The sequence below is a fragment of the Thalia democratica genome, chromosome 8 (genome assembly GCF_965202585.1).
Source record: "Thalia democratica chromosome 8, ktThaDemo2.hap1.1, whole genome shotgun sequence".
NCBI lineage: Eukaryota > Metazoa > Chordata > Thaliacea > Salpida > Salpidae > Thalia > Thalia democratica.
The window spans coordinates 30,388,588-30,460,676 of NC_139172.1; the positions used below are offsets into that span (position 1 = coordinate 30,388,588).

A 72,089-nucleotide genomic window follows, 5' to 3' on the forward strand; every position below is an offset into this window, starting at 1 on the left:
TTGTATAACCTCTCTAAAATGTTTGAATTTATAATTTCTATAACGAAATTTCAATTTTTTTTACAGATTAGCAAAATTTTTGTTATATGCCTTTACAGTTAATGCAAATTATGCTTAAGAAATAATTTAATTAAAGTATTGGGGTATCTACTGTAGGTTACAAGCTGTTCTTAAAAAGATTATTTATTAGCTGTAATCAAAGTAATATAATAAACAGATACCATAACCATTCAAAAAGCTAAAAATTCACAGGTTGTGATCCAATTCAAACGCATACTGGTTTAAAAGCTTTTTGGTCTAAAAATTCATCGTTGGCATATTTTATTCAATAAAACTCAATAACATTATCTGTCAGCTTTAAAAAAAGACTAATTTGTGAAAAAAGCAAATTTGCTTATTAATAAAAAGCTTATGAGGTGTGTTTAAAACTTTTAACAGCATAGATATTTTCCAAACTAGATATTTAATACCACTTTTTTATCTAATATCTAAAAATTTGGTTTGTTTATCTTAAATGGTAGATGAAATACCAATTGCTCCTCAACCACTTAGATCGCTTGTAGTATAAATTAATGACACTCGCGACTACATATAAGTATCTATTTTACTTTTAATAAATTAAAGTTTGAAAACATTTTAAGAATTACTGTAGGTTGTTTAGATGTTTCTACAGTTTACAACTGTTTGCCTCCAGACTGTATCAAGTATTTTTTTTGACATGTAAGAAACTTATGCTGAATAAAAAGTTATGAAGTTTAGTTTTTACGTATCAGATACAAATTTACCGTTTTTGATAGTTAAAATTTTAACTGAACCTTTTTAAAGTTTGTCTTAATTTAACAAAACACATATTATTAAATAGTTTAAAAATAAGCCCCTTTAAAAAATATTTCATTTAAATCTAAGACAGATTTAATAATTATGACTTTAATGTGTTCTTTTGGAAGTTTGAAATAAAAACTTTGTGTTAATATTAAAAATAATAGTTTAGTAAAAATTGTTATGAAAAATTTTATAGGCTCAAGATGAAATATAACCAATTTGAGCTAAATAAAAAAAAGACTAAGAAAGATAATTAATTGTTGATCGTAACTTTAAAAATAAAAACAAAGTAATTAATCGTAACTATCCTTAGTTTTTCGTAAAATAGGTTAAAAAACTTAGCACTAGTACTTTAAATCTTTATAAATGCTGACCAATTTCCTGTCAAAAACTTTACACAAAGTTAATACAGCACGTATATTTTTAGATAAGCTTTTATTTATTTGACCTAGCTTACTCTGAGGTAGTTTTGTTAGGGTTAAAGACCTTTAAAAATAGTATAGATAAACTGAAAAATAAACCATGCAAGTACAAGTATTTTGTTGATTTTTGAAAGGAATTGGAGTTTTTCAAAAAGCATATTCTATCAGCTATAATGAAAGCTAAAAGAACAATAGCAGATTGTTTTATGTGGAATATACTTGAATATAACCCAAGTTTATAGCTCAGGAGTGCAGTTTCTAGATTACATATTTATGTAAATTATCATATATAACAAAACCTTACTTTACGAAACACTTTTGTTTATTATGAATATACAATGGTTTCAAATGAGCATATTTTTTTATTTCAATTATCTTGTAGAACAACTCTTTTTTTTTTTTAATTTTTTAGTAAAGTTAAAATATTGCTACAACCCGCGAAAGATGTCGTAAATTTAATCTGGCAGGGACACGTTCAAAATCCACCCGCGATCAAAATCCACCCAGTCAAATTCGAGAACCACTTACCGATCGAGGCTTAGGGGTAACAGTCATAATGAAAAATAAATACTAAAAATATATAAGATAAACTAATAAATAAAGAAAACATAAAAAAATCGGGTGAGTTTTGATAGTATAACAATCTGGCCCACTACTTATACAATTTTGCCTAGCCCTGGACTAGCTAATTATTTTATTATAAGCCATAAAACATTCAGTCGTTGAAAGAAGTCGTTTCGATCAAGAGCGAGCTGTTGGTGCTTCTCAACGAGTGCGATGTTCTGGTCTACGACGTCGTCAACTCCAGTTGGTCGGCAAAGTCTTGGCGCGGTTGCGCGGGAAAGAAAATGAGTTGGTGCACTTGCGCCAAGCTGATGGAGCATTAGCAGAAGCAGAAAAAAAAAAGTTGAAACGTTTTGTAATTGTTGAATATGCGTTTTTGAGTTTTTAACTTGTTATGACTTTTGTGAAAAGTTAAAACTTTTGTTTAAACAACTTTTTCTGTTAACACTAAAAGCGTTTTTTCTTTCTTAATTTAAAAATAAGCTGATTTGGATTACGCATAATACTAATGGTTGTCGTTAATTATTCTTTCTAAACAAATAGAAGTATTTATTTTGAGTATATTCCTTGATATTTTTTAAGTTATTAAAGTTATTAGAGAAAATAACATATTTTTTTAGGAGAAAACTGTAGTAAATTTAAGTGTGTACTTACAATTGATCGTAAACAGTAGTAAATAGTTTTTGATGACATTCAATTACTTAATAACTGAATAAATAATTCTTCTATTGCTGTTTTGAAAAGTCACAACATATCTTAAGTTGATTTTGTTTTAATTAACTACAATTTAATATTTCGATCGTATAAATTTAAATAAAACATTAAGGTGTTTACAGCTGTACTTAAACATCAATTTCAGAACTTTTAATCGAAATAAATACAGTAAGTTGCAAGTCCTTTTCACAAAAATCTTTAGTCTTTTAGCTAAATATATTTACAAATATATTTCGAGAAACACAAAAGTTGTTTCTAATCATCAAGTTGCTTCTGATCTGTATTCTTAAGTTTTTAAAAAAGGATATTGTTTTTATACACGTTGTTGGTAAGACTGTTTGATTTTTTTATAAGCTAGTTGTTAAAATGTACGCAGTAATTTGTTCACAGAGTGTTTTTGAGACTTTTTTTTTCTGGACATTAGGCTTTATAGTTAAAATTAATACGAAAAAAATTAATACATAAGACTATTATGTATTTTTTTGATTTAAACAGGAAACAAATGTTGTATTTGGAAGTTTTCATTTTATTTAATACAGCTGTTAAAGTAAATATAAAGAATCGTAAATGCAAAAGCACTCATTGGAGCAACTTATAAACTGTAAAAACAAATTAAATGCATCAATAAACAAGAACACAAATCAAAGTAAACGCAGAAGTCACTCTGCGGTGCTTTCATTCACCCACTATGGAGAGCTCACAGTCCACCGTTCTGTTTCGCTTGTTTCAGTCAGCCACGAGTGTTCGAGAATTTCTTCCGAAGACAACCTGTCCGCGACCTCCTTTGACGTCATCCTACCTACCAAGTTTCTCACCTCCTCGACGATATGCTCGGCCTCTTCTTGCGGGGTTCGGTTGGGGAGACGTTTGCGAGGCACGGGTGTCCGGGGAAGCACCGTCGAGAAGTTTTTTTCGATACCGCCCTCCGCTGCAGAGTCGCCCGGCAACTTGTCATCGCTTGACATGTTCCGAGCCTCCTTCTCCGTTTTGTTCAAATTTTGCGACAAATAAAGTGGACTGTCAGAATACTTACTTGAGCCAATCGACTATTTTATAGTTATTAGATGTTAAAAATACCGTAAGTAGAAAAAAAAGAAATAAGATAATTGTAAGAGGTGATGCTAAGTCGAGTATTAGCAAATAGCCAATAAAATTTTTCAAAAAAGTACAAAATGCGTTTCTTTAGTGCACAGTTTAAACTACAATAGTTATTTTTCTATCAATAATTTTCAGTATAAAACATAACAGTGTTTAATTTTGTGCTTATGAATTTAGTTGGGAATATAATATAGTAATTTGTAAATTAACTTGTTGATGTTTTTTTTTTGTTAAAAATATCAAAAAATAAATGTTCAGATATGTTTTAAATTCCTTTAATACAGTTCAAACGCTTGTTAAGTTAAGCCTACAAAAATTGAAGTAACAAATTAAAATTTAAACAAGTTTTTAAGACTTAAACATTATATTTTAGTTTTGCCAGTTTCAACTGGAAACAAGTAAGTACTATTTATACTGACAATAAATCAAGTTTTACTACTAGAACTTAGTATATAATTGTCTTGTTATTATTATTACTTTTTTACTTAAAATTATCACTAGTTATTTTTTCATCATTCACAAAAATAGTCAGAACTGTTGATTTAAAGGCATAGTATTTTATAAATAGTTATTTTCTATACTTTTGCAGGTTTTATAATTAAAAGAATTTTTTGCACATAAAAGCTGTGATCCTTTTTTAAACGACAACATGAAAATTTATAAATAGTAACTTATTATTTTAAACTTAACTGCTCATGACAGTAACACTGTTCACCTAAACACTATTTTGTTTACGTTAGATAAAGTTGAACATTAGTTATTTCTAATTAATTTATTCACAGGATTAAATATTTTTGAGTAGTTTTTTAACTGTAAATAGCAAAAACTAGTTGGATTTAAACTTGCAAAGCTTCTTAAATACTTGAAGCAGAAAAGTAACAAAACCAATTTTGAAAAGAAAAAAAGAAATCAAGTTCTATCTAACTTTGTTTTTCACTTAGTTTTATTTACTATTCAGCAAAACTTTTAATATTTTATTCAATGGCCGCTTGAATCCTGTTTTCAGCCCATTGTGCTTAAGTGGTTTTTGACATGTCTGCATTATGCTTAACATAGCTATTTTAAGACCAAAATTTCCTAGCTACACACTGCCGGTTGGGTACGCACTTTTGCGCTGTGTTCAAAGTGCGTACCTAAGTAGCAGGTTACTGTTCTAGCTAAACTTCAAAACAGCTTTCATATAAATTTACTTTTTTGCTTTAAGAAGATTGGAATTTCTAAAGAACTGTTAGTTTTTTTGGCATTTGTAGTATAAAAATTAAGTTTTACTTTTTAGTAACTACATAGTTTTTATTTTAGTTATTACTTTATACTACACTAACAAATATGAAGTTTCCTACTATCCAGTATCACAACTGACTTCTTAGAAAACCCATGAAATGGTTTCGGTATTTCGTAATGTACCTTGCAGCTTTGAATTAAAACTGATACTGACTAGATGTTGGTAAAATTCTAATAATAAAACTTTTAAAGAAACAGAAAAGTTTAAACACTAAGTAGTGATATAAGCGTAACTGAAGTAATATCAAATAATTTTAAAACGTTTAGCTATTAAGTGTTTGAAGCCGACTAACAAAAGATTTTTTTTAAACTAAAAATCTAGAAAAAAACTATATAAAAAATATTTTTAAAAGTACAATAATTCCACCGCTAGAATATACAATAATCGAATGAGTAGTGTTATTAAGAACTGGTATTGTATGAAAAAATCAATCGTTTTGAATTTTTTGAGTTAAGACACTTAGATATACATAAATGTTATTTATTCCAAAGCATTCTATGTGTACAAAAATTTAAGATTGTTATAATAAGCGCGAAACCTAACGGTTTGAAAAATTATTTTAACAGTCCTAAAATCTGAAAAATAAAAAATACTCTTAAATATTTAAACAGATTAGTTTAGCTGTGTGTAAGTTGTGGAGGTTTTAGATTATCAGTTAATTCTTTAAACTAATCCAAACATGAAACTTATTTTCAGATATTTAATAAACACTTATTAGTAAACATAGAATATTCAAAATTTAAAAATAAAGTTTAAAAAACGCTCTGTTTAACACAGTAAAAAGTAACAGTTAAGAGAAAGAAAAAGCTAGAATAGTACGTTACAAACAAAACTTGTTACTAAATTGAACTTTAAAATCGATAGAACCAAAAAGCTTGTACTCGAAAAAAAGCTAGTGTTATAAATTTTATCATTTTTCAATTAAGATCTAGGAGCGTTTCCGATACCCAGGTAAGTCTTGTATCCTCCCAAACCGTATCTTCCAACTGTTGAACAAACAGTTGTTTTAAAACTTTATGTTTGAAATATTATTTAAAATTTTTTATTTGCAAATATCCTACTAATTACGACATATGCATGTTCACTACAAAATAGACAAAAATATTAATCAGTTGAATTTTATTTATCTAAACTTATATTAGTAAAATACATACGCAAAACAAAATGGTAAAAGTTCTTAAAGACCAAAAAAAATAAAATTTAAAGTCGTATTTACATATACAACAGTTTCATATTGTCGTTTTAATCATGATTGTAAAACTTATTTTGAAATAATAAACAACACATGTAAAAATTATGAATAAAAACTGAGAACAGTTTAATAATAACTAACATTTAGTTGGTAAGGGTTTCGGCTGATACCAAAATTTGAACCCGTTTTTAGCTCGATGGTTGAAATCATTTCTGTACTTTTTCATGTTTTGTATTGATCTTTTACTTGTTTCTGAGTATCTATATATATATCTATATATATATATATATATATAAACACTTAATAAGTTTGGCAATCATCATTTTATACAAAACAAAACAAACTAGGAAAAATTGATTTGTAATGCTTAACACGACTAAAAAGCAAAACTCGCAAAGTTTCGGCAGTTTTAACAAAATTTTGACTGTACAAAAAATAATGTTTACTCAAATTTTTATGTTTAATTTGGTACCAAGTTAGTTAATAAAGGACAAGACATTAAACTGTATCGATGGTGTGTGACTCGATAACCGAAAGGATTTTTCACATCTTTTTTAAGAACTTTTTTTTTTTTTTTAACCAACTGTAAATTGAGAGCTAAATTTTTGTTTACGGAACCACTTATAAAAACCAGTTATTAAAAAAACTTTTGTTTTTATTCTAGGGAGATTAAGTTTTCTATCTAGAGATAAATTTAAAATTTAAATATCTTTTTACTTTTCAGATGAATTCAGAAAAATTTCCCTTTTCAGTTTGGCATCCAGAGGTTCTCCTGAAACGGGAACCACCGAACCATCCTTCATTATTTGGTATCTGTCAACTCCTGAACTTTGATCTGAAAACAACAGCTTATTCAATATTAGTTATTTTTGTTTGTATTTATACGTAAAAAGTATTTTCTTCAATAAAAATTTAATAAGATAAACTTGGTTAAGTAAAACTTTATCTCTTTTTTAGTGTTTTAGTAAATAAAATAAAGCAAACTTTTAAATAAGATTGTAAAATAAAGATTTGTGTCATAAATATCTATATCTTGCTTAATAAAATCGTGGGTTAGTCGAAAGCCTTTTTCATTAGTTTGCTTAAAAAAAGCTTTTCGTAGCTTGTGCAAATGTAAAGTTGTTACCATAATAAAATTTTATATATGGAAATTTGAAAGACTACTGAAATATGTTAAATAAAGTACATTATTGTCGTGTTTAAAACACAGCTATCGTTTTATTAACAACAAGTTTTTTAAATAATGTATTTTGTACGAAGGTTAACAGCACATTACAACAATTCTGCATATAAAAGACTAACACAAAAGTATACGTAAATCTTTTTTAAAGTGATCAATTGAGATTAATTAAAGGTATATAATTATTTCTGTGAAGCATTTAACAGTATAAGCATTTTTTTTCAGTCGTTGTATTTTAGTACCTTGCGGTATTTTAGTAGTTCAAGTAGCAATATTTCATCAAAAATGTTTTTTAAATTTTATCAAAAGCAATAAAAGTTGGTTATTTCAAAACTAGATTGAAAATTATTAGTTTATTAAGTTAAACGTTTTGCTTAAGTATTTTGTAAATAAGAGTAAACGGAACTAAAAAACTTAGAAATTTTTATAATAAACAATTAAACAAACGTTTCACTAATCATAACTACTAACTTACAACACATTATTTAATAAGAAATAATAAGAATACTAATAAATGAAATAACAACTAAGTTATACAAAACAAAAAAAAAAATCAAACAATGAAAGACAAGTAAATAAAACTATTAACCAACCATGGGATTGTATGGATCAAATGTTAAGTAACAAAAAACAAATAAAAAAAATTATTAACCAATCAAAGGAGTGTATGCGCTGAAAGTGGTGCAGTTTTCCTTCATAATGGACCAATGATTGGTTGATGATTGTTTCCTGGCTGCAGGCTCGTAACTGTACCATCTTGTAGAACTATTTTTATATGCAAGTATTACTCAGAATGAACAAACAAAAACTAAAGACTAATAATCCTTTATATGTTGGCACACAACTTTAAAGAAGTAAAAACAATAATAAACATGGTGTTTTTTTAAGTTCGTTTTAAGTAAAATTTGTACTGAATTTCTGACGTTTTAACTTTTTGATCATATGTATAAATATATAAATTTTAAAACTTAAAATAAAAAATTAAGTTTAAGCTTTATAAAAATCTATATTAGCTTTTTTATATAAGTTTTACCAAAGAAAATACCTAACACTTTGATTTTAAGATTTTGAGCTTAAAATTTACCTTAAAGAAAAAAACAGGTGCAATAAAAATGCGTAGTTTTTTGTTTAAAATTTATAAATGACAATTGGTTTTCAACAAACAGCTTGCCTATAAGTTAAAAGAAAATAAAACTAGAACTGTTGGAGGTAAATTACTTCTAATACTTTGTTTTGGATGTATAAATATATTGAGAATTATATTTTCAAAAATATTTTAATAACAAGATTTTGCTTTCGACACAACGGATTTTTAACTTTTGAAAACAAATTAAAACTTTTTAAGTAAAGGCAATTTTTAGCTATAAGATAAAAGTGACTAAGTTTGCAATGTAAGTAATTATAAAATAAATAAATAATAAACAAACAATTCTATAATATTTTACTAAACAACACTTTTTACTGTCATTTTATAAACGAAGCAATAAAATCGTTAAGTGCTGTGGTAACTCATAATTATGTAAGTGTGTCTAAACAAATGTATTTGTTCAATAAAAAACCAACACTTTAGCCCCTTTTACATGAGTAGCCATGCTTCTTAATCTGGAACAAAATAAAAAATTATAATTCCAACAACTTTGTAGCAATTTTTTCAGTGTTTAGTCTGGCACGTATTGTTAAACAGCTCAAGTTTTTGTTTACTTACGAACGGGCACTCCTTTATTGAGCTGGCGACAATTGAAATGTACTTGAGTGCGAGTTGTCCTTTCAAAGCGTGTTTCTCGTAAATTGCTGCTGTTTGTGGCTGCGGCAGTAAAAATTGTGACATTTTGAATGTTTTACGTAATAGAAACCTACTCAATAAACTGTTAAAGTGTTTTTTTATTTGTATCAATGTTTTATTGTAATTTTTAACTTTTACTACATTTGTATATACTTTAGTTTGTAAATTGTTTATGCTACGTAGTTGTAATAGTTAACTTCAAAGTGAATCTGAGTTTCATCAAAAAAGCAACTGTTTCGTTGCTGACTTCCTGAGTGGATAAATTATATTATCATTGCATTGATCACTATATATTTATTTAAAATTAGTTTACAAGTTTTACCAATCTGATTATAATAAGATAAATAAACTGTATAAGTTTAAAATTTTCTTATCATGAACAACTGCATAAATAAAAAGCTTATCATAATTTAATATGCATGGTAAGTAATATACTGAACAACAATTTATTCAATGTAAATAAATACTTTTAAAAAATAATGGTAGGTTTATGAAATATTTTAAATTTCATACATCCTTAATACAATATAATGTAATGATTAATAATACTCTGAAATAGTTTTAAGTAATTTGAAAACAAACTTTGTGTGGACATTCAAAGATTATATCTTTAAAAAAATACTTTATCTCGAAATGAATTTACATGTAAATAACCAGGCTAAAATGCAGCTAAAGTTCAGATAAACTCGAGTTGGAGATTTTATTACATTAATTTTATATCTGTATAAGTAAAAGAACACATAATTTAAAGCTACCAAAAATTAATTAACAAGATTATTTATAAATAAATTTTACGTAAATGTTATGAACTAGATATAATTGGCAACAAGTTTTTTACCTATCTTGTTTAAAACTTCATAGTACAACAATAGCAAAAGTGTATTAATTACAAATTTAATGAGGAAAACAAAAAATAAACTTAAAGTTACCATAAGATAGTTTTACACACTTTTGTACTACTTAAGTATATGTACTTCCTAATGTTTTATTAAATCTTTTTTTACTTCTAGATTTTAAAATACATACTGAAAAGTATTTTTTAAGCCTTATCTAGAAAAGTTGTTTTTGTTATAGTGTTATACAAGGAAGCATTAAGATTTGGTTATAATTGGATACAACTGTTTTTAAGACATTTTTAGAAACTTAATCTTTAACTTTCAGTTGAATAAAGATAATTAACTTTGATTTGGTATTTTCGACAAATTTATTAAAAAAGTATGTAAAGCTTTTTCAAAGTGTAGAACTTAAAGTATTAAAAAATTAACTATTTAAATATTGACATTAAACATTGATCTATCAATGTAATGGAGTACCATAAGTTTTTGAACCAAATTAAGTAGTCATTTAAAGTAACAAGTTTAAACGCTTATTCAAAAGAGTTTGCATTAAAAGTGTTTTTAAAGTTTAAAGTGTTTCATCCAAGTAACATGTTAAACAATTTAAGTAAAATTAATTTTTTTGGTGTCAGTTTCATAACATTAATAACTAAAATGTAAAATAAAGTAATAAAGTGGTAGAGAGTTGTTTTAATTAAAATGACTACTTTTATGACTACTTTTTTTACATTGAAAAAGTTAAATTAATAATTAAACTACTATAAAAAAGGAAAAGTATTAACTACTTTTGTATTTATTTTCTTCTTATAAGATTTTACTGTTGTAAACAGTAAGCCTAAGTTATTGTTCCAAGTACAGTAACCTCTCGCTTATTTACGCACATTGTGTCCACAGAAAAAGTGCGTAAAGATACGAGAGATCGTAAAGATACGAGAGGTACCAAATATACTAACTATAATGGCTGTTTTTTGTTAAAGCTGCTATTTAAGAGCAGACTGGAACTTTCCCACTTTTAACAGTTTGTTTAATTTATTTATAAATATGAAAACAAAAGATAAAACTATACATATATAAAAAAAAAGAATCTAAAATTATATAAAAAATTATTCTTGTAGAAAAAGTTTACTAATTTTAATAATAAGTAGATTTTATCTTTATTTATTTGTGACTTTTTTGATACTTAACATTAATATTCTATATTATTTAGCAAATTCAATTTATAATTAAGCATTTGTCTACAATTAAGAAATAGTGTGGTGTCTATATAAAAATTTGTTTCTATAGCCTTGTAAAAAAATTTGCATTTGGTGCTGTAATGGATTTTTTCACACATAAGACTTTCACACAGTCATATTTCATTCAGTATTTTAATTTAATCTCTTGTTGTTAACAAAATTGTTGATATACTGAGGTCTAACTAAATGTTTATCAATTAGTCAAGGAACATAAGTTTACAAAGTTTAAAGATATAGAGAGGTGAGTTAGCATTTAAAAACATATTTCAGTTAGAAAAATACAATAAACCTAATTTGTACAATATTTAAAAAAAAAAATTAAAATTTTTAGAATTCTAAAATGCGTAACTAAACGAAAGTGCGTAACGTCACGAGTGCGTAAAGATGCGAGAGGTTACTGTAACACTTATTCTACAACTAAAATAGTGTTAATATATTTATAATTTTCCTGATAAACTTTTCTGTATAAGTTAAATATTGTGTTTTTTTTTTCAATGTGTTTTATGTTATTCTTACATACTTAATTTTGATTGAATAATAAGTCCTTTATGATATAGTTGTTACATTTTGTTTTTTTAAACACAAAAGAGATAAATTAAATAGTTGGTGTGCAGCTCGATGACCGAAAGGTCCTTCTGTACACCAGGTCGTCTGACTAAAATATTTGAGAATTGATTTTTTTTTTGTGTTCAATAAACTATATTTGGTGTAGATTATAAACAAACATTGTTATGGAAAAATTAAGCATAGAAGATTAAAAATAAAAAGAGTTAACATCATTAAAATAATCAACTCATTAAAATACTTAAAACAACAAATGAAACTTTACAATTTAAAACACAAATTTATGCAAGTTTCTAAGTGGTAACTATTGTAGGCGCGTTCTTTTGATCGAAATAATGCATAAAAGGAGCTTTAAGCTTGGACTAATGTCTAAGTCTACTAGACAAAAAGTAGTCATTTTTTGTAAATAAAAAAAAAGTTAAGTGTTTACACGCGATGGTTAATGTTAAAAGCAAAAACTCTAAAATGCATCCTTTACCGCAAACACCATTTGTTCATTAAATATTAAAAAAACACAAAATTTAAACTAGCAAAACAATTTGCACACTAGGACGGAGCTTAAGAAATCACGAGTCTTTTAAAATCTCGGCTCTGAAGAAAAAGTCATGGCTTTTTACGAGAACACCACCGCAAGCCTTACCGCTCGGAAAAAAAAACCCTAACTTGAAGTTTTACTTCGCATCTCTAGTAAGTTCATTTCAGAGTAGAAGCATTACATTGGCCATTGAAGAAGTAGAGAATATTGCTGAACAATTAATTATTAATGCACCAGTCTTTTGTTTCAAATTTCGACACCTTTCGTTAAGCTGTGAATTTTCCCTTTTCTAATTTTTTCTTTGATTTTTTTTTTAAGGTTTCAAGCTTGGAGAGAGTTTTGCAGTAAAAAAATGATTACGCAATAAATAATATTCGGGTAAAATTTTGGTCGGAAGTCATTTTTAACAGGGTTTTGTAGCAGAAAGATGTTTTTAAAAGTTGTTACAATAGGTAAGGCGTGCAGTGTGTAATTGAAATTAGCGTTAACATTAGAAAGTTGTAAAATAACGGGTTTCTTTTGTGTGGAAACCCTGGTTTTTTGAGCGTGGCATTTCAGCGACAGTGTAACAAGTTCAAGGGTGCATTATTAAATTTATATTTACAAAAAAAAAAGAAATTTTTGTTTGTTGTTCGATAGCTAGTAGTTAAGATGCCATACAAGTTCAACTTTGTTAGTAGTGACGTAGAAAAATAAACGTTCAAAGTTTAAAGATAATTGCACTAGATAAAGTAAATTTACAACTTAATATTTATTGCGTTTTTGACAGTTTGATACTAGCTTTACGAAATTTGTTTTTTATGAATAAACATATGTTTTTGTCAGATTAAAATTGATAACGCATGTTTATTTCTAAAATCAATAAAACAGATTACGATTTAAACTAATATACTTGGATATGTTTTTGTAAGTAACAACGATTATTGGTGTTATGAATTATTTCAGAATATTTTTAAGTAACTAAAATGAACTTATTTTCCCATGAAAAGCTTGATGCACCGTACATAAAAGAAAAAAGTTTAATATTAACCATATATAAACCTCCTTTAAAATAGTTTGTTTTGTATACTACTTAGTACGAAACTAAGTTCCGCATATATGTCTATGGTTTTGGTTTTGCTTTATTGTCGGTTAAAGCTAAAAGTCAGTTTACTTGATCTGAGTTTTTTTGATAGTTTAAATATGCGCAAATACTTTTTGTGTAGTTTAACTAAAAGTATATAACTGACGTACATTTTCACAGTGTTTTAAGAAGTTGCTAATACAACTTACACATATTGGATCTAAAACACGTAGAGACTTGTTTTTAGTTTAAAGTTTTTATATCTAAACAAAGTTCAGTTGTTATAAACTAGTTTTATCTCTAAAGCGATTTTTATTTAACAAAACTTTCAGATTTTATTTGTAACTAAATCTATCAAAAAAAAAGCTAAAACAATCGGTTTATCAACTAAACTATAAAGAGTATCACTAAAAATGAAAGATTTCGTTTTAGGTAAGTTAAAAATTATGTATAAAACTTTTTATTTTTAAACATAATAACATTTTTATTACTTACTTGTTTTATAGGCAAGTTTTGAATTAGGTTACTTTAAAAATATGTTAGTTGCTTAATTTTAACTTGAATATAGGTAGATGTAAACATTTTAAAGTTGCTTTGTAAATACACGTTTTACAAAATTTTGAAGCAAACAAGAGTTTATAATATTGATAAACTATTGTAATAAAAAAAAATTACAGGTAAATAACCTTTATTTGAAAAAAAAAACACTTTAATCAAACTAAAGCATGTTTTACATTTGACTATAAAACAATAATAATTTATCAAAACTATTATTACTTTTTGTAAAAGTTTAAATTCTTAACACTAACTTTGTTTTACTATTTTCTTTATAGTCAGTGTTTACAATCTTTATAGTCCTGGACAAGACGTTAAAAGGTATCCGTGGTGTGCGACTCAATCACCGTAAAGTTTCCGTGCACCAGGTCCTAGGACTAAATATTTTGAGCGTATTTTTTTTATCGTTCAATAAACAATGATATATGTGATTTACCTTAGAACTCTACGTATAATTAAATTTTTCCACTAAAAGGTCAGAAAGTGTACAAACTCTTAAACTTACACTGCTTATTTTTGGGCATTCCAAACTGAAATAAACTCACATTTTCGTGCCGAAATGCTTTGAATTTATAACTTACGGTAAAAAAACCGCTTTCAACAAATAGTAATCAGTATAATAACGTTTTAAAAAACAAAACAATTAACCGCTGTTAACGTTATAAAGTTTGAACCTTGGCATTTTTGAAAAGCAAATGTTACCACTGCTTACTTAGAACAGCCATTAATCGGTACTTAATTTGTTTTAAAAACAAACGATCAAACCATTTCCAGGTTTAAAACTTTAAAACTCACGACTTTAAAAGGAAAAGCTTTCAGCTAATTTGATGCTAATAAGAATTTTCAATTAACGTGATGCGATTCACACTAGCTTTTTGTTTGAGGGTTTTATGTTTTTGTCCTTAATGCAACGTCGTCTTCAGGGCGTTGTTCTTAAAAATATCAAACGCTTTTCCTGCAGTTCTCGGGGACTGTTTGTTACTTTATCTTAAACACTTTGAAACTCTTATATTTTTTTAAGAACAAAACCAAAAAACCATCTTTAACATTTTTTACTCAACACTGAGTTTTTTTTCGGCAGGACTGGTCTGCAGGGCGCTGTTCGTGTTCCACAGCTTGCTGGCCATCGTCAAGGCGCAAAGCGAGTTCGGCGACGCCATCTACTGGCTGCTCCTTGCCGCCATCGGTGGTCAGATCCTGGAGGGCTTCGTCACCGTGTTCCTCAGGAACGGCAAGGAGTTTAAATGGTTTGTTTTTGGTTTTTTTTATTTTGCATATACAAGCTCATCAAAAATAGCTGTTTTTAGCTAATTAGCTTAGACTTTGCTTTGTTTATGGAAGTTTATTTCCGTCCGTTTATAAGCATTAGAGTTTAAATCAATAAAGTATAAATACATGTTTTGTTTATCAAAATTTTTTAGTTTACATTTTCGAACTTTTGCAATAAAAGTTTAAAATAAAAATGAAAAGTTGTAGCTAGTTATGGCTAGTTGAAAAAGCACGATTGATCTCAAACAAAATCATTCTGATTATGCTAGGTTGTACAATTGATCCAAAAAATTTTGGTGAGTCAGATTTACTAGAAAAAATTTATTTCAAGGCACGTAATTTTGAAAAATATCACTATAAAAACTTAAAAAGTAAGCTCTTTAGAAGTAAAACTACATTAAAACGGCCATTTAGTAAGCACAGATGTGTACTGAAAATTACTTAAAGAGCACATTTAAACAGTTTGTTATGGAACTATAGTTTTTTTTATTTATCTAGCGAAAATTTTTAAAAGGTAAAAGTATGACGGGGGCTAGAGATTTCCACTTGGTAAGCAATAGTATTTGTTCCAGCCCCCAGGTACAACCTTCTTTTAAACAAAACACTAAAAAAAACATTTAACGGAAAAAACGTTGACACTTTCGAAAACACTTTCGTTTTTTTTTTACTTGAAACAATTACACATAAATCAAAAACCGTAAAAAACCCTTTGACAGAAGCGCCTTAACTTTTCGCTGTAAAAGCCTTCAGCGCGCAATTTCTCTGTATCAGTAATCAGCTTTGTTGAAAGTTGGAAATTAACGCGCGAGTTGCAACGAACACGTTTCAATTATGTATAAACACGAGTTTACAAAACAGGTACTTTTCGCCGAAGCAAATTACGCTTTCTCGGAAATTGTTCTTCCACGCCACGGTCGTTGCAAATTATCAACGAGTGTATCCATTGTGTTTTGAAATTAATTATTCATCGCCGGGTTCATACTGAAAGGGATTTCGCATCAGTTGTGATTTAAATTGTCATTTTTTCAACGAAACCTCCTTAAGCTTTAGCCCGACAAGAAAATACCTTTCAAGCGATTACGAGTGAAATGTTTGTTTTAAAATCAATTTGGATTTTGTACTTTTTTTATGAAAACCATGATCTGCCTTTGTTTTTTAGTTTTAATTATCGCTGTTAAAATAAAAAAAATTACTACTTAGATTTAAAGTTTCTAGAAACATAATGATATTCTGGGATAAGTAGAACTGTATTTGCACATTTGTTCTACTAATATTAAAAAAACAAGAATACTTAGAGTATTAAAAAGTTAGTATAGCAAAACAGTATTCTCTGCAAAAGTATTATTAAAATTGTCAAACTAAAGATAAAGTGTAGTTTGTTTTTATTTTATAAATACATAAACAAATTTTTAGTCTTTAGTTACTAGTTTCCTACCAAAGAGTATACTTTAAGTATTATTCATATTTTACTTTTAAGCTACTTTGTTTAATTTCTTTGAAACTGGAATTCACAAAATCAACTTTTTTTTTAATAAAATTACTTCTTACTCTCTAACAAAATCATTAATTTTAAAGCATCTCGTATTTTTAATCAATAAAAAAAAGGAACATAATGATAAGGGTTGTCTATTAAAAGGAAACTTGAAGTATCAAAAAGATACAAGACTGATTATTTTTGAAACAGTCTAATTTTAAAACGCAAAGTTTTAAGTTTGAAACATACACTAACTGCTTGATTATCGCATTAATTTTGATTTGATTTTAAAGTTTGGTAAGTTCAAGTGACCTCTTATTTTATTTTTCTAACTTTTTTTTTTAGATTTTATCAAAGGTTCAAGTTTAGTTTTTAACTCTCACGCAGATATTTCTATAGTAAAACTGAATTTTGTATGGATATGCCAACTACCATTTAAATGATACTTATGAGCCGAAAAATTATTAAATTTTTGAACGTCTAATTTAATAACTAAAACTTTTTATTGCTTTTAAAACTTTTTAATTAAGTTTCGACAAAGATACTTATCATAGCAGTGTTTACTGCAGGAGTAGATTGCAAAATACTTAACTTACAAATTCAAAGGTACGTTTTTATCAAAATACAACTAAGTTTTAACAATTTCTCAGACTTAATCAAACGCATATTCTTTCAATAAAATAACTGATAATAATATCCTTAACACTGCTAAACTTTGATTTGTACAGTTGTTTTCAAATTTTGGCTCACAGAATATTGAACTATTATGTTTAATTTTTTTTTGTATAATTTTGATTTAAGACTTACAATAATTAAGATCTGAGGATCAATAAAATGTTTATACTTCGAGAGTGAAAAAGTTGTAAATTTTAGTTTTTTGTTAAACAATTAGTATAGCTTGTTTTATATATTTTTTGTAATATATTTGTACAAATAATGCAAGTTGTCCTGCTTCACAACATTTTTGCTAATCAAAGTAGGTTTTTACGGAATTATTTTTTAAACTATAGTTCTATTATGGAGCAACATAATAAGCAAAAATTCTAAAAAACATTTGTTGTACAATTATGACGAAACAAAACAACAGGATAAGTCCGTGCGTATTACTGTATCTGTGCGGAATTGTTCCTTCGATTTGGCTGCTGGAATTCAAGAACCTGCAAATCAGGAACGTCAAACACATTTGCAGCGTGCCGTACTGGGGAGAGGTGGGTTGTCATGGCAACCAGTAAATTTTGTGCCGTTATAGATGCAACACAGTTTAACGTGTTAATTTGCTTTGTAGGCAAATTTATTTAATTTTTTCTCATGTTAAAAATTTTTATGTTAAGCGTTGTATTATTCTAAAAACTATCATTTTACAAATATTTTTTTTTAATAATTTGCCTGCTGAGCTTATACGGTTTTAGTTTTGTTTTTCCAGTCATTGTGACAACTACAAGCGATTACAAATAAGTAAATGTTCAACGCAAATCAAAGTTTGAATATTTTCTACCGGTTTAAAACGTCTTAAAAACGTTTTCAAACATGCTACCAGCAAAAAAAAAAACGAGCACTGCATTTTACAAGCTTTAACTCAAGTTACAAAAAAAAAACAATATGAAACAGAAACTAGAGGGGTGCGAGCTTAAGTTCTTCAACCCGGTGTTGGGTCACTTCAGCAACAACGAGGAGGAGATCAAGAACCTGGTGCTGAACCAGTCGGAGATGGCAAGGGTGTGCGAGTTGGAGAAGCCGTTCTTCGAAAACTACACCGCGGAACAGGAACGAGTCGGTTGTTTGGGATTCGTTGATTTCGTTCAGATTTTGTTTTTATCAAGTCGCTGCTAGTTTGATTAAAAGAAAATTGTCGGCTGTCGGTTTAAAAGTTTGCGGTTTTTTTGTTGAAACGTTAAGAAACGACCTGCTAAATCTTAAAAATTTACTTTTAATAACCCTTACTTGTTTTTATTTCTAAATATTGTTGTTTTAGATGTTAAAATATTGGAACATTTTCAAACCACCTTTGCGTTTCAATACAAAAAAAACTAATTTTTTAAACTTCTGCAGAGTTTTTTATTCAAAATGACACAAAACTTATTTGCATTTAAAAATTTCCAAAACAATTGTTAGACATTTTAAATAACTTTTATCGACGAAACCGCAAGATTACTCGCTCTTTTCTTGGGGTAAACGAAGCTAAAAGCTGTCAGAACACGCTAAAAACGAAGCCGCGTGTTTTTCCGCGAAACTCATCGAAACCGATCGCTAACAAAACTATTTTCCAACAGCTGGATCTAGAGCTCCGCTGGAACTCGACGACGCAGGCGCCCAACTTCACGACGACCACCGAGAGGGTGGAGGTGGACGTGGTCAACAGCTTGAAGGACGGGCAGAAGGCCATCAACGACGTGGTTGGTACGAGTAGCATGAGTGTTTGACAGTTGCGGTGCGCGACTCGACAACCGAAAGGTTTTTTCGTGCACACCAGGTCCTCGGGCAAAAGTTTTTGAGCGCTTGTTTTTTGTAGTTCGATAAACAATATATATTAAACAGGTGAAGATTAAACTGACTAAGTCAATAATCACACAGCCCGTTTGAAAGAGTTTTTAAACAACACGTTTAAAACGCAAAGTTCAAAAAAAAGTACATACGTTTCTAGCAGCTTGTTGCCAAAATTTTCAGTTGTTCTAGTTGACTTAAACATTTGTATATATAAACATAGATACAATGAGCAAACATTTTGTAGTTGAACTCTCTGTGTCAAGTACACAACTATTTTGCACTCGCTTCCTGTTGAGTGCATTTGGGCTGCGTTAAAAATGCGTACTTTTGAGAACGAGCACTGTAGCTAGTTGCTTGTTTTCATTCAATTATTAAAACTCAGTACTTTAAAAAAAGTCTCCTTTTTTACTTTACGTGGTCAGTTCACTTTTCGTTTCATACAAAAACATCCTAAATACTTGACTAAAGCTACTAACCTTGAACCAAGTTTAGCATTTAATCATCATTGTTTTTTCTCAAAGTTGACCATCCTCGACGACGTGTTCGACAAGAAGACGTGGATCCTCGTCTTCCACCAATCGCTGCTCTTCATCCTGATCATAGGCAGGTGGCTCCTGCCGACCGGCAAGGGCGTGGGCAGGGACGAGCTGTCGCAACTGCTGCTGGTCTTCATCGGAGTCGGCGCTGACATACTCGAGTTCGTCGTCGAAATGATCAAGGTTTGTACGCTGTTTCTATTGTTTGTATGCTTTTTCTATTGTTAGTATGCTGTTTCTATTGTTTGTATGATGTTTCTATTCTTTGTATGATGTTTCTATTGTTTGTATGCTGTTTCTATTGTTTGTATGCTGTTTCTATTGTTTGTACGCTGTTTCTATTGTTTGTACGATATTTTCATTGCTTGCATACTTTTTTTATTGTTTTTATGATGTTTTTTACTGGTTGTATGCTGTTTCTACTGTTTGTATGACATTTCTATTGTTTGTATACTGTTTCTGTTGTTGGTTGTTTGTATGCTGTTTCTGTTATCTGTATACTGTTTCTACAATTCTAGCGATTCTTTAGCAAACTGCTGAAGTGTATACACTGATAGTGACGGGGTAGCTTTGTTATAAAGTGTTTTAATCTTGAAGTTGTTAACAAAACTTCATAAAAAAGTGTCATTATTATTGGACAGTATTACATGTGAATAGAATGTTTTATTTTTTAGACGATTACTAAACTAAATATTTAAAGTTATTTTCTGTTAGTGATTAGACTAGGTTCACATTAGTCGCTTTTTATGACAACATTTGGAAAACTCTGTAAAGAATAAATTTAACTTGCTGATTCTTTATAATAATTTTTGTTGAAGCCAATCATGTCATTGTGTATGGCTATGATTTTTTTTTTATGTGAAACTAGATACTTTCACTCAGAAGAGTGCTTTTTATTACACTATATTTTGTACAAACTTATTTTTTGTGTTTATTAAAAAAAAAGCCATCTAGAGCAGTGCTTCTGAACCTTTTTCTAGAGGCGGAACCCTTTTCCAAAATTCAACTTTTCCGCGGAGCCCCTAATTTAATTTTACATAAAATTTTTAATATAATATTTCCTGCAGAAAACAATAGAATTTCAGTGAAAAACTAGTTTTTCAGCAAAACTATATCATTGTTAGAAATCATACCAATTGTAATAGTATTAAGTCGAGTCAAACTCAAAGTGCGCCAGAGGCATTAGGTATTTTATGATTCTATAATAAATAAACGAAAACAAACATGATTAATCGCAACGTCATAAAAATCTTTCCTTGCATAATAAAAACAAAATGAGAGCTACAAACAATAACGAAATGAACATGAACCTAATCGAATTCACAGATTACTGTAATAAACGGGTAAGATGCCTAACAAAAAATAAATAAAAAACATTTAGTGCAAAGCTTGAACTTGTCTCTTACCAACAAGCATGTCAATGTGTGGCTGGATTTTGGATAGACTGAGACGGAGACAGACAGATAAGGTTGGAGTCAGCATTAAGTTCCTTTGCTTCTTTTTAATGTCTGTTACATGCGAATAGACGGACTCGCAAAGATAAGTGGTGATGAACGGTAACATAAATTTTACTACACGCTTTTCTAAGACGGGGTACTTTGAAATTGCACATATCCAAAAATCTAAAAACTCCTTCCCTTTGAAACCCAATTTTAAATTGCTATCTCCAAATAGTTGCAGCAATTCGTTTTCTGTATCTGTAGGAAGATTCACTTCTTCTGAAGCAATATCACACATAAAAGGATTCAAAATCCATAAATTTCCGATGCGAACATCTTCAGGAAAATAATGTTGAAACTTTATAGACAAAAGATCAAGATGGTTGTAACTTCGTCAGAGAAGTTGAATTCTATGCATTTTTCATGGACCTCATCAAACCGGTGAAACATCGCAAAATTACCATTGCTAACCTTTGCTAACCATTGCTTACTGGGGTGAACACCTGCTTCTTTAATTCAACGAGACGAACCAGTGTCTGCCCCTTCGACAGCCAGTGAACTTCGTTGTGATAAAGAAGTCGCAGATGGTCAGCATCTAGACTTTCACATGAGTTTTTGAAACATCTGGCTTTTGTGTCACTTTTCTTTATAAAATTACCAGTTTTAATCGACGCTGAGAGAAACTCTTGTAATCAAGAAGGAAGATGTTTTGTTGCCAAATTTTCTCTATGTAAAAAACAATGTATCCATTTAGCTTCAACTGCTTTATCCTTTATTTTCCTCACTACACCATTTTTGGACCCAGTCATAGACGCTGCACCGTCAGTACAAATGCCGACACATTTATTCCACTCTAAACCCTTGCTGATGAAATAATTTTAGACACATTTCATTTCATTATAGTAGCATTTTTTAACCAGAAAATAAGCTTTTATACATATTAAATTTTAAATCAAGCTAATAGACATCTTTTTAAACATTTTTACAGCATTTGAAACAATACAATATACCAGAAATAGGTTTCCGATAAAGATCTTTTATTTAGTTTTATTGTGTAAACATTTAGAATTTGTTTTGATCGCTCCTACATTGTTTGCTTTTGTGATAATACCAGTATTTTAATGACTTCACTAAAAATAGAAATTCAAAAAATTTACAAAAATTTGCGCAACCAGGACACCTATTAATAATGAAAACCTATTAAAATTTCTACCACTAGATACACACTAAGCAGATCAATGAATGCTATAATTATATATGTTTTCCATTTTATGTGTACTATTTTTTTTGAAGTTTTATAATTTATTTATTTTTTTCTTTAAAATTTCTTTTTTAAATTTCGAAAGGCTTCGCGGAACCCTAGGGTTTCGCGGAACCCCATTTCAGAAGCACTGATCTAGAGTGTCTTTAAAAACAAGGGAAATTAAATTTCAAATAACTTGTCTTGATAAAAACTGACATTTTAATGCTTTTATTCTGAAAAAAACATGTGAAATTTAGTTTTAACACATTGTTCTAACTGAAGTACGCCATTAATTTTTAAGTAGTTTTCAAGGTACAATTAACACTTATTTAAGTTATAGTAGTAGTTGATATAAATACAAACAACTAATACAAAAAATTCGACATGTATTTTAGAATTGTATGATTAAAACGATGAATGTTTCAACTAAAACTGTTAGTTAAATACAATCAAGTTGCTTATAAAACTAAATTAAACTATGTCTACACGTAATACTTTTGTGACGCTGTTTTGATAGAACATCGTGCACTACCGTAAAATAATATTAAGTTGAGTTTTATCTTTTCGACTAAGACGTTTTCAGAAAAAAAAAAAACTTTGTTACTTATAAAATTTTGTGTTTGTCAGTTTAACTTAGTTTATCTAGTTAGATTAAATGATTTTGATATGCTAATTAGTTTAAAGATTTACTTCAACTGTCTTACATATGTTCAAGACAATCAAACTTTTAATCTTGATATCAAACAGGGTTTAACGAATTATTTATTAAAATTTTTAAAAAGTTTAGCAGTCTAAAAATCTTTGAAACTTTTAGATAAAAATCTACAAAAATAATAATTGATTTTTTTTTCCTGTGAAAACTTTGAGGAAAATCACCTAAGTTAAGAAAAACTTCAAAAGTAATGACAGCAAGATTTTAAAGATAAATAATCTCGAAAAAATAACGCAATCTTGATGTATTGTCGGAGTAGCCACTACTTTTATGGATTTTTTTAAAAGCTTTATAAATTAGCTATACTGTTCTTCTTAAAACTTTTATTTAGTCAAATAAAATGAACACATTGTAAAGTATAGTTATTTAATTTCAACACAAGCTGTTTTAAATTTTCAATTTAAAAAAAACTCTATAGACTACACCAGTTTTTTTTCTCTCAGCATGTTATAACGCTTATTTCAATTTGTAAACTCATAGAGCTGCATTTGTTTTTTTTTTTATTACCTAGAAGCCACTCTTTTGTAGAACTTTCTAAAAATTTCAAAAGTTTCCCAAATAATTATCGTTTAAACTAGTCTAGTTCCTAATAAAATTTTTTGCGTGTTAGTAATTTTCGTTCGCTAACTAGAACACAAACTTTTTATTATTCATTATTAATTAAAACTTAACAAATTACACTAGCTTGCTTTATTCGAAGTATTTTCAAAAGCTTGTTTCAATTTTTAAACTCCTCTTTTCGGCAGCAAAAGCTTTTGTTTGATAAATTTAAAACTGCCTGGTGTAAAGTTAACTCTTTACATGTCCAAAACAGTTTGCGTGCTTAGGTACGACAAAACACGTCACAATAAACAACTTTCTCAAGTAATTATGACGTAAACGGTCACAATGAAACTAGCTATTACGTAAATAACCGTAGATTTTGTTTACTGAAAAACTAGTTCCTGTGTTCTTCATATTTACATAATGCAGTTGTTGTTATATTTTTTTGTTTTTTTTATGTTTTGTCAAACAGCTTTGTCAACTATGTTGCAGGTTAGAAAAAATAGTAAATGTTTTGACACCTTTTATTATTATTGTTGTATATTAATCTAATATTGCAAAAGATTATCGAACTATCATTTTTCTTCAATTACTTTATCTAAACTTTTATAAATTACGGTACCACTTAAAACTCAATTACCAATACGTCACAAGAAGAAACAAAATAGCTTTTACTTTTTATAATATTTTTCTTTCTTTATTTTTCTTGAACAACTAAAATAAAAATGTTTACAACATTCTCAACTAGTGCCATAATAAACAAAGTAAGTCTCGTTCGTCATAACATCGTACAAGCTACTTTATGTTATGACGTCACACAAAGTAACTATGACGTCACACAGGAGGAAGCGGTGAGGTGCGACAAGCTGCTCATCATCCTCATCCTGGCCTTCTGGTCCTGGTCCACCCTGCAGTTCACCATGGTGCTGACCGCCAGCAAGGCGAGGCGCCCCCGCGCGGTTGGAATTTACGACGACGACTTGGAGCTGGAGGAAGAGGACGAGGAGGACGACGAGTCGGGAGTGAGCCACGGAACCAGCATACCTTACGAGCTCGAAGACACCAAGGAGCCCAGTTTGTATTTTGTTTGAATTTTTTATGACTGTTTGTTGCGGATCTAGAGGCGTTTTTAAATATAAATTTTTTGTTCCAATCCGCGCATGAACAAATCACATCACTTATGTGAGCCCTACGAAAACTCTCAACAAAATTTGAAGACAAAATCTGGGAGTTGCCTTTGTTTCAGTTGGTTTGGTTAAATATTCAAAACAAACAATTTAACCAAAAAACTTTGAAAAACATATAAATATATTCAAATTCTCTCATCAGGCAAGATCCGGGAGTTTCTCACGAACGTGGAGGTGTGGGGCATCGCGTCCACGCTCATCCTGCAGGACGGTCCCTTCCTGGTGATGCGGCTGTACGTGATGATCTCGAGGAACGTCGTCCACCAGATGATCGTCTTCTTCACCATCAAGAACATCATCGTGTTCATGTTGCAGGTGAGTGGGTTTAAAAAAAAAAGGTGCAGGTTGGGAATTAAAATCATCAGTGGCAAGTTTAATGTTTTTTTACCTTACTCAATATAAGGGATATTATAGTTTTAATTATCTCAAATCTTCCCTTTGTTGTTTTTCTCCAATTTTTTTGTAAAATAAAAAAGATTTTCAATATAAGGGATTTAGGCTCTCTTTAAGCTCTATTATTTGAGTTGTGAAGGTGTTACTTACATACTATTGCTGCAAAATGTACTTGTACAGTTGAAGTTATCAGTTTAGGATTTTCAGGTAGTTTTTTTTTTATGTTGTTTTCCTGCTCAGTCTCATGCTGTAATAAAAACTAAATAAACTTTGAGTTTTTTATGCGATGTGAACGTTTTGAAAAAAGTTTTTTAAGTTTACTGTGAGGGTTTTGAGCTCTCAAAACTGGATTTTGCAACAAAATTTTTTGCCATGAAAGCAACTGTCAAAAGGTTGATAATTTAAATACAATTGTAGTTAATGAAAACAATCCAATTCCATTATGCATTTTTAAAACTAAATATACCAATGCAGCCCTCTCAATAGCCAGATAGAAAAAAATTGAACTTTTTATGCGGTGTAAAGGCTTTTAAAATATAATCTGATTCTAATGGATTAGAGTTTTCAGTTTAAAATTTTGAAAAAGCTTTTTTATCAGTTAGCAAATGTTGCAAAGCTGTCATTTTGCGTCAAAATATTTATATAAACGTGACTAACACTGTTTTTAGGGCTTTAACATCACCAAACCTCATAAAGAATTTTTTAAAACAACAACAAAAAAAACTTTAAACATAAACTAAGTTTTACACCAAATTAAAAAATGACTAAAGTGCAAATTCTAAACAAGCTCAAAAATAAAAAATAAAAACAGAGTTCTAACTCAAGATTTTACAACAAAATTCCTAATTAACTCATAAAACATTGAAAATTTTAAAGAAAAATCTACTGCTTGGTGGTGATAGCGACTTAACTATACTTAAGCCAAGTTACAAACGACTAAAATAATTTACTTCCAATCGACTGTTAAACCAATTTAACAATAGTGCAGACAAAAAAACTATTAAAAGGTCTACCACTTTACCACAAAAGAAAACTTTTAACACAACTCCCAATTAGCTAGTTAAAAACAATAAAAAATCAAAGGTCTACCGCTTGGTGGTGATAGCGACCACGAAGAAGGAGGAGGACGAGGAGGAATCATCGGAACACCAGGTGGCGGTGCAGAAGGCGAGGAGCAACATAAACACGCTGAGGGGCGTGGCCCTCGCCCAGGAGCGGTTCAAGCGGGCCTCGCTGCAGCGGCAGAGGACCAAGAGCTCAATGGTCAGCAAGGGCAGCCTGATGTCGTCGGGGAGCACCACGCTGAAGAGGGGCCAGCTGCCGCAGTCGTCGAGGATGAAACCGTGATAAACGTTTCCGCTGAGCGGTGCGAGAGAGTTGTAAAGTTTGTAATAAAATTTACGAGATACTTTTTTTTTTTGATATCATTTAAATACCATACGAAGCTGGATGGATTTTTAAAATCTAAACAGTACAGATAAGTTAATTAAGGATTTTTTTTTTTAATGTTATACATAAATCGGTTTGGCTTTTGCTTTAAATATTTTTCGCGGTGTGTAAGCAAGTGTGATTTTTTCTAGCTTTGAATAAGCTCAGTTAAACTTATTTTTCTGATTAAGTAAAATTGTTTGTAATGTAAAATTGTTTTTCATTTTGCTTAACTTTATTATTTTTATATGTTTATAAAACAAGCGGTTTAAATATTTTTTTTGTAAAATTTGTTACAAAGTAAGTAGCAACACAACGGGTATCAAATTAGACTTTGATTTTAAAAGTTTTCATATAATTTTACAATCAAACAGCAAGAAACGTATGAGGTTATCAAAATAGTATGTATTTAAACTTTAATTTTTGTGCTAACTTTTTTATATATACACAACTTTTTAATGTTGAATATATGATTCAAACCAATTCGATTGTGAAGATTCGTGTTTTACAATTTTGAAAACTTAAAGTTATTTCAATGCAAAAATACGTATACAAATTTTTTAAATGCAATTTTTCAATAAGCTTACTTTGAAATTAAAAGCTAGTTCTTTTAAATTAATGATAAGTAAGTGTACTAATTTTATTTGAAATTACTAGTTTTTCGTATCTCTATACCTTTTTTTAAACAAGATAACGTTAATTTCAATCAAAGTAGTATACTTAACCTAAATTTATACTTAAAATTATTGTAAATTTCTAAAAGCAATTACCAATTGTTTTAATGAAACAAATAAATAATTAAGTTAACACTAAAAACTAACTAACTTTAACTTATTTCGACAGAAATTTATCCTACTTTTGTTTATATATGTAAATTAACTAAGTAAATTAAATTTTGAATATTCTTTTAACATTTTTTGTTCAACATTTTAGGTATTTTGATGCTCAGTGTTTTAATTTTTTTATTTTACCGTTTATTTACAACACATTTACAGTATGTATAAATGTATACTTCATTAACTTTTACTTGCAATGCTTCTAAATATAATAGCTAGAGGTTTTCAATTTTTACTCTGTACTTAATATTAATGTATCCTTTTGCCTTTAATCTAATTAAATTGAAATATTATTGTTATGCTTCTTTCATTATTGTAACGCGCTACCATAATTGCTGATAAAAAAAAGCTGACTATTTAGTTATTTGTTTGTATACTTAGTCTTATTAGTATTTATATCTGTTTCCCAACTTACTTTTTAAGTTGTTTTTTAAATTTAATTTATAATTTATAAATACTGAGCTTAATCATTAAAAGATCATTTTGAATCGATGTGCCTACTAATTTGAGAATGTTAGAAAGAAATAACAACTACTAAATTTAATTGAATAATATCTTAACAATAATAAATACAAATATACATACACCCCTAAAAAGTATGTTTCTTTAATCTAGCTAGTGTTTATTTTTTGAAATCTAAATATTTCTATAAATTAAACTGATAAATTAAATTCCGAAAGTTTAAATCTAGTTTCAAAACCATTTAAAAACTCTATGTACTTTTGTATTGATAATTGATATAACAACTTAAAATTATTAACTATTTTTCATCGTACTACAAAGTCAAAAATGTTTATTTTATTTGCATTTACAACCACATTAGCTTTATAACAACGTTTGAATTTTTATACCAACAAATTAATTAAGACTACTCACGGATATTAAAAATCTTGTAATATATGTTCATGAACAAATGTTCAATACCATACACAAGTCAGGATGGCCGAGTGGTCTAAGGCGTCAGACTCAAGCGAAATGCCTAATCGCAATGCGATTAGGCATATCCTGACTTGTCGGTGGTGCCGAACATTTTGTTCATAAACATATACTACAAGGTTTTTAATATCCGTGAATAGTATCTAAAAACTAGTTATCTAAAAAATTGTATAAAAAAAACTAATCTGATCGTAAACAGAAATTAATTAATAAAATTGACTTAACATTTATTTGAAAGTAATAGTTAAATCATAACAATTTATTAAGTTAGTAACTGAACAAAACAAACATATATAATTTTTAAAACTAAACAACAAATTAAAATATAATATTTAGCATAGATATTTTTTGTGAAAACCATAATCTTTAAAAAATTTTAGAATAAGCATCAAAACACCAGTGAATGAAAAAGTTTAAGGTTAATTGAAAAACTGCGTTTATCTCATTAACAGTTTAATGTATGCAGATTAATTAAACAAGTTTTTAAAGTTTCTTAAATGATTGTTTGTGACTGAAGAATTCAAATTATTTAAAAATATATGAGTTTTAAAATGTGGTCTTTGTTGTAAGCAAAGTTATCTTCTGTTGTTTATCCAATTGTTGATGCTTCTTTAAAGACAGGTCTTCTGAAATAAAGGTTAAAAGACCCCAGATAAAATGCAGTGTACCTTGGGGCTTGGTCGTTAGTTTCATATAAACAGTTTTACTCCTAACAAAAAGGAAGTAAATCACAATATTTTTTTTTTAAATAAAAAAATTTAATTATTTTTGTTTACGTTTATGTAGTTTTTGTTGATCATTGATTTAGTCTAAGACCTTATGGCCCACCCTGTGAAGTTAAATTAAATAATATTAGATGTACTTTAGTGTTTAGTCATCTTAAAATAAAATATTTTTGGTAGCACTTTACTATGTAAACAACCAATGATAGTTTTGAAAAGTAACTACAATACACTAAATTAATAAAACTAATACTTAATAATTAGATCCCAATATAATTTATTTTAGTGGGTTTAAATAAAAATTGCAAAATATTTTTTTTCGAATTCTTAAAATTTTTAAATTCAGTCTAGACATTTTAAAGAAATTGTTTAACTAACCCAACTGTTGGCTCTTTTTATGAAAGTTATAATTATTACTTTTTATTAAGTTTTTGTGATCAATTTTATTAAAATAAGTGGAATTTTTTCCAAAAAAACAGTAAGCCATTTAACTTAGAATCTGAAAAATAAAGTATAAAAATCCTTAAAAAAAACCTGTAGTTTGATAGTTATTGTGAAAAACCTGGCCTTTGAATAAACAATATTATACAACCTTAAAGAACCTTGAACTTTGAACTATTTTCACTTGTAAAATAGTAAAATGTAGATTAAATATATATCATATACAATAAATCTTATTTTCTATGTTATCTAGAACTTTATTTATTATAAGGTCAATTTCAGTATGTTTTCAATTACCTAAATTTAGTTTTATGAATTAATTCTTTCAAGAATTAAGTTAAATAAATTCTTGAAAGAATTAATTCATTAATTCTTAACCAGTAGTTGAGATCTCTATTTGTTTTCTTAAAACCAAAACATATAATATTTAGTTTTATACTAAAAATGATTAGAAAAATCAACATACTATAATTCAGTGCTAAACATTCAAAATCTTTTAAAAACCTCCAAGGAAATCTAAAAGAAATTCCTTAAAAACCAGTGGCCACCCTGTAAAAGGAGTTTTTATATTATTTGTTTTTAAAAAACATAAGTCTATAAATTTTTATAAAATCTGTAATATTTTTATCAAGAAACATGCAATTTCTCGATCACCAGAAATAATTATTTCTTTGTACTGTACATTACCTTAAACTTGCCCCTTTTTTATATGACTTGTCTCTTTAACAACTATCAATCAATTGTCAACATATAAATAAAAACAAGAAATAATTGTTTAAGTTTAAAAACCATTGGCTAATATCTTGGGACAGTTCAGAATCCACCCAGTCAAATTCAAGAACCTTACCAATGAGGTTAGATAGGGTTGATAGACCATAATCTCAATTAAAAACCACCAAGTATGGCAAAATTCTGAAACTTAAGTCCAAGAACAAGTGATTTTGTAGAAGAAACTAAAAAGTACACCAACAAATCAGCTGTGTAATCACCAAAGTAAACCCAGTTAGTTGTTACAAAAACTTAAACTGGTTAAATATTAAATTACAAACTGACAATATTTAATAAAAAATTAACCATTATTTAAAAAAGGCACTATTCATTGCTTTGAAAATGGTAACCTAAATTTAATCAATAGTTAAGTCTTATAAATAGTTCTACAACAACAATAAGTAGTCTACTGCCTGAAGTTAAGAGATAAAACACAATTAAGTTAAACAAACCTATATTTACTTAATGAAGTTATAAATGAATTTAAAAATTAAGCATTGAACTATAAACAATATGATTAACACAACAGATATCAAAATAAAGATATTGAAACAGCATAAAGTTATAAGTATTATAAGATAACTTCTCAAATAGAAGTATAATTCTATTTGAGTAAGATTTTAGTGTAAGTACTGATAAGCTAATTAAGCAAAACTTTGTCTACTGATTTATGGTATGAAATTTTGAAAAAATTAATTATATTGATTCTCCTCTAGAAGTATAAATCTCTGTTTATTGTTTTTAAAAACACTAAAGCGTATAGTAATATTTATTTTAACATACTTTTCTCAGATAAAAAAAACTTTTGAGATATAGGCATACAGTAACCTCTCGCTTATTTAAGCACATTGTGTCCACAGAAAAAGTGCGTTAAGATACGAGAGGTACCAAATATACTTACTATAATGGTTGTTTTTTGATATTGCTTTTAGTTATAAACAGACTGGAGACCTTTCCACTTTAAAAAATTTGTTTACTTTATTTATAAATATGAAAATAAAAGATAAAACTATACATATACTAAAAAAAAGGGTTTAAGTTTATAAAAAATAATAATACTTGTAGAAAAATTTTACTAATTTTAATAATAATAATAAACAAATGAGATGTGTTAATTGTAAGCTCTATATTTATTAAGTATCACTGCTACCTTTTGCTAGGAAGTTTCATTAGATTTCTTTTTTAGATGTTTATTCATATACAGGGCATAAGTGCTGTAATATTTATTTGTGTTTTAAACTCTTATTATTTCATTATTTAACAAAGTCATATTTTTTAAGAGTTTTAAATTAATCTCTTGCTGTTAACAAAATTTCTGATATACTGAGGTATTGTAAATGTTTATTAGTTAGTAAAGGAACATAATTTTACAAAGTCTAAAGATATAGAGATGTGAGTTAGCATTTAAAAACATATTTTAAGTTTAAAATATACAATAAACCTAATTTGTGCAATATTAAAGCAAATTAAAATTTTATTTTTAGAATTCTAAAATGCTAACTAAACGAGAGTGTGTAGCGTCATGAGTGCGTAAAGATGCAAGAGGTTACTGTATGTGAAATTTTTTTAAACAAACAAAGATAAATTTTTATTACCAATCTCTCAAAAGTTTTAAAAAATATATTTTCTTAATTTTTGAATAAATTGACATCAAATGTACAGGCAGTCTTCCTTGAAATAATACAAAAAGTTTTACAGAAACAATAAAAATTAAGAAACTTAAGATATATTTTTGACCAAATCAAAATAAATATTAAAAAAAGAAATCCTATTGTAGGAATGTTTATTATTTAGGTAAACTAAGAAAGTTTCAGAACAATTGCTTAAACTGTTGGAGAAGAATGATTTTTATTGAAATTGTCTTTTTTTGCCAGTTTACTTTGGTCCTTCCATAAGGAACCTGTTGAGCTCTCCGACTTTGTACCCTCAACAATTGTTGGCTAAGTAAAAGATCTTTAAAATAGAATCAACATGTAAACAGTGCTTCACCCCCTTATGGCCTTTATCTTAAATAAAATTAAGATAAATAATTTAATTAATAACATTTGTATGTTTCAGTTATGACATTTAGAAAAAATTAAAAAAGTTGTCCTGTCATTTTCCCCTGACATTTTTTTAAGCAGAGCTTATAAATCAGTTGTTCTGTTAAATATAGCTGTTTAAAAATTTATATTTTTTGACCCTTTTTGTCAAGGTTAGTCTATCTGTTTAAAATTAAGAAAGAAACTATATCACTTGATTTAGCCATTCGTAAGTTGATAAACTGTAGTTGCATATGCTTATTAAACTATTATAATTATGATAAACTTTGATTAAGATAGTATGTGCGGAGTTATCAACCAAACTATTTCAATATTTCTTATATCTGTATATTAACTAAAAAACAAAGGTTTAATTATTTTTTGATAGTCAATAGTATTTTTTTAAAGTATTGTTTTAATCATAGCAACTATTGTATATTAAATAGTTTTAGTGACTAATTTCGTTTGAAGTTAGTTACTCTGATTGAATTATTACTATAGTTCTTAAATGTGTTATTGTTTACAATAATAGCTTATAATTTTAGTAATATTTAAGTAATAACTTATTTCTAAAATTTGTTTTGTTCATTCTTTTGAACATTATACAAACAATGGGAACTTTATTTGTAATAATGTTTTTATCTTATACAACAAATCTAACATATATTTTTTTACATTACTAAAATACTTATTTAATTAGTATCGTTGGTAGAAAAAAAAGTTTTACAATTCACTACCAAATAATAGCTAGTTTTCTGATTTCAAAACAAAGTATTTAAAAAAATTAATTCTTTTCTATAATTAATTATTTTTTTTTGGAAATAATACATTTGATATTTTTTTCTACCTAAAAAATATATATTCACACTTTAAAAATTACTTCAAATAGTATATATTTCCCAGTAATTTGAATGATAACTTTAAAGTTTGTTTAATTTATTTTAGTTTGTTTCTGATACTTCTTTTGAAAACGTATTATTATTGACTTAAGAAAATATCAACATTTTTACAATTTTTCAAAACTAAACTTATAATTCAGCCCTGGTGTAAAACAAACACACCCTGTTTGTTATTACAAACACTTTGAATTTACATTTACTAGTAGGCGCTAAAGAGCAACTGATGCAATAGCGAATTGGCCAATCACAAAGTTACACGTTGCATTAACATATATGAAGGCCACATCATCTGTTTTGTAGTTAGTATTGTTAAGTTACAATGAAGACAACTTATGTTAACTAGCATACAGCACAGGAAACAAATATTTTCTTCAGCCTTTTCAAACCTATTATTAATACTTGTAATTTTACTCGGTCCAATATTTGATAACAACAACAAAATGCTCAACTTTCCCCCATCAACCAGTCTCATCAGAGTGCCCTCATCATCTGATGAAAAAGTCCCATATTATGCAGAGGGCCTTGGTAACAGAGGACCAGGCCCCAAGAAAAGGAAAAGGTTGACCCATCTGACTGAAGAAGAAAAAGTCATGAGAAGGTGTGTTAAATTTTGAATATGTTATATTTTAAGTTGGTTAGTTTTATAGCTACGATTTCAATAAAAGTTTAATCTGAAACTAAGTTCTTTTTTACTAGTGTTTTTTTTAGTATAGTAATATTTTGTAGTTAATAAGCTGAATTTTAGCTTAAGTGTAGTTTTTTATGAAAAGTAATTATGTATGATTGGTTATTATATTACTGAAATTTTTGATAGCTATTTTTTGATTAGTTAGTATTTATAATTTTTTAAATTAGTGCAATTTAACTTAATCAGAATTTATTTTTAATTAAGTGTGCCCACATTATAGCATATGTATATAAGTTTGACTTATTTTATAAATTATTCACTCAAAATATCTATGTTTATGTGGCTTTTTATTAAAAAAGTTATTGTTTAAGTTTTTAATGGTTTATAAAATAAAATAATATTTTATTAACCCAAAAAGTTAATTAAAAATACCAAAAAATATAATAATACTAATACAAGATATATGTTTCAACAAATTAATTTTTTCAAGATGATAATTTTTTTGATAAGTATTAGAAATTTGTATTTAATTATCAGTATAGTTAGAAAGACCATAAGTATGCAAACATTTTTTATACCAAAATTAATATTTGCTCTCAAGAATTAACTACAAGTCAGTTTTTGTAAATGTTAAAAGTTTTATTAACTTTTAATTTGAAGTTAATATTTATAATCTGAAGTATTTTTTTTCTAATGAACAGGTTTCTTTTAAATTTGCTCTTTTCATAAGTAACCTTAATGGTTGATAAGGTTGATTGATACAAAAATTATGACTAAAAATAGTGTAATTAGTGTTTTTTTGTTAATATTTTTAATATGTACTGTTTTTTTTTTTAAGTTAGATTTTCAACTAATTTCCTATTTTTAATAAGTGGTTATTTTTTATTACTTTGGAACAAATTATAAATGCTTAGTTAAAAAATTTTCATACTGAAAAATGTACACAATGGTGTGGTCACACTCGAAAATCGATGTATTCTCATTAAAACAAAATTTTATTCTATTTCAGTAGAACTTTAACAGTTTGCTTTTAAAATTTAAAATACTCTGAAAAGTCAGCAAACATTTTAGTCAGCATTTTAAACATGCAATCAAATCATTTTTTATTTCAAAACTGCCTGATGCAATGTTTTGTCTGTTTGCCTCGCCCACTTGAGAATTTGGACTGATGGCTTTTAAAATTTAAACAACAGTTTAATTGACTTTGTTTCAAGTGGCCCTTGAAAGCACTCTGGGGTTGTTTTGTGTTTTTTGGCATACCTGATTGATATGAATTTGAATATTTTATTTGAATTCCAAAAACTTTGTTCCAGAATTACATAAGACCTAAAAATGTTTTAAGATATTGTAACTTGTACGCCGTTCTAGAATTTTCTTTAATCCTATGCTTAATTGGATTAAGGGTTTAATTTTAAATTATATTAATTTTAAGCTTATGGATTAACATTTTAAAATAAGCTACATTAACATGTTGTAATCTTATTTATTTTACTAGATTAAAAATAAATAAATAACTTAAATAATTGAAAAAACAAATAATTTGTAACCAAGTGAAAATTTATTGTCAGTTAAAACTAACTTGAGCATTGTCAGTTCCTTTGAAACAAATAAGTAAAACAAAAGCTATTTAAAATGAAATAATATTTAATTTAAAAATGATTTTCAACAGAAAATGGAAAAACAGGCAGGCGGCCCAGTCTGCCAGAGACAGGAAGAAACAAAAAATGGAAGAATTGGAACAATCTAATTACGAACTCAAACACACTGTTAGTTTAATTATTTTTAAGATACATAACTGTTTTTAATTTAACTATTTGATGTTGAAAACAGCTTGTAACTAAATAAATATTAAGCATTTAACTATCTACAGATTTTCAAAAGCCCACATTTTTTACTCATTTTTTACACCTTCTAAACCAGCTAGTTTTAACCAAAAAAAATTTATAAATCTGCCCTTCATCACTGTCATAAGTAATAATGTGTTATTTAACTTTGATTTGTATTTAGTTACACTTATGAAGGACAAATCTTTTTATACTCATGAAAAACTTGTCAACGAATTTACAAACAATCTGGCTTTAAATTTTTGCTCAACTTATTCCTGTTAGAATAAATTTAGTTCCACTTACAAAGATTAAACTACTTTCCTATTTTAGGCAACTTAAGAATTTTTGTTTTGGAAAATTTAAAGTTCAACAAACAAAGCTTTGTAACTAATTCAAAAATACCTTCGCAACAGAGCCAGAGGCTCCTTCAGCTCAACCAGGGGCTGGTCGGAGCCATCAAGGCGCTCCAGGAGAAAGTGGAGCAGCTCAGCAGCAAGCTGGGCCTGCAGGATGTGGAGCAGGTGGCGGACATCAAGCACTTCGAGCAGGAGATGCACGACATCATGGAGGAGAAGAATCAGGAAGACAATGCATCTCCGGGTTTGTTGTTTGATAAAATTAAAATTTTATTTAAAAAAATTCTAAAGTTTTCTGTCGAAGCTGACTTATTTGGTTTTGATAAGGTTTTCTCCAAGTATAAAACTGTTTTTTTTTTAAATAATTTAATACTTTAAGTTTTTCAACTCTCCTGTTAAAATTCCCAGTTTGTTTTTGTTGTAATTGACAAAATTTGTTTTTTTTGTTTATGAGGCTTTTGCTAGTCATATGACTTATTTAAATATGACTTGTTTCAATTAAATGAAGTAAAAAATAACAGGAAGTTAATGTCAAAATTCCTCTTATTTTAAAGTAAATATAAGCACTAATCTTAAAGGATTATTTTTTTGGTAAATATAAGCCTTAAAAAAAGACAATTATTTCAATTAAATTTAAGTTGTCAGTTGAAGCCTGTTCGGTTTTTTTAAAAAAATTTCTCTAGGCTTATACTTCTTTTTTTAACTTAAAGCTTTAAAAGTTTGGTTCTTAATTTCGATAAAATTAAATCCGACCAGTTAATTATTTCAAAACTTTATCTTCTTATTTGCGTATAACCCTGTTTACTAATAGCAAATATCAAAATGCAAACAAAATCAAAGTTCAACAGGTCTAATTAAACATTGCATTTTTTGAACTAGTTTATCCTCTGTAGTACGTTCACAAACTTATTTGTTCTGTTTATTTCGCAATGCGAACCAAATTAACTAGTTGTGTTAAACTAATGTTAATAATTAAACATTGCCATTGTTCAAACATATATTTCAAAATGGTAGGTGATTTTCAACCCAATTTATTTCATTCTTGGTTTTTAAAATAATTGTTAAGATTCTAACATTTAGCTTTTAACTGGAACCAAAGTATTTATACCACTAACAAACTGCTAAAATTTCTTTCCCTGTTTTTTTTAATTAATTCTGTTGACATTTATGCTTACAGCTAGAATTTTAACAGGTTTAAAAAAAGTTCTTATAGCACTAAAACTTATCTAACCTAATTGTTAACAAAACAAAAATGTTATAATATTGTTACAGAAATAAAAGAAGAAGCTGAAACTCCGCGCAAGGTCATGAAGGTCTCGCCGTCACCGCTGACCATCCGCCGTCCGATCGCCACGCGCCCAACCGTCCAGAACCACCCGACCAACCACAAGCCGGTAATCATCACGTCCGTCCAATCACCGCCCACCAATTTGACTTCCAAGCTCGTTTTCGCGCCATCGACCAATCTGTCCACTCAGCAAGTCGGAACGCTCTCGATCGCAGCAGGCAAGCAGGCAGGATCACCCGAACCAGCAGTGTCTCGGGGACACTTCGTTTCTCAGCAGCAGAAAGAACTGATCGCCTCCAAGCCGGCCGAGCGAGAGCAAGTACACTCGAGCGAGTTGAAAGATTCGAGAGGATGCGAGGAAATCGTAGAGGGGAAGAAAATAAAGTTGGAAGTGAAGGAAGTTGGTTTTCGTTGATATTTTTTTAGTTTTAAGCATTTTGATTTTTTATTAGACTACATATTAATTTTGATTTCCGTTACGTACCACTAGCATTTTGTGCTCAACACCTAATTTTAGATTGTGGCCTCGTTTTTTAATAGTTTCGGGTATCACCATGTTTCAATTATTTTAATGTTACAACTAGTGCCTCACTTTAACACTTAATAGCTACTTTAAAAGTATTTTATTTGAACACTTTGTTTGTGCTAATTGTCATTTTTCTTCACCCAGGAACGGGAGGGTTGCCAGGCGACTGGGGGTGCGGCGAGGTACCTGCGAAGGGTTGTGCCGCGGGAGGCGCTGGAGAGGCTGCTCAAAATGCAGAGGGCCAGGAGATCATCATCGACGTCGGGAACGCCGCTTGCGGTGATCGCGAGGGGTACCAGCAGATATTCATCAGGCACCAGGAGTCCGGAGAGCTCGTTCCGGTCTACTGCACAAGCGACGAAGTCCGCGAGCTCCTGCAAAACTGCCCGGAAGATTCTTCAGCTGAGGGAAATACCCACAAATCTGCCGTTGCAGGTACGTGATTTGACAAATGTTAAGAAGTTTAATAAGTATAATTTGTAATAGTCATGAAGTGTCTTTTTTTTTAAATTGAAATGAGTAAACCTACTCTTAATATTAATTTCGAATTTTATCATTATTCAATCACTAAGAAAGGGATATCACTTGAGGTTCTTTTAGTTATGAGAATGATCTCTTGAAGAAAATAACCTGTTTAAAGCTAGTAGTATAAAAGAATAGTTACATATAGATGATAACTTATGCCTTTATAACAATAAGGGGCAACTAAGACAAACTGTTAAAATTATTTTAGACTTTATAAACATTTTGATATTGACTCGCTGAATTTCAAAATTTTAAGAATATTATATTTTTTTAAATACTTGAATTTTTTCGTAATAATAAACAATTGCAATTCATCTATTGCCTTGTACAAATAAAATAAAAAAGTTTCGATAGAATAATTTGATACTTGCCAGACTTTGTAAGCTGTTTGATGTATTACTTGCGTTGAGGTTCTATTGTTTGATGTATATTGCCTGATTACAGTACTAGGTTATATAAGTATATTCAATAAAAATGTTATTTTTTATTTTTCTTTAAGTAGACTTTAGCCATGTCACTGTCTTTTAGATTCTAATTACATGCTAGTTATTATATTAAGAATCTGGAAGTTATTGTTTTTAGTCTTGAAATATAGTTGTCGTAAATTATTAGTTTTTATTCGAAGTTTTTATAAAAATCCCAACATTTTTGTGTTGGCGGACAAAATAGCCGCTAAATGGAACTGTTTGTTTCCTGATATTGCAAAACTGTGTGTAAAATTTTCTATTTCCTTATAATTTTTTAAATTATTTGAAAAAGCTAAGTATGTGGCAAAAAAATTGTTATGTAAGTAATTTGAATGCAACTAAGCTTAATTGAAGTTGTTCTGTGTATTGTTGTTATTAACTACATAATTATATTATAACCACTTTCAATCGTTAAACAATTGTTTTGCTAATTACTTCCTTGACTGTTTTAAGAGCTTATTAGTAATAAAAACAGTTTAATACTATGTAAACTTAATGACTAATAATGAAATTTGTTTACTGTTTTAAGCCAGTTAATCTCAAAACAATTTTTTAAGTGCATAAGAAACTTCGAAGTATTTAAATTAATTTTTTATTACTTTTTAAGTTGAAAGCTACTGCTTATGGTAATATAAGAAAACAATTTTTAAGTTGAAATAAATACAATTTAAAAAAAACATAATCAAAGAATAAAATAATAAAACCTTTTTTTGATATAAAACAACTTTTTGTTTAATTCTTCAAAACAAATTTTAATAGTTTATAAAATACTTTAGAGTATTGTTTATTAAAATGTTGTACTGGTTATAATCAGTCACTTTAGTGTAAGTCAATATACGTCGCTATACTAGTAGCTTTACTTTTATGAAATATTTTTCTTACAAAACATCTCTATAAAAAAGTTGAAAAACTTAGCACTTATAAGTAAACTAAAATAAAACGCAACTTAGTAGCGTTGTTTGGGGAACACCTAAAATTCTATGTATAACCACAAAACGGCTCCGTTAACTTAATTGCATTATGACGTTATTAAAGTGTTTGATCACGTCTGGTATTTTTGCGTTTCGTGGAAATTTGAAACTTTTTAATTTTTCCCTGGGGCGCTGTTATTTTTGAGCCGAAAAATTTCAGCTGCTTTGTTCTGCTTATTACGTGTAATTAGTTTCTGTGGTTCAAATTTCACACAATTAACTTTTTTGTTTTGTTTAAAACTTTGTTTTTTGTTATTTAGTTCCTTCTCATGTTGTGTTAAATAAGCATGACAAAGACGGTAACAAAAAATCAATTAAGTGTTTTTCAGAATTAAAAAAGAATAAAAACAAAAGACATGGTTTCAGTGATTGATTTGAAATAAATTGTCATATCATTAAGAACATTTACTTTCCATACCTGTTTCTTTTCAAAACTTTAAAATACCAAAGTTGTATATAAAAGAATGCTGAATATAATTTTCAAACTAATATTATATACGTCAAAAATTTTACAAGCGTAAAATTAGATGACATTAAAAAAAGTATTAATAGCAAAATATTTACAACAAAAATACAAAAGTTTTCAATGAAAATCTAGCACCTTTATATGTTAAAGTGACCTTTCAAAGTGGTATTTATCATTGAAAAAGTTGTATTTTTAGAAAAACGTCACATAAAACTCTTGATATGATATTCCTCTTTTATCAGTTTTTCAAAATAAATAACTTTCACAAGTTTTTAACAAAAGTACAACTTAAAAAGTAGCTTTCTCATTAGCAAAGTAATAGTAAAATATATACATGTTTAGAAAAATGTTAGTTTTTTTTTGATTATTTTAATTCGTTCTTAAACGTGTACTTAAACTGTTTTATTAATTAGTTTTTCCCCAAATTACTTAATTATTAAAATTTACGCTATATAAAAACTATTTTCAAGTTTATGCTTTATAACATACTTTAATATTTTGAGCATAGTTGAAAATTTAAGCAAATAACTGTAATTTGTAAAATAACAGCTTAAACAACAAGCTTAAACATGAAAAAAAAGCAATTCTTATTTTCGATTAAACGTAATATATAAACTGATTCTATTGTTATGAAAATATTACTACTAAATATTTTTTGTTTAGTTTTTAAATTTGATAGAAATACCTTATAACATTTTTTACATCTCTGCAGTGCCCCCCACTGGTGAAGCCCATCAAAGTGGAAAGGGAGTAGCGATGACGTCACCCGCCACGGTTGTAGCATCACAACCCACTATTGTGACGTCACCAAGCAACAAGCTGATCAAGATCGACATTAAGAAGCCGGTGGACCGCAAGCGACCAATCACGGCCACCGTGGTCACCAACAAAAAGTCCCAGTACCAGATCATGAAGGTCCAGCCGGAACCACCAATCAGCCCGCCCCAAATAAATTCCCCCGCGCCGAAAATTGCCCGCCAAACTCCCATCGACGAGTTACGCTTCAGCGAGCAGGAGATCAAGAGCCCTGGTCAGATGTTCGTGGACGAAGAATTTCCCGCTGAAAGTTCGCAGGGGCAGCAGTTCGCGGACCTGAACCTGACTCCCTTCCCGAGCTTCGGAGTCCAGGACGACCTTGCGAAACCCCAGGTCCCGCAGATATTCGACCCCCAGATGGGAAACTCCCCCTTCAAGTTCAGTGACAAGTTGCAAGGAGGGGAAATTCCCGAATGCGAGGATCTCGACATCAACGAGTTCCTCACGATGAGCCCCAAGTCGTCGGCGCCGTCTTTTAGCGACGGAAGCTCTGACTTGTTAGGTGATTCCCCTGACTTGTTCCCGTTCAATGAAGGGCTCGATCTGGGCAATGAGGACGAGATATTCAACCTGGGAGGAGATTTCTTCCAGGGAATCACTCTCATGAACGACCCCATTTTGGGTTGAAAAGATAATATGGGGAGAAAAGTTTTTTTTTTCTCTCGTTAAAAAGTTAAAGCCTTCGTGCTTTTAGTGAGTTTCAGCATATAATGGTTCTCATGGTCACATATAGTTGTTATTAAGGGTTAAATTTCTTGGATAAGGTTGCTCTAAAAGTGTCACTCCACAGTAAAAATGTCTTCAGCTTTTTCGCGACAGTACTCTATCTATATCGAACTAGTAGCTCATTTACTTAGGCTAATACTTATTAAGACAATATCCAGCTAGTAAATTTAACGCACGATTGACGCTTTCAGCCCGTGTTTGTAGGAACAACGGGAACCAGCTTTTATTTTCTCTGCCATCTTTCTCAGTGCAATTTCTGTAAGTTTGTATCAATAATGTTCACCGAATGTTGAAAAAAATTCGAAATTACTTTTGCTACAATTTTCTTTTGGCTGAGAACTAATCAAGTCTACATAACAAGTAAAAAGACTACTAGAATATAAGCTAAAGTTGTTATTGTCAACGAAAGATATTTTCCAAGTATGGAAAACATGGACCTTCATTGCCTACTTTTGACGTAAATTTTACCGTTTTAAAAACGAAAACGCTTCTATCTTGTATATTTATTACTTTTGCTTTCTCTCGGGCGAGCTTTTCGGTGGTTTTGGAGGGTTTATCTCGATTTTGGGACTTTTTATTTGCACCCCGGTTTTTGTTTGCTTGTATCGCTTGTAGCTTCGTCACAATAAATATAATATATAAAACTGTTTTTTTTTGTTAATATAGTAAAAATAAGAATGTGTTGAGTTTAATTTTCAAAATAAAAAATAATGAAATGTTAAGTTAAGCTTCACTATAGTTTTGAACAACAAAGTTTTATAACATTATAGTCTTTAAATTCCTTAGGATGACTGATAAAAAATATTTATTTAAGTAATATTTTCTATTTAATAAAGTAACTTATTTAAATTAAAGATAAGTCTTTTAAAGAAAAAGCGAATATCAAAAGAAGTACACTTAAAATTAATAACCTATTTTGGTACTTATAAGTTTTTAATGAAATGAACTAGTTTTTTATATTGAACAGTTCTGACTCTTATTAAGTATTTAGGCAAGTAAAAAAACAGCAAAAAGAAAAATGATACGGCTTGTGACTTCGTTTTAAAAATTTCAAACTAAACAAAATGAGTTTAAAAAACAAAACAGTTTAATTCAAACTTGGAGTGGACAGTGGAGCTAATTTTGTTATTATTTTGCGTTCAGTTAAAACTTTTCTTGTAGTATAATTTGCTTTAAAATTTGCTCACAAAAGTGTTTTTCTTGAAAATCGTTTTTTGCAAAAAACTGCCACAAAATCCTGTTGAATAGAAAGATTTCTCAATGAATATAATAAAATGTTAGTTAGAAGCCGTTAACTTGAAAGCTAAAAATTTCTATTAGTTGGCTTTAAAAAATATATGACACTTAAGAAATAAACATAACTAATATATCGTTTTTATTTGATTTACTTTATAATTTCTACTCAATCCATATGTTTTGGTAAAAAAATTTTTTTTTAAGTCCTGTTTAAAAAACACTTTATGATTGGAAGGCTAAATTAAATTTTTTGTATAATTGATGAAAGAAGAAAGAAAGTAATATGTTTGAATTAAAATGAAAATTTTACTCTTGATAAAGACTACAACTAAATAAATTTAATTGATTGCCGCTTTATAAAAACTAAGTCAAGAAACTACTTTTATTATTTTCAACTACTTGCTTATGTATTAAATGTAGGTAGGTGTTTAAAAACATTTCAGGTTGAACTTTATCTTTCAACATAAAGTTAAATATATGTTTTTTGTGTCTTAACTGCCAGAAACTATCATACCACTTTTGTTTTTTTATTAAAAAAAAATAATATTTAAAATGTATAATTTAATAGTCTAACTATTCAAAATATAAGTTTAAGCGTTTGTTAACAAAAGATCCTAGCGAAACAAGTTCACAGGAATATATAAGAAGTAATCTATTATTAATAGTAATTATTTTTAATGGACACATGTATATACCTACTTTAGCTTCTATTCTTCCCTTACAGTATTCATTTTTTTACAGAGCTTAGTTCAAGTTTGTTCACTCCAGGGTTGCCACATGGTCAGGAAATCAGGTTTTTTTTAATGACAAAAGTCAGGAGAAAATGAGGGGTTTTGAAAAAAAGTCAGGAAGTTTGATATAATTTAAAAAAGTCAGATTTTGTCAGTTTAGATTTACAAAGTTCTTTATTTTACAAAGCCTTCAAATGGTAAAAATTAATTTAAAATCCTTTAAAGTCCGAATTTTTTTATTTTATTTTACTAGAAATTTACAAATTATTTAATTTCCAATGCCTTTATCTGGTATAAACTAGTAAAATATCCTTTATAAAACTGCAAAAATTTTCGATTAACATATTTAACAAGTACCTTACTTGAACAAGCAGATTTTGTAAACTTTTTAGTACTGATGATCTGTAACAAGGACACTTCCATTGCGAAACTGATATATACACAAAAGTTATTGTTTTAAGGTTTTAGTTGTGAAAGTTCGTTATTAATTTAAGGTTTAAATTGTAAAAGTTCCTTATATGTCGTTTCGTTTATTTAGATACATTTATGCTAGGAAATGCTAAAAGCTTTTGTTCTTTATTGTTTTAAGTTTAAACTGTAAAAGTTCGTTATTGTTTTAAGATTTTATTTGTGAAAGTTCGTTATTAATTTAAGGTTCTAATTGTAAAAGTTCCTTATATGTCGTTTCGTTTATTTAGATACATTTATGCTAGGAAATGCTAAAAAATTGTGTCTTTTTTCAGACAAGCTGTGTTTATAAGGTAATAATACAAGTATTTTGCTGATAGAGCTGTTTAGTGCAAATAAATCAATCATACACAGATGGTTCAAGTGATGTAATGGAAGTTTGGTGGTTGAATTCAATAAAAAACTGTTGTTTTAATCTGTATTAAAATTAGATTGAAAGCTTTATATAACTTCAAGTGATAGATTATGTATTAAAGAATAAGTTTAAACTAAGAGGGTAAAGTAAGGAAATTTTTCTCAGCTTGATCTGTGGCAACCATGTGACTCGTTTAACACACAGAAACATATGTCAGTGCAATAAAAGAAGGATACTGTATGATTTGTTATTATTAGTTTAATAGTCACATTTTTCATAGAGTTTTCCATTTTAGAATTTCTAATTTGACTGGTAAGTTATATCTATTTCTAGCTTGTTTGGTGTGCGCTTGATGACCGAGAGGTCTTTTCGTGCACTCAAGTCCTTGGACCAAAAAGTTTTTTGAGCTATTTTTCGTTTTCGCTCAATAAACTTACTCACTATCAATTATCATCTTTCTGCATCATTGTATTGAACGTTTTTTTAAAGACTTAACTTTTAGTTTTTAAGTTGTGATTGATTTACTTATATAAACTAATAAAAATGATACTTGTTTGATAACATCTACTTGATTTTCAAAACTGTTAAAAATATTTTCTTATTGTACATAAGTAATCAAGCATTCAAAATGAGTAAACAATAAGTTGGTAATTATAATTTTTGACTAGTTTACAAGCTTTGGTTTAGTTTTTTGATAAGTAAAGCAACGTTTGTTAAAATTACTTTACGTTAGAATTATCTCCTAAATTTATTTTATAGTTTGTATCTAACTGTAACCCAATAAGAGATTTCAGATAATCGACAACCTATACATGTAACTTTTTATTGTTTTTAATTGTCTAAAAAAAAAATTTGAAACTAAAACTACGCCATGTAAAAAAGAGGTGCTTTAAATAATTATAACAATATGCTAGTTTGTTCTTTTCATTAACTTAATATTAAAGTTTATTAACAATCCAACGCAAGTAATCAATATTTTTTATACAAATTACAATATTAATATTCTAGTTTACTTTCATGAGCTTACAGATATTCTTAAAAATATTCTTTTGATACTTGACTATAATTATGGTTAAAAATATTGCAGAAGTTCCAAAAAAATTTAAAAGTATAGTTTTTGTATATCATAAATTTTTCTCTTTGCTTTAGGTTATACATTTTAAGCAAAGCGTCAAAAACAACTATTAAGTAAATATTAAATAATTTACACAGTGAATTCTTATGCATTAATTATACTAGTAGTAATACAAATCTTTTAGTTAAAAACATGTTATGTAAACTAAGTAATAAAATTGACATTTTTTTCTTTACACTTTGTGCTTTTACAAGTCTTTGTAGTTTTAATTTTACATTTAAAACCGTCAACTTTGACTCTGTTGAAAAACTAAGAACATAAAATACAATTATGTTTCTCATTCTGATTATAGTTTTATACCTGTAATTATATGATATATTAAACGTATAACGATCATTCGTTGTTATCATAATACATTTACTTGAAAAATAAATAAAATATTTTAACAAATATATATTATAAGTTTGATCTAAATAAAGCCATTACAAACTTTACAAAAACGCTTAATATGTTTTCAATAAAACACGGTTGTACTTCAGAGGAGTTTATAAATTATTAAAAGATTAGACATTTTTAAAAGGTTTGTTATAATTTCAATTTAAAAACAACAAAGTCTTGACATTTTATGAGATAAAAAAAATTAAGAGCAGAATTACATTTACTTTAGAGTCTAAACTGTCTGAAAAAATTGTAAATTACAATGTTATAATATAAATTCGCTTACATCAAACAAACTTAATACAAAAATAAGCGTAAATGACTTTTAACTGTACAAAACATACTTTTAAGCCTAAAATCACGTATTTTTTCACTTTAAAATGTTAAACTAACAGTTAAATCTCTATAACCAACAACATTTAAAGAAAGCATGAATTTTCATACAAGATTATTTTCTTTTAAGAAATACAGCTTAAATAAATTTAGTTTTTATCGAAAAAAATATCTAATATATAGTATAAAACTCTATAACCTGTTAAAAAACAAAAAAAGTCAATTAAGGCTTAATGATCTATTAACAAATAACTTAAAAACACACATAGATAAGTAAACATGTATTCACAGCATTTAAGATAAATAATCTTTTTATAACTGTTAAACTTGGAAACACGAATAAATTTTTACAATGTTTAGTCTACTAGTACACTGTTTGAAATAATGTTATAAATTTGAGTTAATCTATATTTCAGTTTTAAAACTGATAGTTTTAAACTGAAACAAAATGCTTGTGTACCTAGTTTTAACAACTTGAAGTTTTTTTGAATGCGTTAACAAGATTCATTTTTTGCAAAAATAGAAAATTAAAAGGGGTTGCGTACTTTATTTTATAAAAAAAGTTGTAGAGCAATAAAGGATAGCTTCATCTGTAAGTTTAGTCAGACAACTGAAACTTTTAACTTTTTTTTTTAAAGTATCATTTTTTTAAATTATAATTTTTTTATATTTGATATCAAAACACTTTTAGCATAAGGGTTGATAAACAAGCTGCTTTAAAGGTTATGTTGTTGATATTTACAAAAAGCACGTTTATTTCTAGTTGAACATTTGAAAACATGAATTTCAGGTTTTACTCTTTTATTAATAAGGTGTTAAAAATTCTTAACATTTGTTAAAGTTTATTAATTTTTCATTAAAATGTTAACAGCAATTTTCATAACTTCAAACTTTAGCATGTAAAAGTTTAAAACGTGTGGATATTGTTTAAAAAGTTTTTCATAAGTTCTACTTTTATTATTTGACTGAGTTGTATGGTTAGGGTCTAATGTAAACCGAAATTTACTAAACTTAGTTTATGATGCCATAAGCAATCGTAGATAAAAGATTTTTTGTGCAGAAGCTATATTAATATTAGTTTATTATCAAATGAAAGCATTGATCAGCTAGTTTTTTTTTTGTTTCAACTTTTAAGTACAAAATGTTTTAACTGATAAAACTAAGCTTGAAAAAAATTTAAAGACTAATACATCAAGTCAGTTAAGCTTCTTAACTTTTAGTAAAAAAACGAGACATTTTAATTGTAGAAGTAAGAAGTTTATCAACTTTCAAAATTAATATTATGTTTTTTTGAATAAACTGTGTAAATTTAATCTATAAGTAATTCACTAATTCGTTAATAGGTACACATAATTTATTTAAAGTGGGTAGCTTGATTAATTAACTTTATAGTTTTCTCTACTTACAAAACTACAAAGCTTAAAAGTTTAAAGAAAATAAAACATAAGTTATTTTGCCTATGTCTTAACATTTCAACTAAATATGCTAGTTCACATATATATTTTTGGTGTTTATTAAATAATTGCTCTAAGTTTATTTCAGGTAATCTGGCAAATCCGAAGCATGTTAACGTGGCTTATAGCTTTAGTTTTAAAAGATTAGCAAATTTTTACTCTTTATTCACTTTTTACTATAAATTACTTGTTAAACTTATTTTATTTACAAAGCAAACAGCTTTTTTCAAAAGTTGAATCAAGGTTAAATAAATATTTTATAAAACTAGCAAGCAAACATTAAAAGGGTAGTGTGTATATTTGAATTTTTTTTGCCTCTATGATCTAGTGTTCTTAAAAAATTTAACATACTCTCAAAAACATAGAAGTTCTGTAAAATACGATGAAACTAAAATTTCTCGTTTTGTTGTTGTATCTCCTTAGCAACAGCAAAAACGAAACAACAGCTGAAGATGAGAACAAGGTTGTGACAAAATACATTTACGTGGTTGAAGGAGTTCTTGATCTTTTTGAATCAAATAACTTTTATGAAAAGATTTCTATAGTAGGATTTAGTGATGCTGAGTAAGTGAAATTTTGTATAATCAGAAGTTAACAAACTTTACTCGAAAGACTGATTAGTTTTACTTAGCTTTATTCTAAAAGTAGGATCAATTAGTTAAAATTGGTTTTAAGCAATTAAGATGTTAGGTATGGAAACAAATTATAATTGTTTAAATTAGCATTAAAGTGAACACTTATCAAGCTTTCAATATTTTATAAAAAAAGCGTTTTTCAAAACTTAAAATTATTAAATGCATAAAACGTTTAAATGATTGTTTTAAACTTGTTAATAAAAAAAACCTTCATTCAGTATATTAAATATAAAATTATTTGAAATAAATCTTAAAGAAAACTTACAAGTAATTTTTTTTGCATAATAGGATAAATATTTGCTTTAAAGTCGCACACAATATTCTTTATTTCTAAGTTAATAAACTGTAAAACGTTTTTTTTTTGCAGACATGAAGCTTCTAACATAATATGCTGGATAATTTTTTCTATAGTTATACTAGTATCGCTAGTTTTAAATACTTTGATAATAGTTGTTATTAAAAAGACTAAAGAATTTAAACACAGTCAATATGTTTACAAAACTTCTATAGCTGTTTCCGATATTATTTGGTGTTTGTGTCTTTGTATTTTGACCGGTTTTGGTTTGTATATCTTTAGTAACATTTTTATTGAATGTCAACGACCTAGTACCTATAATGATTTAACAGTTAGCACAGTTGTACATGTTAACTGTAAGTTATCAACTAACCTTCATTTTAAACTGTCGTCTCTCATGATTTTTTATGCATATTTTAATTTAACAATCTTTGTTTTGGCGTCAATATCTATTAGTATATCTTTAGTGACATTAATATTTGCCGCTGCTGACAGATACTTTGCAATAGCGTTTCCTTTCAGATACAGAAGTACAAACACAATTAAACTAGCTAAAGTTATTTCAACCATTATATGGATTACAAGCACATTTTTACATATAATTACGTTTGTTTATGCAATAAAAGAAAACACAGCTTTTGCTATCCTGTTTCAGCCCTCATACATACACGAGTCTTTGTTTGGTCAAAGTCCAAATCAGGACTTTGCGACCGTTTTAGTGTTTGTTTTGTTTTCTTTACTGTGGTTGTTTACAGTTTTGACTTTGATAAGTCTTTATAAAACTTACAAAAGATCTTTGAAGCTCAACCGATCGGTCAAAGCGAAAGTTGCACCGGAAAAGCAAATGTCGATAGTTTTGGTTGCTATGGTTATTGCTTTTACTTTTAGTTTGTTTCCCACTTTGCTAAACCACATTCTGATATATACCAAAAAAGTTAATGATTTAAAAAGTATGCAAGGGGCGCTTTTAAATACTGCTGTTGCTCTTTCGTTTTTGTTCACAAATCCAGTTTGGAATGTTTTAATTCATAACGTTTTAAACAAACAGTTTCGTGTAGCTTTAAAAGCTTTGTTCAAAAGCAAGAAAAACTTGTTGAAGGACGAAAAAATAGCGCTCAAAAATCTTGGTATAAAAAGTGCGAAAAAGCAGTTTGCTTACCGAGTCATAGAGGAGGACGCATTATAATGTGTTGTTCAGAGCAACTAAAACTTGTGTTGTCCAGTAAAACTAAGTCTTGTGTTGTCCAGTGAAACTAAGTCTTGTGTTGTCCAGTGAAACTAACACTTGTGTTGTCCAGTGCAACTAACACTTGTGTTATCCAGTGCAACTAACACTTGTGTTGTCCAGTGCAACTAACACTTGTGTTGTCCAGTAAAACTAAGTTTTTACTTTTTCATTGTATGCGTATATGTTATACCCTTAAGTTTTTACTAACTTTTTTATCACTTCAATAATAAAATACATTAAATTTTGAAGATTTTTATTTTTTATACTTCATGATAATCAAAATAGATTTTGTTATGTACTCTTAATGTAATACAATTTCGTAAACTTTATAAAAACAAAACTATAAAAGTTTATACCTATGTTTTTTTTTCAATTTATTATTAGTTTTTTTCACTGTTTTTTTATTTGATAAAAGCTCAAAAGCAAATTTAGCAAAACATTATTTTTCTAACAAGAAAAAGTAAGCTTAACTAGCTAAATAAAGATAATTATATGTGACATTTTACTTTTAGGCTTTTATTTGATCTTTAACTTTGGAGACAAGATACATAAAATTAAAAAAAAACATTTTTTTATTAGTAAAAGCTATAATGTTTTTATATACATTGTACATACTTACTATTTTATAAAACAAATTAAACAAGTTAAATATTTGGCTTATTTTAGTATCATAACTTCAATTGTTGCTTATTTTTTTTAGACATCTACTCATTAACCAAGTATAAAAACTTAACATATTTAGATGGATCTAAAAATTAATTTCTTTTTGGTTTTTATAATCTCTTACTTTTTATTTCGTGGTAGTAATCGACATGCCTTTACTTTTATTTTTAATGTTTTACCGTAAATAAAGTAAATTTACTCATGAATGTGTTGAATAAGTTTACTTTAGTTGAAGTAAGTTTTAATTCTTTAAAATTATAAATACTAGTACTGACAAATTCGTTTTTAAATTTGTCGTGAAAAATAATAGTTTTTTTATAAATAATGAAATAAACGAAAAATCAAAGTTTTATAAGAACAAAGATAGTAAACAACTTAAAAAAATTTATAAACAAAAATGATTTAGTAGTAATTTTTTAGTTTTTGTTTTGGTTTTTATCAAAAAATCTTAATGATCAAATAGTTTTTCAGAAAATAAAAGTTAATGTTATCCACAGTCAGAAAGTTTACTTATAAACAAAAATAGCTCTAAATAAACAAAGTAGTTATTGTTTTTAAATAGATTAGTTAAACGATTTGATAACTAAAAGGTTTTTTCGTACACCGGGTCCTTGGACCAAAGTTTTTGAGCGTATTTTTTGTCTTTTAATAAACAATACTAATACTAACTAGTCTCAATTTTAAAGATGTAAATATTCAATTAAGTATTGTTTTTATAAAAACTAAGACATATGTGTTTCAAGCTCAATTAAGAAAAGGCCTTTTAGATGTTAATTTTGTTATAAACGTTTATAGTACTTAAAATAAACAACATTGTTCTACCATTTTTTCTGAGTAATAATAAAACTAAAACATGTTTAAAAAAATAAAAACCTTAATAAAATAGGTCCTAAAAATATAAAAAACATGTATTACATATGTTTAGTCGTATGATATCAACTGTGCTATCAACTATTTCTAATTATAAAAAGACGAATCATTTAATATTCAATAGTGTTTTAAAATTTTTAAATTTAGTTTAAAGTTATGTTTCTTTTTACAATTACTTTTAATTTAAAAACAAGTATTTGAGTTTTGAAAAAGTTTCGAAATCAGCACTTATCTGCGGTTTACAGGTTTATAAACAAAACTAAGTTTGTTAAATTATTTTAGCTAAAATGCATGCATATTTTTAAAAAAACTGACTGTAGATAGATTAGAACTATACCAAATAATACTTGTTTGTTTTGTTCACTTGCTTTTATGCCAAGATCATGAAAAGAAAATTTAAGAGAATTCGCCCTTCTTTTAGCTTACAATAAGTAGTTTTCAAAATAAATTTAGAAACATAGGTTGTTGTAAGCTTCATTGTAGTAGTAAACTATTTTATGGATAACAACATTGAAATGAATGATTTAGTCTACAATTCTGAACTAGTAGTAAATAATTTATATTTTTGAAATTTAGAAGTATCTAAATTAGTTTTGATAGTTGATTAGTTAATCTTCAAAAAAATGATGAATTTTACACTGCATAAACATTTACTAAGTAAGTTCGATTAAATTTTACAAAAAAAAAGTAGTATAAGCCTGCTATATTTTAAAAGGTTTGAATTATAATATTTTTTGCCTGAAACCTGTTTAAACCATAAATTTATTTAGTCATGATGACCAATGACCTAGAGTTACCTTTGCATCATGTGATTATTAAGTCTTCAACTTTGACATTACTCAGATCTTTCTTACTTTTAAGTCCCTTGTATTTCTGTCATCTGTAAAAATACTTTTTTAAGTTTTAGTTTCTGTTACATATTATTAATTTCTTCAAGTGTTATCAATAACTCAAAGTTTTAAACCATATTGATATTTTTTTTGTGTTTGCTTTGACTACTGGGTTTCAATCTTGCAATGTCCAATTCATAGAGTTTTATAAATATCCACATTAGCACCCCCATCAAGACAAATGTTTAAATAAATACATTTTGGTTTCAACTTGCAGTTTAAACTATTAAAACTTAAAATAAGACTTAAATCATGAACCACTGGACAAAAAATTGTTGATAAACAATTTAGTCTATAAAATGCAGAAATAACAATATTATTTACTGAAATAAAATATCAATTTTCTATTAATATACAAATGTTGTTATGCAATATTTAACCTATAAATACTATGTTACATTCATTATATAGAAATCAGTAAACAATTACAACTAAACTGTCCAAAATTAAACAAAGAAAAAATCTCTATTTAGATTGTTAAACTTATTGGCTTGTTATATGCAAACAATTGTTACTTTTAGTCTCAAAATTCAAAACCACAAAGTGTTAGAAATTCCTAAAAATCAAATCCCCTAGCAAAAGTTCATCTGCACTGCACTGAATATTACACCACAAATTTAGCTGTGTTTTTTTAATCAGTTTATAAAGACAAAGTCATAAACTTATTTATGAAGCAAATTCAAGAAAAAACAGTTTTTCTTTACCTTGAAATAAAAAATAGTTTCTTTTAGTTGTATGAAGATATGATTCACTATAGTTCAGGAAAATACTTTATAAGCAAAATTTAATTTAAGAATTGCAAAAAATTAAAGAGATGTATTTATTTTTCACCAAAAATTTAAATTTAAGTTGTCTTTAGTTTTGTATATGATATTAAAGGGCATAGGGTGGTAGGTCACTTTTTTCAATATTTAATCTTATTTTGTTAAGTTTTAATTCAACTACAAGTTGCTTGTTAAAGATTTTTCAAATTAAAAGTTACTTTTAAGATATAGTTGGTCAAAGTCGGAGACTACTATAGGTTCCTTATGAAAGGCGCAAAAAGGTAGAAAAAGACTATTTCTCTTAAAATCTATTTCTTCCTCCGTTTTTTAAGATAAGTACCTTTTTAACCTTTTTTAAGATACTTTTATTATGAATTTTAAAAATATCTATAAAGCAACTAATAGCTTAGTTAGCAGAAAAAAGGATTAACTTTTAAAAGCTTCTTCAAGTTTCAAAAAGAATTGAATATTATTTGGTTGTTTTATATCAAATAAACAACTTGATACAAAATTACAGAAAAATATTTAATACTTATGTAAAAACTGACAATTATGGGATCTTTATTTAAAGAATATATTTTTGAAAACAATTATGGTGCTGATTTTGAGCCTAAAGGACCAGGAACTAAAATACACTGGTGTATAGATGAAGAAAAAAAGAAAGATATTTATGATGATTTGGGTATACTTGGTAAGTGAATTGTTTTGTTAATGTGTTATAGCATAAATGATGAGCTTAGTATTAAAATGTGCATAACTCAATTTAGACAATATATTTTTGATCAAAAAATTAAACTTGATGTAAGTACTAGAGAAAAATTAGTTTCATTACAAAATGATGTACAGTAAGAATTTAAAGCCATAAGAGTAAATAACTTTTTAATCTTAATAACTATTTTTTCTGTTGTTCGTACCATTTAAAAAAAAAAAAAGTAACTTTTGAGATTTAAGTTGACAGTTCAAAAGGCTTTTTATGGGAGGAGCAAATTTGAAGTTGAAAATAGACTATTTCTTTAAAATTCTATATCCTTCAGTTTCTGCGCAATAGTTTTAAAGCCTTTTGACACTAGGGTTTATTAGATTATGAGCAACTTGTAAGAATCTGATATTTTAATTTTCATTAAAATATATCTTTTAGTTTCATCATACCAAAAAAAAACTTGTTTTTTACTTTAGTCATAAAGTTTTTAAACTTCTTAAAAATTATTTAGTTCCCACAATTGTTTGTAATATTAAAAATAAAGTTTCCTAAAAGTATCAAGTGAATTGCTTAAAAAGTGTAAAGGGTAGATTTTTAGTAAGTTTTTCAAAGTTCTGAGAAAATCAGCTACAAAAATTTATCTAATATGTGTTTATATTGGAAACCTTTTACAAAACTGGTTATATCTCAAAAGTCAAGACCATTGGTGTTCCACCTTGCTTTTTACATGTTGATCTTTTAGGCTTCTAAAGAGGTGGCAAAAAATAAGACTATTTCACTAAAAACCCATCTTCTCTTTCATTTTTTAACCAATATGCTTCCAATTTTCACAGTAAGTCCATTACTAATATTTAAATTGATTGAATGTTGGGTTTTTAAAAACAACATTTTTTCTTGTATTCTGTATCTAAAGTTTTCATTTTTTTATATTTAAAAAAACCCAACATTCAAAGTCTTTAAAACTATAAAAGGAATGATTGCTAAAAGTTAAAGGTCTCTAGCTCTAAAAATGAAGGAGAAGGTAGATTTTTAGTGAATTTATTATATTTCAAAAAAAATTGACAATGAAAAAATTGCGGTTCATAGGTTTGCATTGAAAACTTTTTACAAAAACGTCTTAATCTCAAAAGCTAATTATTATATTTTTTCTATAAAAACTGGCTTATGGTTTATATTCTAAGCTTTAATATAAAAACCAATGATAATTTTTATAAAAAAGTTTTTGGACACCCCTATGCACTTAATTGATTTTTTTACTTCAATAAAAAGAATCTTACTATCTATACTTTAATTTTTTAAATACAAGTAAATGTTTGTTTTGTGATCAAAATGTTATATTGCCTTAACAATTAAGGTTACATGACAATTCAAATTCTTAAAAAAAATTTAAAAGACTTTATCTCAAAAAGTAATTTAATTTTGAAAAAAATAAAATATTTATATATAGATGTTATTAAAACCTCCACTTTTTTTTTAAATCTTAAATATTTTTTACAATATTTTAAAATAGCTAAAATTAACAATGTTTTTTACTTTATACAAGCCATATCTCAAAAATATTTAATGTTTATATTTAAAAGAACGGATTTTAGATATAAATAAGATCTACATATGTTTTTTTATATTTGACAAATATACATTACTTTTTTAGTTGTGATGCCCTTTCAATTTTTTTTAAGAATTTGAATTGTCGGAATTTGAGTTGTCCAAATTTGAATAGTCGTGCACCCAACAATTAAATTATGAATTTAAAATCTTATTGACTTAAATTAAAAAATAAATTCATTAAAGGTGAAATATCTCCTGAACCTAAAGCAAAAGAAACCAGCTTCACAATCACTGAAGAGCCTTACCTGCGCACAAGAACAAAATCCTTCAACACTTCGCACCATGAAACAAACCCTGCTAAAATCATCATTCCGGATGTGAGATCTGTTCGTAAGCAGCAGAAACAAATAAAAAGGATGGCAAACTTGCATCCTAAGATTAAGAAAAAAGTACTTGAGCAATCACCAAAAAGAAGTATGGTTGTTTTGTAACAAATATTTTGAGTTATTTTTATTTGAATTTGTTATTTTAACAGGAGATGACTTCACATTAACATTGCCTTGTGAAGTTCTCACTAAAATATTTAGCTTTTGCAGTGCAAAAACAAAAATTAAATGTACTAGAGTTTGCTGGAGATGGAATGAAATTGTGTTAGCTTAATTAAAAATATTTTTGTATACAAAGCAAAAGTTTTTGGCATATTTGTATAAAGTTTTGTTACAAAACAACAGTTTTTCTGTGTAGCTTTACTTAAAGCTTAGTGTTTTTTTTATTTTGTAGAAACTGTTTTGTTAGTTGACCTTGAAAATACATTTTACAGAATGACCAGCCACAACCTATGGAAGCACACTACACTCTCACGAACAAAAATATCCTCAAACTCTTTGCATAATTTGATATCTGGCCACAACATTCAAGTCTTGTGTCTCAACAACACAACTATTTACAAAAATAAAGTATCCTCTGTGTAAGTGACAGTTGCAATACTTTAAACATAAATGTTGTCTTAACCAGCCTGACTAGTTTTTACTTGTGTGTAATTTTTTTTAAGTCACAATATTTAGTACTAATTTATTAGGCTGAAAATTTTGATAAATGTTTATGAATTATAAAGCATAAGTATGTTGTTCTTCGTTTGTAATTCTATGCATTATAAGTAGCAAATTTATATTGCAGCATTGACAGTTCTTCATTGTACCCAAACTTGCATTCTCTTGACATGACAAACTGCTTGATTTCTGCCAACAAAGTAACCCAAGTTCTGTCAAAATGTTCAAACTTGCAAAACGTCAGTCTTGAAGGCCTACCAGTTACTCCTAACTCTCTGAGGTTAAAGTTAAGTCTAACTTAACTCTTTATTTTTCGTCTACTTTTAAAGTTTAAGCAAAAGTGATATATGTAAAGTTATTATTTCATACATAACGTTCCTAATACAATTACTAAGTGTTTTTTAAAATTCAGATTAAGAATCTTTTTTTATGTGTTTTATTATCATGTTATATATTAGATCTTATTACATATTTGGTATTTATTTTCATTTGATAGTGTTTTTTTTTATAGCTACCATGAAAATGTTAATAGTTAAAAGTTAGCAAAAATTAAATTTATTTTAAATTTATTGTTCCAAAAAGTTCTAAATGTAGTTGTAATAGAAGCAATGCAACACAAAGTAACAAATTACTATAGTAGCTTTGTACTATAATAGCTTGCAACTTCATATAATTTAAAACATTTATGAAGTTCTATAAAACAACAAATTAACACCTTTTCAAATAATGCTATAATACATTTTGTTTAAAGATGATATTTGTTAATAATGTTTGCTAATAGTAGGTTTTTTGATTGTAGCAACAACAACTTAAAAATATGTCAATTTAAAAAAAATAAAAAACACTATAGCGTTTCTAAAAGCTTGTCTATTCTTTGAAGTACTTATATTTTTTAGAACTCTGTCAGACCTACATTATTTTAAGTACTAAGAAACGTTGTTACTTTTAATTAAGTTGAGTACTTTGTAAACTTTTGTTATAACACCTATAGGATTTATAAATAAAAATAAACATATTTTAGCTACACTGTTAAGTTTTTGTAAATATGCTTGTAAATATGCATAAGGTGTCCAAAATTTAATTTTTGCCTGCATTTAATGCTTAGAAGATAAACAGATAAGTACAGTCATTCAACTTAGTTTGACTTTGTAAATTTATTATACAAAGTTAGTTTAAATTTTCACTTGTTTTATATAAATTGAAGTTAATAAATTAAAATTTACTATATAAACTATTTTTAGTTCCTTGCTAAGTCAAAACTGAGTTGAATGACTGTACTTGTCTGTTTATCTTCTTATAACAAGTAGCCAAAAATTATAACTTCAGGACTTTGGACTCCTCATGCATACATCCAAAAAAATATTTATTGCTAATTAAATTTTTTAGAGTAAATAAGTAGATATTAAAAGAACCATAAACAGGTTTCCCACTTTCCTATAAATCTCTATAAATTTTTCAATATTCTGAAAAATCTCTATAAATCCCTAGAAAAAATTAAAAAATATGTGAAAATCCCTAAAAATTACGTTTTTTTGCTTGGTGATTGAAATTTGAAAGCCAAAACAGCAACACCGTGTGTGAAAAAACAGATTAAAAAAAAACAAAATATATCGAAATCAAAATCTTTGCAATTTCAGTACAAAACTGTGACTCTATTGCACCACCAAGCGCATAAAAGTTTAATTTTTTAATATTAAATATAATTTATCTAAAATTTGCTTTATTAACTAAAACTAGAGCTCAAAAACCCTCGAATTTTGTAAATTTCTTATTAAGACTGTGCTTATAAACGGTTAATGACATATTTTGCTTTATGTACTATAAAAATATGTTGTTAACGTTTAAAATACTTTTTTTTTGTCATATATTTCCCTATAAATTTGCTATATTTTACGAATTTACCTATAATTTTTTTTGATATTTTAGTGGTAACCCTGTATAAAAGTTCAACATTATGAATCCTAATACTTTTTTAATTAACTTTTATTCTTTAGTTAAATAACAATGTAAAGTTTTTTAAAAAGCATTTTATCTCAAAATATTACAACATTAAAATCTGAAATACCGGATTTGCTTGATTTTTTAATGCTTGACAAATTTTTACTTAGTGATTTTGTTAAATATTTGAACATAAGTTGCAAAATATTCTTTTTATTATTTGTTAACGTTTAGCATTCACCTAAACTCACTAAAGTATGAACAAAAACGTTTGTAAGTTTCAAGATTTTGAAGAAAAATTTCAGAAAAAAAATTATCATAAAAAAAGGGTTTTATATTTAAATTTTTATAATTTAAGTTTTAGTTTATTTTCACGTTTTGACAAACGGCCCGAAGTATGCATTGAAACATTTTCTCAAAATGAGTAAAACAACTGATTTAAAAGTTTTAGAATTTCTACAAAGGCATTAATTTTATTCAAAAGACCTTGCCAGCTAAATTTGTAAAAGCACATTAAAGTCCTCTTTGTTTTTGTAAAACTTCTTTTTTGCTTAATTTTTTAAGAGTTTTTATTTCTGTCGTACCGGCTGAAATAAAGTTGCATTTATTATAATTGTCCAACAAAGCGTGTGTTTTTTTATTTTTGCTTTCAAAATTTTTCAAAGCGTAGTATTTTCCCAAGCTAAACAATTAGAAAATGCCAGAACGAATGAAAAATAATTTATTCCGGCAAGTCTGATATCAGCTATCAAGAATCATTTTGATGAATCTCAACATGTTTTGTTAAACTTAAGATTGTTCCCCCATTCAGCTTCAGTTAAAAGATCCTACAATAATTTTATTGACAATCATCAATCAACTTTTTATTCTCATAACTACTTCTATCAACAATCAAGTTCTAAAATTTTGTACCTGTCAAAATGCTTGAATCTGATCCAGCTTTTATTTTTAATGATTAATGTTTCATGTTGTTTAGATCTCAAAGTAAAGTTTTTACTTTAACTTTTTATTGTATAGTTAAATAAGTTTGTTTTCATCAACCTGCAGTTGAAAATTACTCTCTAAAGTACTTTTATTTACAATAAAGTTCTACAACGTCGTATTTTTTCAAAGGTTCCTGTCAAAGTGCACGAACTTGATTCAGCTTAATTTGAGCTTGTGCACGGAAATGCATCCGCACGAGGTCGCTAGAGTGCTGAGAAACAACAGTAAGTTGCAGCAACTCAATTTGTCGTGGAGCAACGTGACTCTGTTTTCCCCGACTGAGGTGGGTGTTGAATATGTTTTAAGTAGCTGTTAAAAATGTTCAAGTTTGCCTATTATTAGTAGCACAGTGATGTGCTTTTGAAAGTTTTATGATTGTAAAACAAGCCTTTTAGTTTCATTGCAGTCTCAGTTTAGTAATAACTTATGTAATTAGCTAGTTTAGCCACTGCTTTTACCTTTTCAAAGTTTGTAAGTTTTGAAACGAACCATTTTAGACTCCATTAGAAAAATTGTAATACTTAGTCAGAAAAAAAGGTTTAATAAAACTTTGTCAAGACCTTTTTGAAAATATTTGAAAATTAGTTGTCCATTTGCTTCACACTCCGTTTTAAACCTCATAAATACTTACAGATAATCGACAATAAAAAAAAGTAAATTATAAAATTAGATAAATATGTAATAAATATTCAAAGATAGTTGACAATCTTCCACCATCGGTCACCAGCCTCAACATGGCTGGGTTCCGCGACACCCTCAACGACGATCACGTGACAAAACTGGTGGCGGTTTGCAGGAAGCTGCTGCATTTCGATTGCAGCGACTCCAACCTCATCACCGCCGATTCGGTTCGCTGCGTTTGCGCGGGACTGCCGCTGCTGAGGAGGATCGACGTCAACAGGTGCTACTCCATCGCCCCCAACTCCTACCTGTTAGTTTGACGTCATAGTGTTATAAACTGTTTTCAATGACTTTAATATTTGTGTTGTTTTTGGAAAGTTATCTTTTTAAGGTCTTATAGCTCTATGTTCATCTTATCATTTTTTGTAAACTTGCTGCATGATACGATATTTTTGTGATAAATTGAAAAAATTGGATCTAATACGGTTTCAAACCTCCCTTTTTTAATCCTGTAGTTACAAGAACTATTAAAATTTACAACAATTTTCACAATGAAGGGATTTTGGCAAAATGGCCTCGCTTCGCTACCTGAATGTGTTTGGGATACTGGACGACCGATCGATCTCGATGTTGCAGTCGGCGCTGCCTCGCATATCCGTTTGCTTGTATCCGTTCACCTCGGTTTCTAGGCCGAGCAACAATGAGGGCACGTGCTACGGCCACCAGGTGTTGTGACGTCATAATTATTATGAGGAGAAAACCGTCGCTTGTGATTTGTTATTCACACATGCAAATAATAAGTTAGTTGATTCTAAGTTTAAATAAGAAAGTTTTTGTTGACATTTAAAGTTTAAATTTGACTGAGTTAAAGGTTGTTTTTGCTAGCCTATTTTTTTAAAAACGTCCCTTAACCGTCCAACAATTTTTTTCGCCTTTTGTTATATAGTTGGAAAGTGTCGAAGGAAAAAAGTTTTCAATTTACTTCTTTAAACTTGCACTTTACTTAACTTAAATATAATAGTTTTTATTCATTAATTGGCAATTTGTTTAATTTGAAATTCACTTTTTGACTAAATCTAACTTTTATTTTTATTATTTTTTAGTGACTGCTTGATCATTAAGACTTTTGCTTTTATAAAAACCGAAAAACTGTGATATATTAAAATCGTAATCATTTCATTTTATATGTTTTTTAAGTTTTTTTAATGCCTTCTTTTTTATATCGTTTTAATTTTTCGTTTAATTTCATTACTTTTATCAAATCATTCTTTTTTATGGCAATTTTGACAAACAAAATTTAACTGTTTTTATTTTTTAGCTCAAATATTGGTTTTTATTCTTTTGTTTATTATTTGTATATTCTTATTTCTTTTTGTTTATAAATTATTAATAGTTTTAATCCTTAGTAGCCTTTAAACCATACCTTTTACTAATATTTAAACTGGTTATTATATGAGTAATCAATTTAGTTATCAATTACATTTGCAAAACAGTTTTGAATTCCATAAAAAATCTTTAATAAAGCAGCATTTTAAGTTAGTTTAAAAAAGTTAGCACAAATAACTTGGTTGCCAAAAAACCTGAAATTTTGAACAAAAATCACCAAAAAATCTAAAATTTTAAAGAATTTTTACACGTAAAGTAATGCGATCTCGATTAGATACATAAAATCTATCATAAAAAAGAAAAAAAGTCATTAATTTTTTATTAAAAAACACATTTAAAGTATCTCTACAGTATCTGTTCAATATTATACTGTTTAAAACAGTCTTTTTACCTTAATCTAGATTTTATACTAACAATGAACCAAAAAACTTTTTTTTCAACCTGGAAGGTATTAAAAACCTGAAAAAAAACTGAAGAAACTTTTGGTAACCCTGAAATAAAATAAAAGTTATCATCATATAAATACGTGGAAAAACATAAAAGTAAACTTTTTTATTTAAAGATTAAAAAAGTCTCAGTTGTCAATAAACGAGCAAGTTAATGCTCAAACCCGGTAATAATACTTAATAAATTTACAAGTAGTTGCTTAAGTATTTCTATTAAAAATTACTGATTTTGAAATGGTAAAAGGGTGACAACTTTTAAAGCAACATCTGAAAAAAGAGCGTATGTTGGATAAATGAGTATCTACATACACACTTTTTTGCAATGTTTTTTGATATATGGCTGAATTAAGTTTTTAAATACAGTAATTAAGTATTTTTTAGAAAATAACTATTTTTTTTACCAGTATTTTATTTAATAAAATTATACCTAATACAATTTTTAAAATATGGATTATGTTCTGAGTTGTTGGCCTCTAAGCATTTTTTTTAATTTGAACTGTCATGTAACCATTTTTTGACTTTTAACATCAAGCAATTTAAAAAAATTATATGTAAAACTTTCTTAAAAAGTAAAATTTAACTACACTTAATTTTTTTTTTGTAAACTTTTAGTTTATTTTAAGAGTAACGATCAAAATTCTCAATTTACATCCGAGAAGAAAAGGTGAAATTTATTGACCACTAACTTATTTATAAAGAAATGTTTCACTAAATATAAAAGATTAATGAGATCCTCAAATATAAAACATCTTATTCCATTAGAACATTTTGAAACGGAATTCTATTTGAATCAGAAATTAAACTCAGAATCTCACATTAATCTTATTAGTTGAGCGAAGCATTGTTTTATAACTAAGTTCGTGAATTAATAAATTTCTTTTTTTTAAAGTTTTACATAACACTAAAAATAAAACCTTAATGATTAAAAAACCTTCTTAAGTGTAGACTTAAAAGGAAATCTAAATACGTCATAAAAAACCTTTTACAGACTTCAAAATAAAAACTTTACTAAATTTAACTTAAAAAGATATGTTTCAAAATATAAAAATCACGATACTTGAAAGGTTAAACTAACAGACTTTTGTATAAGCACAAAGCTTAAATTCTAATAAAAACTTTTCAGTTACTTTAATAAAACTTCTAGCATAAAGAAACGACTTTTAGAGAACTAAACATCTTTGAAAATAAAATTACATTTTTTAAATAACTTAGAAAAACTAGAAAGGTTGAAACGAAAAAAAAACGGGCTATAAAAAAAATATATCATTTAGGTTGTATAAAAAAAAAAAGAAATTATAGTTTTTCAAAAGCTTCAAAATTAATTGTATTATTAATAAATAAATTTAAACACTCAAAAGTGTTTGAACGAACGTTATAGATAACATCATTGTATTTATCTAATAGTTCAGTGAGTTTTATTAGCTGAAGAAAATAAACTTTTTTTAGTGATACGATATGGAGTTTAATTAAGCTTTATTCAAGCTTTGTGTTGTTTGTGTAAATTAGATCAAGTTATGAGTTAAAACTTTGATATCAAAAATTATAGTAACTGCTTGTTTCAATTCGTTTTTTATCTGATAAAACAGAGTTGAAATTTTCTACTTACTAATCGAAAAGGTTTTCAATCCTAACTGAAAATAAACACATTGTTATTAAGGTAATCAGTTCGTATATTTATTTAAAACTTAATTTTTTAAGTTTCAAAAACAAGCAATTTTTTTTATGTTAAAAAACATCAGTCTCAAATTACACCCCTTACAACGATAAACGTTTTTTTGGAAAAAGTGAGTGTGTTACATCATATGTAATTTTATGTGCTCCATTAATATTTAACTTAAACTATCTAAAAATAAAATAAACAAAAAACTATCTTTTAAACAAATAAATAACCCTTGGTGACACGCCATTTGGAGAACACTCACAAGGCTAAAATCTCATCAAGCTCAAATCCCCAAGTAAGTGTTCATTGGCGCTACAACAAAACAATTACACCAAAAATGCAATCATGTGATCACCGCCACCATAGTGAACTCATAGTTAGTTGTTGAGAAAATGCATTAAACTTGTATTATAATGAATACATTAGCATTATATAACTGTTTTAAAACTTAATAACTAACTATTTTACTGAAATGTTACTCAGAAAAAATAAAAAACGCAAGTTAAATTAAAAACTATTACAAAAAAACGTAGTTCCTGAAAATTGTATTTGTAAAATTAATTCGTTAATTGTTACAATTATATCAATATAACTAATTATTTAATATTAAAACTGTTGATAAAACTTCGAGTAACTCACGATTTTGTTATTAAGGAAATAAAGATACGAAATAAAACTTTAGTCTACGGCCTTTTCTTAAACTTGACTTAATTTTACTTACTTAAACATTGAAAAAAAAACATAAAGATTTAGTTAATCAAAATTTGACTTACGATGTTTTTATTGAAAAAGAAACAATATAAACTTTAAATTTAAAAACACAAACAAAAATAACCAATATTGAATAAGCTATTGTATTCAGACAAAAGTCCAGGAGTTGACAGATACCAAATAATGAAGGATGGTTTCGTGGTTCCCGTTTCAGGAGAAGCTCTGGATGCCAAACTTAAAAGTGAAATTTTTCTGAATTCATCTGAAAAGTAAAAGTCTAAATCTAAAACTCATCTTCGTATAAAAGACTCAATCTCTTTAAAATAAAAACAAAAATTTTAATAATAAGTACTTTTTATAACTGGTTTCGTGAAAAAAAACTCAGTTTACAATTGATAAAACAAAAGAAAAAATAATTGCCTAAAAAATTTAGTCTATAAACCAGATGTACGAAAAAATCTTTCGGTTATCGAGTCACACACCATGGATACAGTTTAATGTCCTTTCCTTTATTCACCAACTTGACACCGAATTAAACATAAAAGTTTGAGTTAGCTTTCTTTTTGTACAGTCAAAATTTTGTTAGAACTGCTGAATTAAAACTTTGCGAGTTTTCCTTTTAAGTCGTAATAAGCATTACAAATCAAATGCAGCATTTTTTTCCTAGTTTTTTTTTGTTTTATAGAAAATGATGATTACCAAACTTATCAAGTTTATATATATACATATATATATATATATATATACCCAGAAACAAGTAAAAGATCAATACAAAAAATGAAAACGTACAAAAACGATTTCAACCATCGAGCTAAAGACGGGTTCAAATTTTGGTACCAGCCGAAACCGTTACCAACTAAATGTTAGTTATTATTAAGCTGTTCTCAAGTTTTTGTTCATAACTTTTACATGTATAAATTATTACTTTAAAATAAGTTTTATAATCATGATTAAAAAGGCAATATAAAACTGTTGTATAATGAATTACGACTTTAAAATATTTTTATTGTGTTTTTTTAGAATTTTCACTATTTAATTTTTGCATATATATTTGACCAATACAAATTAAAAATAAGTTAAGTTCAACTGATTACTACTTTTTTGTCTAATTCGCAGTGCACATGCACAAGTCGTAATTACTAGCATAACTGCAAAAAGAATTTAATAATTTTAACGGCGAGTTTAAAAGTAACAATTCAACAGTTGGAAGATACGGTTTGGGAGGATACAAGACTTACCTGGGTATTGGAAGTGCTCCTAGATCTTAAATGAAAAATTATAAAGTTTAAAAAACTAACTTTTTTTGAGTACAGTTTTTTTGTTTTATTTTAAATTTTAAAAATCAATATAGTAACATGTTGTGTTTATAACGTACTATTCTAGCTTTTTATCTCAACTGTTACTTTTTAAACGTCTTAAACAGAGAGTTTTTTTTAACTTTTTTTTTTAATTTTGAATATTCTATGTTTACAAATAAATGTTTATTGAATATCCGAAAGTAAATGTCATGTTTGGATTAATTAAAAGAATTAACTAATAATCTAAAACATCCACAAGTCATACACAGCTGAACTAAACTGTTTTAACATTTAAGAATTTAGGACTGTTAACTTTTTAAAACTGTTTAGATTTCGTGCAAAAAATAACTGCTTAAAATTAATGGACACATAGATTGCTTTGGAATAAATAAAATTATGTACAGTTAAGAATCTAAACTCAAAATATTCAAAATGATTTATTTTTTCATACAACACCAGTTCTTAAAATAAAAACTATTTATTCGATTGTTGTATATTCTAGCGGTGGAGTTATTATACTTTTAAAAGTATTTTCTAAATAGTTTTTTTTTCTAGAATTTTAGTTTTCAAAAAAAGTTTTGTAATTCGGCTGCAAACACTAAACAGCTAAACGTTTTAAAACAATTTGATATCACTTCAGTTACTCTTATACTACTCTTTAATGCTTAAACTTTTCTGTTTCTTAAAATGCTTTATCATTAAAATTTTACCAACAACTAGTCAGTAACAGTTTTATTTCAAAGCTAGTAGGGACATAACGAAATGCGATAGCCATTTCTTGGGTTTTCTAAGAAGTCAGTTGTGATACTAACTGCTAGGAAACTTCATATTTGATGTTAAAAAAATATATAACTAAACAACTTTTATTAAAATTTTTGGTTTTAGAAAACAAACTAAGAGATCTCAACTACTAGAGGAGAAATAATAGTTTATTCTTTCAGGACTTTATTTTGCAAACATACAGTTAGTTAGTTTTAACTATATGTTTACAGTTACTATAAGGTAAAAGTTATTTTTTCTACTACAAATATCAAACAAACTAACAGATGTTTATAAATGCCAGCTTTTTAAGAGTAAAATGCAAATTAACTAGAAAGTTTTTTCAAAGTTTAGCTACGACTGTCACTTGCCACTTAGGTACGCAGCCAACCGGCAGTGGATAACTTTGGAAATTTCTGTATTAAAATAGCTACGTTAAGCCCAGTACAGACGCATTAAAAGCCACTAAAGCAAAATGGGCTGAAAACGGGCTTCTAGCGGCCATTTACTAAAATATTATAAATTTTGCTGAATAGAAAATAAAACTAAGTGTAAAACAAAGTTAGATAGAATTTGATTTTTACGTTTCAAAATTGGTTTTGTTACTTTTCTACTTCAAGTTAATAAGAAGTCATGAAAGTTTAAATCCAAGCAGTTTTTGCCATTTAAAACGTAAAAACTACTCAAAATTTTTCAAAATGGCACCTTTTGAACTGAGAAGTACGTCGCGGGCCGCAGTATCTAGTTTTATCGAATAAAACATATGTGTACTACTAATGTGAGTATTTATGCTAAAAGACTTTTAAATCAGTATGTATTTGAAATGAAAAGAAATACTTTCTGGAACTATAGCTTAGCTTTTTCAATGGCTTCGACAAATTTTTTTGATACTTTTTGTTGTTATATATGAATAACACATATAAAAAACATCTAAATACTTGCACTAAAAATAGTTTTTTAAGCATTTTGTCAAAAAAAATAAAACTTTTTAAGAACAACTTAAAGAAAAAGTTAAACGTTTAAACAAAATAAAATTAAAGGGAAATAATAAAAAAAAAAAACTTTAGACTTTATTACAACTAAATTATTTCTGGTTGCTAGAAATATCTTAAACGACTTTGTACTAAATTTGTGCTGTTTGTCTAATATAAATTGCTTGAAAACTAATAAAACTACAGCTACATAAAGAACTTGTTAGATTTTAAGAACATCCTGTATCGATTGAGTATGCTAGGAAAAATTGATGCTTTTTTTTTAGTAGATATGCTTTCTTTTAGTAAAGTTTATAACTATTAAGAAAAGAAAGTATAAAATAATTAGAAATCATAAAATGTTGCTAAAAGGCTAAGCTTGTTTGTGTGTCTTGTAAGAATGATACTTTAAATTTCAACTCAGTCAGATGAAAAAAATTTGTTACTGTTAATAAATTATTTACAGATTACTAATGTTCAACTTTACCTAACGTAAATAAAATAGTATGTAGGTGAACAGTGTTACTGTCAAGCGTAGTTAAATTAAAATAACAAGTTAATATATATTAACTTTTACGTTGTCATTTAATAAAGGACCACAGCTTTTATTTACAAAAATTTTTCTAATTCTAAAACCTGCAAAACTATAGAAAATAACTATCTATAAAATACTTATGCCTTTAAATTACCAGTTCTGACTATTTTTGTGAATAACGAAAAAATAAACTAGTGATAATTTTAAGTTAAGAAGTAGAATAATATCAAGACAATTATATACTAAGTTAAGTTCTATTAGTAAAACTTGATTTATTGTCAGTATAAATAATACTTACTTATTTCCAGTTGAAACTAGCAAAACTAAAATATAATGTTTATATCTTAAAAACTTGTTTAAATTTTAATTTGTTACAACAATATTGTAGGCTTAACTTAACAAGTGTTTGAACTGTATTAAAGGAATTTAAAACATAACTGAACATTTATTTTTGATAATAATAACATAAAAAAACATCAACAAGTTAATTTATAAAGTACTATATTATATTTCTAACAATTTCATAAGCACAAATTTAAAAACTGCTTTGCTTTATACTGAAAATTATTGATAGAAAAATAACTATTGTTGTTTAAACTGTGCATAGTGAAAAAACGCATTGAATTTCGTTTAAAAAAATTTATTGGCTAGTTGCTAATACTCGACTTTATATTTTTATTAATGAATAATTTTATAAATTATTTTTTACTACTGACGGTTTTTAATTTATTTTTACCTAAAATTATAAAATAGTTGATTGACTTAAGCAATTATTTTGACAGTCCACTTGATTTGTAAATCTGAACATAATAATGAAAAAAAAGGTCCAGAAAATTTCAAGCGATGAAAGGTTGCCAGGCGACTCTGCAGCTGAGGGGGGTGTTGAAGAAAATCTCGATGACGGTGCTTCCCCGTACACCCGTGCCTCGCAGAGCTCCCCAACCGAACCCCGCAAGAAAAAGCCGAAGTTGAAAAGTGGTTCGCGAAGCAGCGGGTCTCGCGGCAACAGTGACAGTGAAGCCTCAAGCGGACGTGTTGATTCAAGTGCTTTAAGTGTTTGTGAAGATTCAAGTGATTCGAGCGATGTGAAGATTCAAGTGGTTTGAGTGTATGTGACAGTTCTACAGGATCTTGCGACGGTTCTGACTCCGACGAAGATATACCACGTGATATAGAAGAAAAAAGGTGGAAGGAAGGGGCTAGCAGCACTGGAAAAATTTATGACAAAAATTACATCAAATACCAGCCGGGAGACAAAGTTCTCATGCACAATAGTCGCAGTTTTGTGTTTGTTGGAAAACAGCGAACTACCGGTTTAGCGGTCGCTATTAAAAAATTTCACTGCGGTAAAAAATAAAGGACTTCCTTACTGTTAACAGCGTACCAGAAAAGTTTCAATTACAAGATATGGCCAAGGATGTCAAGGTAGAAAACGAAAAGGGAAGTGTTTTGAAAGTAGTTGATTGGTATGTGATTGACACCTTCTACGTGATCATTACCGAGTACGATGACAGCTTCAAATCGCTGCGCGAAAGCCTTGACGATGAACTTCGCGATTACCCGAGCAAAAGCGAATGCAAGAATATCTTCAAAATCTTGTTGAATCTGATTATCAGACTCCATCTACTACCTTGACATGAAGCCGAGTAAAATTCTTTACTGCGCAGAAAAGAAGCAGATAAAGTTGCTTGACTTAGGCCTTGACTTGTTGAATGACGATCCTGTGTTTGAGGACCGTGAGAAACTTGGCAGGTAGGATGACGTCAAAGGAGATCGCGGACAGGTCGTCTTCGGAAGAAATACTCGAACACTCGTGGCTGACTGAAACAAGCGAAATAGAATGGTGGACTGTGAGCTCTCCAGATTGGCTGAATGTAAGCACCGCAGAGTGACTTCTGCGTTTACTTTGATTTTTGTTCTTGTTTATTGATGCATTTATTTTGTTTTACAGTTTATAAGTTGCTCCAATGTGTGCTTTTTTTCGTAGTATAATGTTATGTTTTTTTTTATCCAACGTTTATGTTCAACTGTTTAATTTACTTTCATTCCAATGCAAAGTCTTTTGCGTAGTATCACTACAACATTTTTATGCTTGAACTTACGATTCTTTCTATTTGACTTAACAGCTGTATTAAATAAAATGAAAACTTCCAAATAGAACATTTGTTTCCTTTTTAAATCAAATAGTTTAAATAATAGGCTTTTGTTTTAATTTTTTTCGTATTCATTTTTAAGTCGCTTCAGTGCTTCGTACTTAAGCCCGCTCGGTTAGATCTCACCAGCGGTTTAATGAGTCGTAGATTGTCTCGGATATTGTTGTTGTTGATCTTGCGGTAAAATTCATTAATTATTTTTGTTGGCGCGAAACATTGCAACTCTGTTGATGATGGCCGTATTAAGTACTGTTTAAAACTGATTAAACGAGTACAGACTATAATCTCACAATAAGCTGACAATGTATGAGACGTTGGGCTGCGAATGATTTAGCTGTGTCAATTTTTTCAGTGCTTCGTACTTAAGCCCGCTTGGTAAGAACTTAACAGCGTTTTCACGCGACTATGCCTGCCTGATGAGTCCTAATTAGGACGAAAACGGTCGTAGGTTGTCTCGGATGCTGTTGTTGTTGATCTTGCGGTAAAGTTCATTAATTATTAAATATAACTATAAAGTCTAATCTCCAGAAAAAATGTCTCAAACATACTCTGAGCAGATTACTGCATTTATTTGAAACAATTAGTTTATTAAAAAAAAATTAAACAGTCTTACCACAAATATATAAAAATAGTGTCCTTTTTAAAAAACTTAAGAATACAGATCAGAAGCAACGTTTTTGTTTCTGAAGATATATTTTGTAAATATATTTAGCTGAAAGACTAAAGTTTTTTGTAAAATGGATTTGCAACTTGTTGTGTTTATTTCGATTAAAAGTTCTGTTATTGATGTTTAAGTACAGTTTTAAACACCTTACTGTTCGAGTTAAATATATACGATCGAAGCATAGTTTAAAGTTTACTTAGTTAATACAAAATCAACTTAAGATATGTTGTAACTTTTTAAAACAGCAATAAAAGAATTATTTATTGAGTTAGTAAGTAGTTTAATGTCATAAAAAAACAATTTACTACTGTTTGCGAGCAAATGTAAGTACATACTTAAATTGACAACAAGTTACATACAAAATGTGGTCTGATGATCGAATTGGCGCGATCAACCCTTTTGTACATACTTAAATTTACTACAATTTTCTCCTTACGAAATATGCTATTTTTACCTAATAACTTTAAGGATATTAAGGAATATACTCAAATACAACTACTTCTATTTATTTAGAAAGAATAATCAACGACAACCATTAGAATTATGCCTAATCCAAATCAGCTTATTTCAAAGAAAAAACACTTTTTAATATTAACAGAAAAAATTGTTTAAACATAAGTTTTAACTTTTCACAAAAGTCATAACAAGTTAAAAACTCAAAAACGCATATTCAACAATTACAAAACGTTTCAACTTTTTTTCTGCTTCTGTTAATGCTCCGTCAGCTTGGCGCAAGTGCACCAACTCATTTTCTTTCCCACGCAACCGCGCCAAGACTTTGCCGACCAACTGGAGTTGACGACGTCGTAGACCAGAACATCGCACTCGTTGAGAAGTACCAACAGCTTGCTTCCGATTGCAACGGCTCCGAGGAGTGGAAGAGGTGACATGGTGTAACGTCGAGGGGGTTGAGGTTTGAGCAGGACGAACCTGCCGCAAGTCGAGTCGAGCACCTCGCTAGATCGCCTCCCGATCGCGTACAGCTTGTTCCGCACTGCCGCGCATCTGTGGCTTATTCTGCCTTCTACCATGCTCGCCACGCGTCGCCACCTTCCGGCCGTGACGTCATACGCTTCGGCGGTGTTCGATATTGCGCCGTCCACGTATCCGCCGCACACGACCACTCGTCCTTCGAACACCGCGCTGGCCGCCCATTGCCTGGCCTCGTTCAAAACGCCCATCTCTTTCCACTCGTGATTTTCCGTGCAAAACTCAACGCACGAGTCGATGCTACGCCCCTGCCACCCCATGCACCCTCCCACCACGCAAATGCCGCCCATGAAAGAAGAAAGGCTGAACAAAATTCGTTTGTCGCACATCAACGCCACTTGCTGCCAAGCGCCGGTCGCTGGCGAGTACTTTTCAACCGGCGCCACGTTTTTCATTGTGTCGTCGTGGCCGCCGAACACGTACACTTGGCCTTTCACGCAAGCTGCTTCGGCGTGCTGTCGCCCGTTAAT

At 28.1% G+C, this 72,089-nt stretch overlaps 4 protein-coding genes across 5 annotated transcripts; 3 read left to right on the top strand and 1 right to left on the bottom strand.

The window, feature by feature from the left end:
• Positions 1-5,386: 5,386 nt before the first annotated feature.
• On the bottom strand, positions 5,387-8,970 carry LOC145842555 (uncharacterized). 2 transcript variants are annotated; one of them, XM_082950013.1, is made up of 5 exons: positions 8,838-8,970; positions 7,927-8,039; positions 6,812-6,929; positions 6,236-6,366; positions 5,387-5,888 (listed from the first exon to the last, which is right to left on the bottom strand). In XM_082950013.1, the coding sequence occupies exons 1-5, from the start codon at positions 8,864-8,866 to the stop codon at positions 5,824-5,826; spliced, it is 456 nt and encodes a 151-aa protein (XP_082806139.1). In that variant the 5' UTR covers positions 8,867-8,970; the 3' UTR covers positions 5,387-5,823. The 2 variants fall into 2 exon arrangements, with proteins under 2 accessions (XP_082806139.1, XP_082806141.1); XM_082950015.1 differs by having other exon boundaries at positions 5,388-5,888; positions 6,236-6,354.
• A 4,658-nt stretch (positions 8,971-13,628) lies between these two features.
• On the top strand, positions 13,629-26,472 carry LOC145843131 (transmembrane protein 26-like). The gene is made up of 9 exons (XM_082950592.1): positions 13,629-13,722; positions 14,927-15,092; positions 17,676-17,796; positions 18,197-18,358; positions 18,859-18,981; positions 19,594-19,791; positions 24,388-24,619; positions 24,875-25,047; positions 26,209-26,472. Exons 1-9 carry the CDS (start codon positions 13,704-13,706, stop codon positions 26,470-26,472), a joined length of 1,458 nt encoding a protein of 485 aa, XP_082806718.1. The 5' UTR covers positions 13,629-13,703.
• Positions 26,473-33,489: 7,017 nt separating this feature from the next.
• On the top strand, positions 33,490-41,127 carry LOC145842068 (uncharacterized). Its single transcript, XM_082949442.1, has 6 exons — positions 33,490-33,774; positions 35,474-35,570; positions 36,044-36,230; positions 37,259-37,674; positions 37,945-38,235; positions 40,942-41,127. The coding sequence occupies exons 1-6, from the start codon at positions 33,509-33,511 to the stop codon at positions 40,981-40,983; spliced, it is 1,299 nt and encodes a 432-aa protein (XP_082805568.1). The 5' UTR covers positions 33,490-33,508; the 3' UTR covers positions 40,984-41,127.
• A 12,631-nt stretch (positions 41,128-53,758) lies between these two features.
• Positions 53,759-60,781, top strand: LOC145843132 (S-phase kinase-associated protein 2-like). The gene is made up of 7 exons (XM_082950594.1): positions 53,759-53,897; positions 55,698-55,928; positions 55,990-56,104; positions 56,631-56,783; positions 59,555-59,708; positions 60,121-60,356; positions 60,604-60,781. The coding sequence occupies exons 1-7, from the start codon at positions 53,759-53,761 to the stop codon at positions 60,779-60,781; spliced, it is 1,206 nt and encodes a 401-aa protein (XP_082806720.1).
• Positions 60,782-72,089: the final 11,308 nt, after the last annotated feature.

Coding starts and splice junctions, on each gene's coding strand:
- LOC145842068 (XM_082949442.1), top strand. CDS start 33,509: ATGTTAACTAGCATACAGCACAGGAAACAAATATTTTCTTCAGCCTTT. Junction 33,775..35,473: donor GAAGAAAAAGTCATGAGAAG/GTGTGTTAAATT, acceptor GATTTTCAACAG/AAAATGGAAAAACAGGCAGG. Junction 35,571..36,043: donor ATTACGAACTCAAACACACT/GTTAGTTTAATT, acceptor CCTTCGCAACAG/AGCCAGAGGCTCCTTCAGCT.
- LOC145842555 (XM_082950013.1), bottom strand. CDS start 8,866: ATGGCTACTCATGTAAAAGGGGCTAAAGT. Junction 8,040..8,837: donor CATGTAAAAGGGGCTAAAGT/GTTGGTTTTTTA, acceptor ATATAAAAATAG/TTCTACAAGATGGTACAGTT. Junction 6,367..6,811: donor TTTCTGAATTCATCTGAAAA/GTAAAAAGATAT, acceptor ATATATATATAG/ATATATATATAGATACTCAG.
- LOC145843132 (XM_082950594.1), top strand. CDS start 53,759: ATGGGATCTTTATTTAAAGAATATATTTTTGAAAACAATTATGGTGCT. Junction 56,784..59,554: donor GTTACTCCTAACTCTCTGAG/GTTAAAGTTAAG, acceptor ATTTTTTCAAAG/GTTCCTGTCAAAGTGCACGA. Junction 59,709..60,120: donor CTCTGTTTTCCCCGACTGAG/GTGGGTGTTGAA, acceptor AAATATTCAAAG/ATAGTTGACAATCTTCCACC.
- LOC145843131 (XM_082950592.1), top strand. Junction 15,093..17,675: donor AACGGCAAGGAGTTTAAATG/GTTTGTTTTTGG, acceptor ACAAAACAACAG/GATAAGTCCGTGCGTATTAC. Junction 24,620..24,874: donor CGAAGACACCAAGGAGCCCA/GTTTGTATTTTG, acceptor TTCTCTCATCAG/GCAAGATCCGGGAGTTTCTC.